The sequence below is a fragment of the Hemicordylus capensis genome, chromosome 4 (genome assembly GCF_027244095.1).
Source record: "Hemicordylus capensis ecotype Gifberg chromosome 4, rHemCap1.1.pri, whole genome shotgun sequence".
Classification (NCBI taxonomy): domain Eukaryota; kingdom Metazoa; phylum Chordata; class Lepidosauria; order Squamata; family Cordylidae; genus Hemicordylus; species Hemicordylus capensis.
The window spans coordinates 12,220,552-12,292,640 of NC_069660.1; the positions used below are offsets into that span (position 1 = coordinate 12,220,552).

Below are 72,089 nucleotides of genomic sequence, written 5' to 3' on the forward strand. Positions count from 1 at the left end.
AGGAACCAATTAACTAAGTATTATTCCAGGGACATTCCCATCTTGATCCCAGCACCCAATAACTTCAGATCTCTGGAGATGGGCTGCAGTTGCTCAGAGGTGGGAGATCTGAACTCTGCATGTGCTCAGAGACACGATCTTCTTTGGCAATCCTCCCTGTGCTCCATCACAGTGCCTTGGCATTGAAAAATGAGCAGTTGGCAGTGAACCATGGACTATTATTGTTGATCCTCTTATCCTTCCCTAATTACTTTAGCAATTTAAGAGTAATTGTTTTAAAATGAGAAGCCACTTCAAAAACCCTTCAAAATGGCCAACATTGGTTTCTAAATTAACCGCTTGCATCAGTCATTGTGTTACTGATGGATCTAGAGAGGAGGACCAGCCTTTGTTGCAAGTCTGGTTGAATCTAATTTCAGAGAGAAAAGCTTTGTCATACTCATCTCCCTGTGACTTATGTGTTCAGAGTTGACTTTATTTCCCCCCAATCTTATTAAGAACCTATTACACAATGAACAGGGCTTTGGACTATGTTAAGGTTAGGGGAGAACCAAGCTTTATTGCTGACAGAGGGGATATACAGTCACAAAGAACAGAGAGAGAGAGAGAGAGAGAGAGAGAGCGCCACCAAATGGGCATAAATCACCCAGAATGTCAGCAAGAAGCATCCCAAACCCTCGTGAGAGTTATTTATTTGGCTGTCTCCTTTCAACATACACCCCAAACAAAACTGATGAAATCATGGAATCCCAGAGCTTTAAAGGGACCAATAGATCACATTGTCCAAATCCTGTCCTGAACTGTGCATGTGCAAGAGTTAACAGGGACGAGGGTGCTTTCCAGGCTAGCTGCTCAACAGCAGCAAAATGCCTCCATTCAGGCAAGTCGCATTCAAAACGTAAACAGCAGGGGGAGCAGCCTCGCGGAAACTAACAACCAAAAAAACCAGGAACTTTTTTACGCGGGATATACAACTTCCTAGCCCTATATCGCAGCGATTAAATTTGAAACAAGGTATTGGAAATATGAACGGCACCCTGCTGTCCACATAGGGACTGCGGTATCACAATGCAGGAAGTGTGGAAGCACAGTTCTGAGATACGACGTGACCCAGTTGCAGGGTCTAATCTGGAAAGCACCCACTATAATGCTAGATTACTACAGCAGGCTACAGAACACATCATTCAGTATGACTGCAATGAAAGCATACTTGTGCAAGAGCATCCAAGTTCCATGGTACATTAAAGGACCTTGGCTCTTCCATCCATCTCCTCCTTCTGTTGTCATGTCACACATGGCAGTGCAACATGAACCATGTGACACATGTTGTCATGTAACCCATCATGTGTACAGACCAGGAGGAAGCTGCCTTTTACTGAGTCAGATCATTGGTCTATCTAGCTCAGTATTGTCTACACAGACTGGCAGCGGCTTCTCCAAGGTTACAGGCAGGAGTCTCTCTAAGCCCTATCTTGGAGATGACAGGGAACTTGGAATCTTCTGCATCCCATCTGCAGCCCCATCAGCTGAAGCGCTCACATGTAGAGGCGATTCTCATGACCCGCCGAAATTGGGCGAAGGGAGCCCAGCCCGGTTTTGGTGGGCCATGTGCTGCAACGGGTCCTGGCAGCAAGCCCACTTAATCGAACCCTCCGCAAACCCTATTAGCGCACGCTCCGCGAACCCTGTTTGTTGCTGCAGCTCTGTGCCTTGGCAACTTATGAGTAGACCCCTGGAGGGGTGGCTACAACAGGCCTCCCGGCATTGGGGGGGCTCCCCAGAATGCTCCGTGCACTTGTGCAGATCATTCTGGTACTTCCAGGGTTCGGGAGGCCCCCAATCCCCACTGCCCCAACCGGCTCCGTGACAGAGCCGGTAATCATGTGAGCAGCCGATCCAGCCACCCAGGGCGAGCTGCCTGCTTGTGTGCGAGGAGAGCAGGTCAGCCCGCTCCCCCCACAAACCCCCTCCAGGCTCTCCACACCCCTCTCCAGGCTTGTGTGGAGAGCCTTGTCGTCTCCCATTCAAACCAGGGCAGACCCTGCTTAGCGAAGGAGACCAGTCATGCTTGCTACCACAAGACTAGCTCTCCAAGAGCCCTTCCAACTCTAACATTCTGTGGTTCTATGGCATCTTCTTTCTTTCTCCCTGTTGTCTCTCTCTCTCTCTCCTGTGATCTCTTCCCACTATTGAAATTTAGACTGTAAGCTCCTCAGGACAAAAACTTAGCTGTTACCCTAGATACAGCAATGGCACTGTAAAAATACCTACATTTGCCATGTATATCCCCATTTGATTATATAGAAATGCCACCTGCTACATGTTAAACATACCTTGGTTTCATGTTCTTTTCTTTCATGGCTTATAGAGGGAAAGAGGGGTTTGGGGGTGGGGTTAAAGGGGGGACACACTTCCACACATTTTTAAAACTCTTGCATGACAATGGCTTTTTTCAGATGATTTTTTTTAAAACCCAAAAGAAAACCCTTGTAGCCAATATGATGCTAATGCTTCTGTCAAAAGTGAAAAGAGTGCCTTCCTGTCAATTACAAGAGGGACAGCTGGAGTCTCTCCTCTCACTGTCAGAATGTGGACATATTGCATGTCGGGGGAAGGTAACAAATGCGGCAGGACCACATCGCCATCTGTCACCAACAGAGACACTGCAGGAACAAAGGGCCAGGCTTTCCTTAGGAGGAGATGCCTGATCCAGTGAGACTCTGACTACTTGTACATGACTTTTCAAAACAGGATGCATATTGTTTTATATAGCAACTTCCACTATATCTGTTCAGGACTGGTTCCAGAGGGTAGGCATGGCCAGGTATTTCCCCAGTCCCAGCAAAGGGGCCGCCACGCCTGCTTTGTGTGAAGAACCCTAGAAGGTCAGAAACAACATGAGTAAATGCTCCGTTTGCATGCTCTGTCCCTTGCAGTTCAAATTGGAAGGGGGATGGCTTGCCTGAAGGGACCCACAATCCTGGAACCAGCTAGTGATATCACCAAAATGCATATTGCCTGGCTCAGAAATACGAGTTTTGGTGGCTCATAATGCTCGCCTCCAATTCAAGGTGAGCACTTTGCCTCTGAATCTTCTTCTCCCATTAGGATTTAAAGAACTTAAGTCCTACTACTCGCACACCCACATCTAAACCCTCTGTCCCTTCCTTCCCATTGCACCCACCACTCTCCTTCTTGCTGCTCTAGCAATGACGAAGGACATTCACACATGCAGCCTAACCCAGGTTAGGACAGCCCAGCCTGGGTTAGGCTGTGCATGTGAAATACTGAGATCTGTGAGGATTCTGGTACTGCCCGCCCACCTGACCCAGATTTTTTACCCTGGGCTTTTACCAAGGTTAAAGACGCAAGCATGCCCTCAAACCCAGCACCATGGTTGTGTGTGTGATCAGGCTGCTTGCAGCCTAGAGCCCATCATGCAGTACATTGCAGGATACATGGAGGCTGGGATGTATCATCCTGGCCTCCGGAGATCCGTGCTGCATGCAACAGCACAGATTGTGTGGGACCATGGTCCACACTTCCCACCAACTTTGAAGGGTTGTCTGGGAGGTCCTAAACTAAATTTAAGTTTAGTGCAGCCTTCCCCCCACCTGCCTATCCTCCCTGCCTCCCGGTTGTGTGAATACCCTTACTGAATCAAGGAAGGGAAGATGGTCTATTGCTCTGCTCTCTACCACCTGACCCTCTGCTACAGATACAACATCAGTGGAGGCACAGCATGCTCCAAACTAAATTTGGAATAAGCTGAGGAATTTTCCAAGTTGTGGGGAAATGGTTTGGTTTTTATGAACTCCATTCTAAGTTTGACTGAAAAGTTCTTCATGTCATACACCCAGCACTATGTAGAATTCCGTTGAATTTCTTTACCTATCTGTGTCATTGGTTCTGTTTCTGTCCCACCCCTTTCCAAGGACTCAGGGCCGGCAATCACAATGGGGTGGGTGGGAATTAAACAAAAGCCCCAGTGCCCAAACAGTGTGTGAGTTGGTTGCACCATAAAGCAGACATCTAATTGATACAATCAAAAGCCAAGAGTAAAACAAAAAAGGCACTGCCCGTCTCATCTCATGCCCAGAGATTTGAGCACATGCAAGGGTGTCCCACAGGGAGACTATTGCGAAACTTCCTCCCTCTGTACTGGTCCTCAGCTGGATGTACATTATGTTGGGAACCTTGCAGCATGCCCAGTCACAATGGTGGATGTTACCTTCCACACTTCTCACAGAGGTACGCAATGGCCTGAAATGGCCCACACCACTTAGATATTTATTATGTCTCAAACATCATATCATGATGGCCTTCTCCTAATGGCCATTAGGACAGTGGCTGTCATTCTGTCTAGAAGAAGAAGAAGAAAGCTGGAATCCAAGGGAATCCAGGTAGGCTAAGCAATCTGGGTAACTTGCTTAAAATCTGGGTACTACCTGGAATATCGGGGGAGATGGCAAGCGTATTCTGGAGCACAGGCAGAGTGGAGACATGTTGGCTTTGGGCATGCAGTGGGGACTGGGGAAGTTGTGTGTGACTTCAAAATAGCTGTATTTTATTTTATGTATTTTATTTATTTTGCATATTTCTATACTGCCCAATATATACATCTTTGGGTGTTTTACAATCAACAGAAATAAAACATTAGAATGGGCCAGTTCAGATGATACTTTTTAAGCAGACATTTAGTAGTTTTTTATTACAGCCATTGGCCAGCCAAGAGATAAAAATCAGAATAACAAATATAACTGATATACACAAATAGTGGCTAATAATTATGCACAATAAAACCGTATAGAAGCATCCAGAATAGATTACGTAAAAACAGTAAAACTCCTCCTAAAATTGAGACCTTAATCTCATAGCAACATAAAAAAATGTGGCCACCACTTTTGTGATCTCACAGCTTGTATCCGCAAGGCAATATTGTGTATAAAAAACCTTCCAGGAAATCTAACTAACAGGGGGGAGATAAGTTCTTCTCTAACACCTTGATACAAAGAGCAATATAACAAAACATGGGTAACAGTTTCCAGGAGGCCAGAGCCACAAGGGCAGAAAACCATAGCTGAAGAATCCTTAGCGAACCTCCTTTCGAAAAGAGAGGAGGGCAGCACAGTTAAGCGAGCCCGAGCAAACACAACCAGCATCTATCTCCCATGGGGGGGGATCCCAAAATGTAGGGGAGAGCAGGTCCTGTTAACCAAAGACATAAGTTCCTGACATTCAATGTCATGCAACCGTAGAAATAGTGTTCCCTTCACCTTAATATTCTCCAGAGTGAGTAGTTCAGAAGGAGAGAATCCCAGTTGCATCATCATCATCATCATCATCATTATTATTATTATTAATTTTTTTTACATTTATATCCCGCTCTTCCTCCAAGGAGCCCAGAGCGGTGTACTACATACTTGAGTTTTTCTTTCCCAACAACCCTGTGAAGTAAGTTAGGCTGAGAGAGAAGTGACTGGCCCAGAGTCACCCAGCTAGTTTTATGGCTGAATGGGGATTTGAACTCAGGTCTCCTCGGTCCTAGTCCAGCACTCTAACCACTACACCACGCTGGCTCACAGCATTTAGATAAGATAGCCAGGGGTTTGGATAAGAGTCCAGCCATAAGTAACGGGAAAAAGAAAATTCCTGAATCTCTAAACAGAGTTTAATTCATCTACCAAAAGTAGTTTCCCAAGCTTTACAGACTATAGAAAAAGAACCAGATTCCAGGCAGAGAACAGAATATGGCACACACCTAGGCACTGCAAAGATTGCTCTTAGGAATAGAGACTGTACTCTCTCCAATTCAGTTGTTACCCCCTGTATCCATAATGAGGCTCCAAAAAGTAATTGAGCCACAATCTTAGCCCAAAATACCTGGAGTGCCATAGGTATATACTGGCCTCCTTTAGAATAGTAGAAGCACAAAAAAGCACGAGACATTTAGTATATCTATAGTTTATTGTAAGTAAAGTGTGCCGTCCAGTCGATTTCAACTCCTGGTGCCCACAGAGCCCTGTGGTTTTCTTTGGTAGAATCCAGGAGAGGCTTACCATTGCCTACTCCCACGCAGTATGAGATTATGCCTTTCATCATCTTCCTGTATCGCTGCTGCCCAATACAGTACCAGCTGGGATCTGAACTGGCAACCTTCTGCTTGTTAGTCAAGCATTTCCCCGCTGCACCACCTAAGAGGACATAGTTTTTTGTACCCACTTGGAAAACAGATTCAGATGTGCCGACCAGTGTGAGTAGAGTGTATTCTTCCCATCACATGTTTAGAACCTTCCTTTCACAGATGCAGGCCTATCACTCCCGGGAAACTCTCTATGTTTCCCAGGCTTCCTTTGTTGTATTTCTTGCTTCAAACATAGCACCTTCCCATAGAAAGAAGTACATAAAATTATAAGAGTCATGCACGGTGATCAGCTGTTGAGATGCAATTCTTTTCCAAGGCAGAACTGAAAATGTTAGCAACTTTGTCTTCTATGGAGACATGCATACCTGCCTGCTAGCTTGAAGACCACAAATTAAATGGGCGTGTTGGTGATCTCAGGGTGCACTCCAGGTATATATATTAGAAAAAGAGATAGATAGATAGATAGATAGATAGATAGATAGATAGATAGATAGATAGATAGATGAGGAAAATAGTGAACTGCTTCCCCACCCCACCTCAGGCTCCCTCGTCTTGCGACTTCTCTGTGTGAATCCTCACACAATGACTGAAATGACTGAAGAAGCTGTAAGTGGAGCTCTGGAAGGTGAAGGAGTGAAGACAAGGAACAGAGGTGACCCTTAAGGCTTGGTGAGTAAAATAGACCCTTTTTTTCCTTGTCACAGCAAAAAATAATAATGATTCATGTTTGAAACTCAAGCACACAGGCACACACACACTTTTTCCACATTTATTTTATACCAGAAAGTGGGTGAAACTTGTAAACATCGCACTTGTCTTGTAAGCAGCACTTATTCCATCTATGTCAGTTAATGTGGCAGAGATTAAAAGGACTTCCTCACAATTCTCCACCTCAGGCTGGAAGAAAACAATGGTGCTACAAGTAAGTCCCGCCTGCATAACTGGATGATCTAGCACTGGGTCTGTCCTCTTTACAATTCAAACTCTATGGTTATGTGGGGGGAAACACCACATTGCAATCCAGACAATGAGGTGGGTTTCACGATCCATGAGTCCCGCTTTCTGCCAAACTGCAGGGGATACTCACGTGAGACCCGCTTTCTCGCGTGATACTCGCGAGATACTGGCTAAGCCCGCTCTCCCCGCAGACGACCGAGCAGGGAGCCCTGGGTGGCCGGATCAGCTGCCCACACGGTTGCCGGCTCCATGACGGAGCTGGCGGGGGCTGGGGGGAGTGGGGGCTGCGTGACCCCCAGAAGCCCCAGTATGACCTGCGTCAGCACGCAGGGCATACTGGGGAGACCCCAGAGCTGGGAGGCGGCTTTTCGCCTCCTGGTTGGGGGTCTACTCGCAAGTAGCCACGGTGCGGAGCCACGCTGCAGCTACTCACGAGCAGATAGCCCGGGTTTGCGGAGTGAGCACTCCACAAACACGGGCTAAGGGGTGGGCTACTTGAGCGGGTGGTTCTTATGATTACAAAAATCGGGCTAGGCTCTCCTAGCCCAATTTTTGTTAATCGTGAGAATAGCCCCAATCATTTAATCACATGATAGTGACTACCCCACATTCTAAATTCTACGTTATATCTTGTGTTTAAATCCAGGGTAGAGAATGTGTCTTTTTCCATTTGGATGACCGGATGATACTTTCAATTCATGAATTTAATCACGCATTGAAAGTATCATCTGAACAATTTAAAATCTCAATATAAACTGTAAAACTTGTTAACAAAAAGGCCTGACGTAAAAGGTACATCTTCAGCAGTTTGTTTGTTTGTTTAAGCAAGCAGAGATGGGGAGACTGATTCTATTTGGGAGAGCATTCCAGGGCCGTGGGCAGCCCTACAGAAGGCCCAATTCTGAGTCGCCACCAAATGCGGCTTGTGGCAGCCACAAAGGGACCACCCTCAATGATCTTAATAGGCAGCAACGTTCATGAAGGAGCTCTTTCAAATACCCTGGACCCAGGCGCAGCCCGTGAACGCGCCTCGGGGGGGGGGGGCAGCGGCATCATCTTTAAGTGTAAACAGAGCTGGTGCTCCGTGCCGCCCAGCAGCCCCCATGGTGGGGAATCACCTCTGCCACTCACCTGGCTCCCACAGAGGCGAGCCCCCACCAGTGGCCAGGTGAGTGGTGGAGGCGATTCCCTGCCGTGGAGGCTGCTGGGCGGCATGGAGCACCGGCTCCGTTTACACTTAAAGATGCTGCCCGCCACCCCACCCCCTGAAGGAGCGTCCACAGGCCGCCCTTGCCAGGACCCAAGCCATTTTGGGATTTGTAGGTAAAAATCAGCACTTTTTATTTGGCCCAGATAGTTACTGGCAGCCAATGTAATTAATTTCAGGTGGGAGTAATGGGGTCTCCTTTGGGTTCCAGACTATGTACAAAGGCAGCCCAACATAAAGCACATTGCAGTAGTCAAGACTGGATGTTACCAGCACATGCACCACTGTTTTGAAGTAGTTTATCTCCAGAAATGGATGTCGCTGACGTATCAGTCAAAGTTGATAATAAGCCCTCCTAGCCACTGCCTCAGCCTGAGATACCATAGAGAGGTTTGGGTCCAGAAGTACTCCCAGTATCACCAGTACTTACTTGCTTCTTCTGGGCGAGGAACACAGACTGAGAAATAAGCGATTAGCACAACACTAGCAATGGCAGATTTTTAAAAGTTACTATTTTATTTGCTACTAGCTGGGCTGGGCTCAGAGCATCTGCGCCTCCTGCCCCCCCCCCCATTGCGCTACTTTTTTCTCTCCCCACCCCCCGCTGGCCCGCCTGGCTTTCTGGTCAGCCAGCTGGCCCACTTCTCAGTCCCCCCGCCTACTTCTCCACCCTCATGCTTTCTTGCTGATGGGCCAGCTGGCCCCCTTCTTCTTTCCCCCCACCCAGCTTTCCAACCGGCCAGCCCACTTCTTCTCCCCCCCTTCTCTCCCCCCCCCCCCACTTTCTGGCTGAGGAAATCCAGGCCGCCACCTCCTCCCACCCGCCCACCAACTCCCCACAGTGGTCTCCTCCTCCCTGTGGCTGGGCCAGCCCACCGTCATTGTCTTCTCCCTGCAGCCGGCCCGGCCCGCCACCTCCTACTTGCAGCTAGCCCGGCCCAGCTCATCACCACCTCCTGCTCTCAGAGGCTGGGCTGGCCCGCCGCCGCCGCCGCCTCCAGCCAGCATCGCTATTTTCTCCCTGCCCCCAGCGTTATCCTATCTGGCAGCTATCCTATCTGGCAACCACCCATGGGATTAGCCACGGGTACGTCTTAGAGAATCAAATGTAAAGATTCTTAGAGGCTCATACAAGCAGCCCTACCCAGTCTTGGGAACCCCTACCTGAGTAGGGCTGCTTGTGTGAAGTGCCGGGATTGGGACCGATCCTGGCATTGTCTCTCCCGGTAGGCCAAGTTTTTTACCCGAGCTTTTACCTAGGTTAGAAGGCATGAGCATGCCCTTTACCCTAGGTCTGGGGTCATGTGTGTGCTCGGGCTGCAAGCAGCCTGAGCAGACAAAGAGCTGGACACCTAGAATGCCCCATTTGGGGGGAATCCCTCAATGTACCCTGCTTCTCATGCAGTGCATTTTGGGATTCCTGGAGGCCAGGACTCATTTTCCTGGCCTTCAGAGATCTGCGTTGCTCAGAGCAGTGCAAAGAGTGTGGGTGCAAGAGCCATCTCTGGGGAAGGTAAGATCAATCTTGCCTTCCCCCTGCAGCCTCACCACTGGGCTGGAATGATCATGTGAATGACCTTTTAAACTATTGGGAGTCAAAAATATTTGCTAATCTACAGCAAATCAGACATCTACCAAAATACTTTCTCCCCAACCCTGCCTTATGTTATGTGATCATTTTTGGACTGGAGCCATTTTTTAGTAAATGGCAATCCAATTTCTCAATTCAGAATAGATTCTGGGGTGGGGGGCACTGCCAAATCAAGAGGAAAGAAATTTTTTAGTATCAGAACAAAACCAAACAACCAAAAGGAAGGGGGGGGGGAGACAAAGGCAGAAAACCAATTTTTTGTGATGATGATGATGATGATAATAGAAATAATAAAATAATAAAAATAATAAAAATTCTGCGATAATATCTATAATAACAGCAACAACATAGATAATAAAATTCAGCCATCCCAGGTCCTTGGGAAGGACTCGATGTCTGGATAAAACAAACCAGTCAATAACACCTGTCTGACTGTGTAAACAACAATAATAATAAATAATATAAATAATATAAATAATATAAATAAAGCAATAAATAAAGCAATTCTTTAATGTGGGCGATTTTTAAACTCACTAATTAGTATTTACTCCAGGTTGAATATAGAGAGAGTGGTATTGTGTTGATAGAACAAAAAATATCAGGAAAGATGGGGGAGGCATCATAAGCCAATGCTTGAATGCATGAATCGCATTAACTTTATGAACTGCCTCTCTCTCCCTTCCTCACATCTTGCTGGTTTCCCCCAACTGCTTCATCCCTCCTGTTGCCTTTCCTGTGCCTTTTATCAAGAGTGTCTTTTTCATCCCCAAGAAGACCATCAAGCTCCTCAGTCAGTGAACCAACTCCCTTCATACATATATACATACACCACACACATACCCAGAAACAACTGAGCATTAAACAGAAACATTGCTTAACGGTTAAGTTTAAAAGAGCCAATGCCACATAGTAGGCCTGTTCACACAATCATCAAAATCAGGGTAGGTTGCTCAAAGGGTAACCCAGCTTTAGTATCTTGCTCTTAACCAAGGTAGGAAAAGCAGAGATCACCAATCTTGCTTTTCTGGTCATATGGATGCACTTATTTCTTCTATCCAGCCACTGGGACCCAGGAGGCCTTCAAATGATAGAGATCTGTGGAGATAGGGGTCCATGGATGTGTCACTCTGCAAAGCACACTCTATGATCCTCTATCTTGAGCTGCTTTAGCAGGCCTGGGTCTGCCTCCTACTCCTTTGTTGCCAATCAGAGGACAGCTGCTGATGCCATAAGGCTTTCCAGTCTACTGGCAGTGCAAAGCATGCTTGGAAGGCATGGAGGTCTTGAAGGACCATCAGCTCCCAATCTCATCAACCAATAGGGAGGAGCTCAGTCAGAGGTTCCAACTGTCAAGGCTTACTTCTGTCAGTGCAAAAATCTCTCCAATAATGCCTGCCTATGGGCAGTAATGGGCTGGATGAGGGATAACAAAATGAAGCTGAATCCCAAGCAAGATGGAAGTGCCCATTGTTGGGGATCGGAGGGATAAGTTAGATCTTCCTGTGCTGGATGGGGTTACACTCCCCCAGAAGGAACAGGTACATAGCTTGGGGGTGCTCTTGGATCCAGGCCTCACCCTGGTATCTCAGGTGGAGGCTATGGCCAGGAGTGCTTTCTATCAACTTCAGCTGATTCGACAGTTGTGTCCATTCCTTGAAAAGAACGATCTCAAAACAGTGGTGCATCAGCTGGTAACCTCCAGGCTTGACTATTGCAATGCACTCTATGTGGGGCTGCGAAAGAAGATGGGGTGAGGTGGCGGCAGCACCCACTGGAAGCTCTGGCACAGCAGGGGAATAACCCATTGCGCTCACACTGTCTCTTCCCTCCCTCGCAAGGACCTGACAAGGAGGCAGGGAGGAAACTGCCACAATGGGTATTCTCTCCCTGCTCCTTCCCTTCCACTCCCCTTTCCAGCCTTGCCTGGAAAGGAAACCCAAGGAAACTCTATTTCTCCTTGTCCTCCTTCACCTCCTCCAACACCACCAACACCTTATGTTCCCTGCTGCTGTTCAATCCTCCCTGTCTCCAGGTAGTGGTGATGGAAGAGGAGCCCGGGATGTTCTCTGGGGGCCAAAGGCGGCTGAGGGAATTTGGAGGGTGATTTTCATATTTATGCCTTTGTGTTGCTCAGGCCTCCTGCTCTTCCATCCTCCACCATCGAGGTGGGGGGAGCTTAACCAGGCATAACATTTAGAGGCAGGAGCAACCAGGTGGCCCCTTGAGTCAATTCCATGGTGGGGAAACCTTTAATTTGGTGCATTAGAATAGAGGACTCCTAATTTCCAGTCTCTGGCAACTCCCCACAGCAAAAGCCCTAGTTTGTTATTTGGGGAAACTTCCGAATTCTGGACATTTTGCAATCTTAGCATCTGCTTTTGGGGTGACTTGAAGGAGGGTTCCAGAAGGGAGTAGAATGTTCTGCAAGGCTTATAATGTGATTTTAATGGTTTAAAAAACTTGATTATGCTGTTGCACAATTGTGTATTATTGGTAAAAGAGAGGTGAGCTTTAGATTCCCCCCACCACCCATCTTTAAACCCCAAATGATGCTTTATCTTGTCAAGACTGCACTTTACGTAACACTGAATGAGCATGTTTTCAGCCTCATCACCAGGCGCGTAACAATAATAGGGCAAGGGGAGACAGTTGTCTGGGGGCCCCACTGCCTGGAGGGGCACCCCAGAGGCACCTCATGTGACTCCCCATTGCCCCCTGCCCTGCCCCATGGCTCCTCAGCCACTTGCCCTCTTCGCCGTCTCTCCTGCTTGTTCTGCTGGCCCGCAATCGAAGCAGCAGCCCAGCTGCCAAGAGCTCCTTTTCTCCCGCCTCTCAGCTGATCGGCGGGTGGGCGGGGCTTCCACGGAGGCCTCCGTGTAGGCCGCAGTGATGCCTGAACTCGAGTAGGGCCCAAGCCAGCCAGGAAGGAGGAGGCAGCCAGAGTGTTCTCTGCAGCAGAAGACCCCTTGCTGCCCTGCTTAACCCAGACCAGCATTTGCCAGGTAGAGTGTGAACTCCTTTTTGTGGTTATCTTTCCCGCCCCCCCCCCCCATATATAGGGATCTGCTTGCCATAGGGCTTGGATATGGGGGGGGGGGGACCGAGAAGTCTCTGAATATTTATTTTGAAACAGCTTGGAAAATTTGCTGACTTTAAAAAAACTATCTAAAAAGTCCTATAAGTGGCTTGTTTCATGGCAGAAAATTGCAAAAACTTCTGGAACAGTATTTTATTAATTTTATTTATTCATTCATTCATTTATAAATGCACTTATGATCAAGTTGTTTTGCAACCCAGAAGGTCTGAGTGAGAACTGTGAAGCATGTGTGGTGCTTTTATTTTATTTTTCTTGTGTGTTCACTGCTCCCCAATAACTTGCAGGGACTTCAGGGTAAATCTGGCCAACATGTGACTGCAGCACCTCCATTCCAGAGGAGATGTGTCTTAAAGGGCTTTAAAAGCCTCCTGTGAAAAACCTCCTGCAATCAAACTTGACTGAATTTGTTCAGAATTCTGGGAAAACAAACATAGGTTCACCCTGCATGGTTGAAAGTCTCCTTTGCTAATCTGCAGCGAGGGGCCCATTTTAATAATTCATCTTTCTAGTGTGTTCTAGGCATTAAAAGTAATACAAATGTATAGTACTCAATGTATATCACTATATATTGTGACGTGTGTGTGTGTATTCAGTGAAATGTATTTGCAGGCAGCATACTTATTTTGGAATATCAGACTTAAATCCTTGGGGGCCTGGGGTGTGCGGAGGCCCTGGACTTGGGGGGGCATTTTAAAATCTTGTATCTGGGCCCACTCCAACCTTGCTACGCCCCTGCTCATCACTAACACAAGAAGAGCCCTGCTGGATCAGTCCCAAGGAGGCCCATCTAGTCCAGCATTCTGTTTCACACAGTGACCCACCAGATGCCTCCGAGAAGCACACAGGCAGGGCATGAGGGCTTGCCCCATCTCCAGCCAATGCTGCACTGCAACTGGTATTTAGAGGCATCTTGCCTCTGAGGCTGGAGATGGCCTGTATCCACCAGACTAGTAGCCATTGATGGAACCGTCCTCCATGACTTTGTCTAAGCCCCTTTTATAGACATCCAAGCTAGTGGCCATCACCACATCCTGTGACAGTGAATTCCATAAGTTAATTATGCACTGTGTGAACAAGTACTTTCGTTTGGTGGTCCTAAATTTCCCAACCTTCAGTTTCATGGCATGACCCCGGGTTCTTGTGTTGTGAGAGAGGGAGAAAAATTTCACTTTTTCCACTCTCTCTGTTCCATGCATAATTTTAAACACTTTGATCATGTGTCCCCGTAGTTGCCACTTTTCCAGTGAGCCCCAGATACTGTAGCCTTGCCTCATAATGAAGGTGCTCCAGGCCCCTGGTCATCTTGGTTGCCTCTTCTGCACCTTTTCCAGTTCTACAATGTCTTTCTTTAGATGTGGTGAACAGAATTGTACATAGTACTCCAAGTGTGGCCACACCATAGTTTTGTATAAGGGCATTATAATATTAGCAACTTTATTTTCATTCCCCTTACTAATGTTCCCTAGCATGGAATTGGTCTTTTTCACCACTGCCGCACACTGAGTCAAAACTTTCAATAAGCTGTCCACCACAACCCCAAGATCTTTCTCTGGGTCAGTCACCAACAACTCAGATCACATCAGCGTATATGTGAAGTTGGCAGGGCCGGATTAAGCCAGTGCGGGGCCTGTAGCATAAGTTATAAAGGGGCCCTAAATTTTTTTTTTTTAATGCACATAAATATTAAAACGTAAATTATTTACTTGCATAGTAAAGTAATTCTTTTTTCATTTGCTGTATTTTGGAGTATGGGCGAGCTAGCCACAAACTCACACTTACTACAACAGTGAACATTTATATACCATTTTTCAATCAAAATTATCAAAGTGGTTTACATAGAAAAATAAAGAGTGGATAGATGCTTCTCTGTCTCCAAAGGGCTCACACTCTAAAAAGAAAATGTGGTAGGCACCAGAAACAGCCACTGGACAGATGCTGTGCTGGGCCTTCTCTTAAAAGGCACATTTAGCAGAAAAGGGATATTTTGTCTAACATGGACCAAATAAAGCAGGTAAAGTTTTAACTTTAATTCCCAGTTGGAAGCTGGGCATGCGGGGCCCTCAAAAACGCGGGGCCCGTAGCAAATGCTACATTTGCTACTATGTTAATCCGCCTCTGGAAGTTGGGGTATTTTGCCCCAATATATATCACTTTACACTTGCTTACATTGAACCGCATTGGCCACTTTGTTGCCAACTCCCCCAATTTGAAGATATCTTTTTGGAGCACCTCACAATCTGTTTTGGATTTCACTATCCTGAATAGTTTAGTGTCATCGGCAAATATGGTCACTTCGCTGCTTACCCCAACTTCTAGATCATTTATGAATGAGTTAAAGAGCACTGGTCCCTGTACAGATTCTTGGGGGAACCCACTTCTTACTTTCCTCCATTGTGAAAAATGTCAATTTATTCCTACCCTCCATTCCTTGTCCTTCAGCCAGTTACCAACCCACACATGAGCCTGTCCCCTTATCCCATGACTGCTGAGTTTACCGAAGAGCCTTTGGTGGGGAACTTTGTCAACAGATTTTTGGAAGTCGAAGTATACTATGTCAACCAGATCACCTTTATCCACATGCCTGTTGACACTCTCAAAGAACTCCAAAAGGTTAGTGAGGCAAGATGTGCATTAGCCATGCTTGGTTCTCCTTCAGTGAGGCCTGTTCTTCTATAAGTATGCTCTCCATCAATTTACCCAGCACAGAAGTTCAGCTAACCAGCCTGTAGTTTCCTGGATACCCCCGAATCCCTTTTTCAAAATCTGAGGTACATTAGCTACTTTCCAGTCCTTTGGTACAGAGCCTGATTGTAGGGTCCAGTTTTCCCTCTAAATTTTTTTGTCTGTGTGCAGAATGATTTTTGTGGGCAGCAGTATCAAGGCAGTGTGTGTGCATGTGCATTCAGAGTGGGATCTTCCTGATTCAACTTGAGCGGGATCTAATATTAACTGAGCTGACATTTTAAAAAAAGTGTGCCTACACACATGTGCATGCCTTAGAGAGAACACTGGTAGCAGGGACAAGTTGCATATATTTGCTAGGAGATCAGCAATTTCACATTTGAGTTCCTTCAGAACTCTTGGGTGGATGCCATCTGGTTCTAGCAATTTGTTAATTTCTCATATTTCAAGACAATTTAGATCAAAAGCTTTTTGGAAGTCCAAGCATACTATGTCAAATGGATCACCTTTATCCACATGTCTGTTGACCCTCTAAAATAACTCCAAAACGTTAATAAGGCAAGACTTGCCCTTGAAGAAGCAATTCTGGTTCTCCTTTAGAAAGACTCATTCTTCTGTGTGTTTAACAGCTTTGTCCTCAAGTATGCTTTCCATTAATTTGCCGGGAGTTACATTAGCTATTTTCCAGTCCTCTGGTACAGAGCCTGACTGTAGGGACAAGTTACATATTTTTGCTAGGAGATCAGCAATTTCACATTTGAATTCCTTCAGAACTCTTGGGTGGATTCCATCTGGCCCTGGTGATTTGTTAATTTTTAGTTTTTCAAGACAGTTTAGAACATCTTCCCTTGTCACCTCAAATTGGCCCAGTTCTTCAGCCTCTAAGCCTGAGAAGAGGCTCTAGGGAGCGTATATGGTCAGTATTCTCTGCCATGAAGACAGATGCAAAGAATTCATTCAGCTTCTCTGCAGACTCTTTATCCTCCTTAATAATCCCTTTCACACCCTCATCATCTAAGGGTCCAACCACCTCCCTGGCAGGTTTTCTGCTTCTGATATATTTAAAGAAGTTTTTGTTATTCCCCTTGACACTTCTAGCTACATGCTCTCTCTCTGCATCCCTTATTGTGTCCTTGCATTTCTTTTGCCAGTGTTTATGTTCCTTCCTGTTCTCTTCATTTGGGCAGGACTTCCATTTTCTGAAGGAAATCTTCTTCCCTTTTACAGCATCCCTGACTCTACTTGTTAGCCTCTTGAACTTGGTGGTACCTTTCCTCCGTTTTGGTATATGTACCAATTGAGCTTCTATTAGTGTGATTTTAAATAAGTTCCATGATTTCTGGAGGAGCCTCATTGACTTCAATAGGATTCTCTTCCAAGCTGGCATGTTTATGACTGTAGCAGTGTGTGTGTGTGTGTGTGTGTGTGTGTGTGTGTGTGTGTGTGTGTGTGAGAGAGAGAGAGAGGGGGGGTGTAATAAATGCAAAATGAATAAGGTGCATTTCATTTAATGAATTATTGGATGTTATATTTGGGTGTGATGTTTCTTGTGCCAGAGGTTAATTTCAGGCTTAATTGTTGATGCTCCAGGAGAACAAAATAGTCTCAACTCAGCCAATCAGTTGGCATTTTCATTTTGCAGGATTTGAGTCCTGTTGCTCTTATTGCCTGCAGCAACTTCATAGCTGTCTAGAAGCTGTCAGAATTATGTAGATAGTGCAGTGGCCTAGAACATGTAGAATCATAAAGGCCCCACTCTGAATGCACGTGGGCACACATTGCCTTGATGCTGCCACCCAGAACAAATTCCACAAAGAGATGAAAAAAAATAGAGGGAACACTGGTTTGGACTAGCTCTGTAATTAAGCTCTTTCCCCAGCTGGGGGCAGCAATAATAGAAAGCCAATGTGGTGTCGTGATCAGAATGTTGGACTAAGACTGGGGAGATTGATTGATTGATTGATTGATTGATTGATTGATTGATTGAGTGCCGTCAAGTCAGTGTCGACTCTTAGCAACCACATAGATAGTTTCTCTCCAGGATGATCTGTCTTCAGCTTGGCCTTTACGGTCTCTCAGTGGTGCATTCATTGCTGTCATAATCGAGTCCATCCACCTTGCTGCCGGTCATCCTCTTCTTCTCTTTCCTTCAACTTTCCCCAGCATTATGGACTTCTCAAAGGAGCTGGGTCTTCGCATAATGTGTTTGAAGTAGGATAGTTTGAGCCTAGTCATTTGTGCCTCGAGTGAAAATTCTGGATTGTTTGGTTCTATGATCCATTTGTTTGTTTTCCTGGCTGTCCATGGTATCCTCAAAAGTCTTCTCCAGCACCAAAGTTCAAAAGCGTCAATGCTTTTTCTATCTTGCTTCTTCAAAGTCCAGCTTTTACATGCATAGAGTGTGCCGGGGAAAACCATTGTCCAAACGATTCTAATCTTTGAAGGTGTAGACACGTCACAGCACCTAAATATCCTTTCCAAGGCCTTCATTGCAACTCTACTAAGTGCTAGTCTATGGTGTATTTCTTGACTGCTGGATCCTTTACTGTTGATGGTCCTAAAAGGCAGAAGCTATCCACCACTTCAGTGTCTTCATTGTCAATTCTGAGGCTGGTTGCTGTACCCGTTGTCATTAGTTTAGTCTTCTTGACATTTAGTTGTAGTCCCATTTTTTCACTGTGCTCCTTGACTTTCATTACTAGACTGTGCAGATCATCCGTACTCTCAGCTATCAGAGTGTCATCAGCGTAGCGTAGGTCATTGATGTTTCTTCCTCCAGCTTTAAAGCCACGCTCATCTTCTGCCAATCCAGCTTCTCTCAGTATATGTTCAGCATATACACTGAATAAGGAAGGAGAGAGTATACAGCCTTGTCTTATTCCTTTGCCAATCTGGAACCAGTCTGTTTCACCATGCTCTGTCTGGACTGTGGCTCCCTGCCCTGTGTATAGGTTTCTCATGAGAACAATGAGATGTTCTGGGACATCCTGAGACTGAGGAGACCTGAGTTCAAATCCTGCTCGACCATGCAACGCAGTGGGATAATTTGGGCCAGTCACTCTTTCTCAGCCCAACTTACCTCACAGGATTGTTGTGAGAATAAAATGCAGGGACAATGAACCATTATGCCACCCTGAGCTTTTTGGAGGAAGAATGGGGCAAAAATATAACAAATAAATCAAAGCAAAGGAGTGAGGTGAGTCAAGATTTATGGGTTTAAACCAGCATTTAGTTCCCATGCTTGTCGAACAGATAGGCAAGAGGGGACTCAGTGAAGCTGTTCTCATGTGCAGCCTAACCCAGGGTAGGGTAGGCTGCGCATGAGAACCACCAGGATTAGGCCTGATCCCAGAGGGGCAGTACCACCTAGTCCAGCTTTTTAGCCTGGGTTGATGGCTCCAGTGCTCAGTCTACGTTCAGCCTCAGGAGACACAGAGACGGCATCCAGAGTGCCCATCTTGGAAATCCCCCACGGCGCTGCACTTGGTATACCTAGAGGCCGGGGTGTGTTTTCCTGGCTTTTGGAGATCAGTTTGCGTCAGAGCATGGTCAGTGCTCCCAGCAGGGATTGTTTGCTCATCTGGGGGGAAGGTAAGGATTGCACAGCCGTCCCCCAACTCACTCGCCCACCTGCCCCAGCCGTGTGAATAGCTCCAGTAACTCTCACAGGCTATTTTAACCCCAATAGCTAATTATGCAGCATTTCCTGTACACCCTGTATCTATGCTACAGACCAATGGCAGGGGTGAGCATTGTGTATCCACTCACTCTTTCGTCATTCCCAATGCGAATTTACTAACTAAATGAACATATTTTTAAGACGATTTGTAATGGTTACTTTTTCTCCCTGCTTAAGTTTTCAATTACATCAGCTATCTCATACTCATTAGGAAGCCACAGTCCCATATTCATTAAACGCGTAAACTAACTTTCCAGCAAGGAGGACTGGGTGAAGAGGGTAATTATTCAATTTTCTTCATTTCAAAGAATTACATCTCTTGTCCTGGGGCAAGACGCCTGTAAATGCAGACAAAGTACTGTTTCAAACTCCATTTACATCACTAATTTGGCTGAAGCACAAGGCCTGGGTAAAATGTGGTAGGCCTCTGCATGCTGCCATTTTGTTGCTGCCTGTTCTGCTTCTCCCCAAAGACACTGTGCCCATTCTTGTTATTTGTTTGTTTTTAATACATTGTGTACCAGAATTCACTGAAGCTCTTCTCATGATCATGATCAAGACCATGAGCTGGTCTTGTGGTAGCAAGCATGACTTGTCCCCATAGCTAAGCAGGGTCTGCCCTGGTTGCATTTGGATGGGAGACTTGATGTGTGAGCACTGCAAGATATTCCCCTCAGGGGATGAAGCCGCTCTGGGAATTGCAGAAGGTTCCAAGTTCCCTCCCTGGCTTCTCCAAGATAGGGCTGAGAGAGATTCCTGCCTGCAACCTTGGAGAAGCTGCTGCCAGTCTGTGAAGACAATACTGAGCTAGATAGAGCAATGGTCTGACTCAGTATATGGCAGTTTCCTAAGTTCCTATGTTCCTAATGAGAAGAGCTTTGGGGCTAACTGCAGGGAGAATGGGCTTAGCCCGCTTTTCCCGCAGACAAAATGCCGCTTGTAGCTGGGCGTCCAGATCAGCCACCCACATGACTGCCAGCTCCTTCACAGAGCCGGCAGGGACAGTGGGGATCGGGGGCCACATGGCCCCCGAAAGTTTCAGGATGCCCCACGCAAGCACGCAGGGCATTCTAGAGAGACCCCCAAGCCCAGGAGGCTGCTTGCAGTCTACACGAGGGGTCTACCCGTGTGTCGCTGCACGCTGCGGCAACAAATGAGCAAAAAGATGAGGTTAATGGAGCACTCGCTCCATTAACTTAGTCTTAGGGGAGGGGTAATTAGGCAGGCTAGCTGCCTTGGGAGCACTGGGCTCACTTGCAAACCCGGTGGTTCCCATGATCCCTGGAAAGCGGGCTAAGCTCCCTTAGCCCGCTTTCCAGTGATCGTGAGAAGAGCTTCATTGTTTGCAAGTTAAAAACCAAACAAAAGCCAATTTAAAAAAAAAAGAATGCATATAACAACAAAAATAGCAGCCGATAAAAGCGACACTAAAATCATTGCCACAATTCTGAGACGAAAAGGCCTCGGAAAATTAAAAGGTCTTTGCCTGATGTCTCAGTAACAGAGTAGGCACCAGGCAAACTTTGCTGGCAAGAGCACTCTGCAGACAAGTTGCCACCACCAGGAAGACCCTTCTCCCCATTGCTGCCAACCTCACCACAGAAAGTGGAATTACCTGGAGGAGGTTCAGAATTCAGAAAGTCTTTCCCATTGAATGTAACGCTTTTCTGCAACGGTGCTGCCAAATTCCCATTTCTGATGATCCTCTCCCCTCTATACAGGCTTCCAAATGTCATGGAGTGTGACTCCAGGCAACGAGGTGTGTGTGCACAGGCAAGGAAAATGCACAGGTGTGTATTGTATTGATGCATGCTGTGTGCATGAATTACACTGGAATGCCATTTTGTAATTCTGATTTTTTTCCCCTTTTAAAATGAATATAGTGGTACTTTATTGGATGTTATGTTTTGGAAGTTTATGTTTATTGGATGTTATGATTGTTGTCCTGGGAGATTATCTTCATACATGGGAAGGCTCATATTAGAAAAGGCCATCCTTCAGGTACTCCGATCCCAAGCTTGAAAGATAAGCTTTCGTTTGTTTTAAAGGTAGCCTAGAAGATAAACATGAGCACTCTAACTGTTCCCAGACACAGGACTGGGTCTCACGATCCATGAGACCCGGTTCGGGGCTGTGAGCGGGAAGGGAGCCCTGGGCGGCCAGATCGGCCACCCACACGATTGCCGGCTCCGAGACAGAGCCGGCGGGGGCTGGGGAGCTCGGGGGCCACGTGGCCCCCGGAAGCCCCAGTATGCCCTGCACGAGCACGCAGGGCATACTGGGGAGACCCCCGAGCCGGGAGGTGGCTTTTTGCCTCCCGGTCAGGGGTCTACTCATGAGTAGCCATGGTGCGTAGTCGTGCTGCGGCTACTCATGAGCAGATAGCCCGGGTTTGTGGAGTGCTCACTCCGCAAACCCGGGCTAAGGGGTAGACTATAGGAGCGGGTTCGCCGCTGCAGAACCACCGGGCTTGGCTGCTCGGCTGCTCGGCGGAGGCTGGCTTGATTTTTGCTGATCGTCAGAATAGCCCCACAGAGTAGAAGCCACTGCAGTTGTTTAAGTACCAGTGGGATGTGATCCCAAAACCTGGTCCCAATTAGCAGACTAGCAAGTGTATTTTGGGCAAACCACAGTTCCCAAACAATCTTCAAGGGTAGTCCCTTGTAGAATGTAGTGCAATAGTCTAACCTGGGAGTTACTAGAGCAAGGATAACAGTGACCAGGCTATCTCCATCCAGAAGGCTCCACAGCTGGCAAACCAGCCTCAGCTGCTAAAACATGCTTCATTCCATAGCAACCATATGGAATGCAGAGCTAGTGTGGTGTAGTGATTAGAGTGCTGGACTAGGACCAAAGAGACCCGGGTTCAAATCCCCATTCAGCCATGATACTTGCTGGGTGACTCTGGACCAGTCACTTCTCTCTTCACAGGGTTGTTGTGAAGAGAAACTTAACTATGTAGTACACCACTCTGGGCTCCTTGGAGGAAGAGTGGAATATAAATTATAATTATAAATTAATAAATATAAATGTAAAATGTAAAAATAAATAAAATAAAATAAAATAAAATAAAGTGACAAAACTGGATCTAGGAGCATCCCATCCTCAAATGTGAATCTGTTCCTTCAGAGGGAGCCCTATACTATCATGGCACTCACCACGATACTACTTTGGGCCAGTCACTCTCTCCCAACCTAACCTGCCTCAAAGGGTTATTGTGAAATGAATAAAATGCAGGGGCAGTGAACTGTGATGCCACCATGAGCTCCTATGAAAAAGAAACCCATCCAGAACAGGAGGAACACTTCCTCCCTGCCAAGACAATGACCCACCAACAGGGATTCCCATCTTGTTTGGGCGGAGCTTCAGTGCATTAGTCAACATCCAGTCCATTACTGACCCCAAACCTCTGTTTAAGCACTTCTACTAGAAGAACCCTGCCGGATCAGACATAAAGAGGTTGTGCACATGACCTCATGCTCCTGCACACGAGGGTCTGCGGCCTCACACAGAGGTTGCCACACACCGAGGTCACCACACACAGACGTTGACACATGGAGGTCCACACACAGAGGTCTCTTCCCCCGACCCAGCTCACTGCCGGATGGCGGCAGGTCAAAGGGAAGCCTTTTAACCTGGTGGCGATTGTGCTCATGATCGTCTGGCGAGGTTAAACGAAATGCAGGTTTGTGCAACCTCAACTAAAAGCCGGGTTTAGAAGTCGGGCTAGTGGGGAGCAGCAGTAAACAGGATGGAGAGCGATCCTGACACTCCATATGAGCAGCTCAACCCAGGCTGGGCTGCCCTACTTTGGGTTAGGCTCCTCTTGTGAATAGCCTCAACAACTCCTATGGGTTTTCACACTCCATGGGCGCTCCTTTTGCTGGTGACAATATAACTATTTTTTTTTTACAGACAGGTTGTTTGCATCCATGGCAGTACATTGGCAGCATAAGCAGCTTCCACAAAGTGGGGAGGCTCTGGGAAGCACATAGGTTGCTCCCAAACCATGGGCAATGCAATCATCTTCTGTGTCTGAGCATCTCCTTGGGTGTGTAGATCCATGTGAACGAAGATGGCAGCACCCATAGCAGAAGCCTCAAGGGATCAATTGGTTCTGTCCAAAGATAAATCTAGTGGCTGACATTACACACCATGTTACATGTGCATTGTTCAGGGAGTAGTACAAGAGCGCTCTTGCCTGTGCACAAAAATTGTGCAAGCATAGTTGTGTGATGGTACAACCATTATTTCCAGTGGCTACACTGCTGTGCAATGGGGTTTGCACACGTTTTTGCATTTGCACAAGAGCATCCGTACACCACTGCAGAAATATTATGTTGCAACACCTCACATAACATTGTGCAGTATATCAGACTATTGCACAAGTGACCTTTTTTGTGTTTGGTTAGTTTTTAGTGCTCAGATGTCCCCATCTGACCCCTTTATTATCTCATTTTCCTTCCTTCTTTGATAGTTCTGCTTCCATCGGACTTCTCTCTGATGTGGGTTGCACTGTGATTGCCCTAATATTACAAGGCCAAAAGTAGAGAGGCCCTTCATGCTTGAAGTCTAAGTTTTGAATCAATTAAATCTCAATACTATGAGAGTAGCAGGTGGGCAGAAAAATTTACCCTTCGGTGTGCTATAACAGTGATTAATGAGCATTTAAAGTAACAGTTTCTTTTCATTTTCTTTCTTTTTTCTCTCTGTTAATTTAGTCCTCTCCTTTTTTTAATGGTTTAGGTATAGCCTGGGAAAATTATCGACGGCAGGCTTCAGCATTGGCATAGACGTTAGCATCTTATTAAATTGCTAATAGCATTTCAAGAGGCTTGTTCCGTAACTTTTCATCAGTGTGGAATAGAAGGAGTGCAGCAGCAGGGTGGGCTAACGTAAGTGTTGATCTCTTTTTTTAATTGCATATTTTGCTATTTTCATTTATTTTATAATCCCAAAGCTTGAGCTTGATCATACTTAATGACTTCAAAGGTCAGTCTTTTAATGATAGGCTATAGTGGAAAACAGACACAGAGCCGGGTCTCGCGATCAGTGAGACCCGGTTTTGGAGTGTGCGCGGGTTTTGGACATGAGCGGGGAAGGAGCCCTGGGTGGCCAGATTGGCCACCCACACGATTGCCGGCTCTGTGATGGAGCTGACGGGGGCTGGGGAGCTCGGGGGCTGCGCAGCCCCTAGAAGCTCCAGTATGCCCTGCACGAGCCCGCAGGGCATACTGAGGAGACGCCTGGAGCCAGGAGGTGGCTTTTGCCTCCCCTCCGGGGGTCTACTCACGAGGAGCCATGCCGTGGCTACTCACGATCGGAAAGCCTGGGTTTGCAGAGCGCTCGCTCCGCAAAACTGGGCTTTGGGGAGGGCTAAAAAAAGCAGGCTAGCCGATCGTAAGCCACCAGGCTCGCCTGCAAGCCCAGTGGTTTACACGATCAGCCAAAATTGGGCTAGGCTCTCCTATGTCCGATTTTGGCTGATCGTGAGAATAGCCCCACAGGATTCTTCTTCTTCTTCTTCTTCTTCTTCTTCTTCTTCTTCTTCTTCTTCTTCTTCTTCTTCTTCTTCTTCGGGATTATTCATGTGTTTGAGGCATTATCTGAGGCCCAGCTCAGGGTTCCTTTGCCATCAGAAACATGGTAGGCATCCACCATTAGGAGCAGGGTCTTTTTGGTGGAGGTGCTGACTCTGTGGAACACCCTTCTGCTGGAGGACCACATGACCTCCACTCTGTATACCTTCATATAGCAAGTTAAAATGTAGCTTTATTGTTATGCCTTTGGAAGGGGTTGATGCAGTGATAGTCTGGATTGAGATGTTGCTGCTGGTCTGAGGATACATACATACATATCTTTATTTCTGTCATAGAGCAGCAGTAACAATGCCAATACAATGCAAATACAGTACAAATACAGTAAAGACAACAGATCAAACATGACAACATGTGTTGTACCAAATGCAGCAAAAATCGGGTCTGAGGATGTGAATTGTCTCGTTCTATTCAGAAGAGCCAATGTTCAGCCTAGGTAGCCAGCTTCATTTTAGTACATGGAAAGGGAACATTGTACTGCTAGGCTGCACTGACTGTATAGCCTTAGGGCATTGCCACATACCACAACTACTGTATGCCCACAGCTGTGAGTTCTGGCCATGACAGCACCCATCAAAGCTGGGTTGCTTTAGAAATGTATAATTGGTATGTTTCAGAATGGTCAATTCTTAAAATTAAGACAATAAAAACCTCTCGTACCTGGCCATGGTCTGGAGATGGAGTCAAAGGCGGAGTCTAGAGCAAGTCAAGAAGCAAAGCTCAGTCTTATTTGATGAATCTGGGAAGGAGCTCAACACAATGAGGCAATCAAATGAATGCAATGAAGCATCACACAATGAACACAATCAAATACTGAGATGGGGTTAAGCAGGGAGAGCGGGCATAGCCTGCTCTCCCTGAAGACGAGTCCCCGCAGAGCCCAGGGCAGCCGGATCGGCCACCCACACAACTGCTGACTCTGTCACGGAGCCGGCGGGGGCTGTGGGGATCGGGAGCCGCGCGGCCCCCGGAAGTTCCAGCATGCCCTGCACAAGCACGCAGGGCATGCTGGAGAGACTCTGGAGCCAGAAGGCTGCTTTTTATCCTCCAGGTCGGGGTCTACTCGTGAGTTGCCACAGAGCCACGCCGCAACAACACACGATCTGATAGCCCGGGTTAGTGGAGCACTCGCTCTGTTAACCTGGGCTTAGGGGAGGGTAACTTTAGCGGGTGGTTCTCACACGCACACGAAATCGAGCGAGGCTCCCTTAGATTGTGAGAATCACCTTGATGTGTTCTACCTGGGTATGGGAGTTGTGTGTGCTCCCAATTTTCAGTTGTGTGGAAGCAAGGTAAGAGGAAAACCTGGAGCGAAGTGATTATGTGGAAACAAAGTAGGAGGAAAAGCTACCCAGGTTTTCCTCTTACCTTGCTTCCACACAACTGAAAACTGGGAGTACACACAGCTCCCAAACCTGGATAGAACACAGTTTTTGACAGTGTCAGTGACCTCAATGAGCTCATTCACATGACTGGGCAGGTGGAGTGGTGGGCAGGTGTGGGGGAAGGCTGATTGCACTCACCTCCCCCCGCCCACCAGATAAGTGCTAACATGTTGCTGGGTGCACGGAGCTCCGGAGGCCGGGATGTGTCGTGGATATCCCACTATGCATCGTGCGACATGTGCACTGCATTTGAGGATTCCCCCAGGAGACAGGCACTTTATGTGCCCACCTGTGTGTCTGCTGGGGCTGAACATAGCCCCAGTGAACACTTTATCCTGGAGCCCGCTCACTTAAGCCATTAACCCCGGCTAAGAGCCGGGTTTCAAAGGGGGGCTAGATGGCGCTGCCCCGCCGGGATCGGGCCCAATCCTCGTGGTTCTTCCCTAGCCTCGGTTAGGCTGTGTGTGAGAACAGCCTCTATATCTATTCACCTACACTTACAAAATGAAACCGTGGAAGTCGGCCTTGCTCTCTGTACTGTTCCATCAATTGGCCTGAAAGCAAAAAGGTTTGGCCCTGTTCATTCATTATGTTCAACACAAATACAATCTATGTAGACTGTATGCACATACAGATCTGCATGCATGTATAGTTTCAGAAACTAAGGCTGTTCACACGTGCTAGCCCAGGCTAGGGCAGCCCAGCCTGGGGCAGGCTGTGTGTGTGAAGCGCTGGGATCAAGCCCGAACCCACCGCTGCCCCTGCACTGAGCCCATGAGGCGCTTCACATGACACGTGTGACGCGACTGCCGGGCTTCTGTGGGGAGAGCGTAGCCCGCTCTCCCCGCAGATGAGCAGCCGCTCATAGCTGGACAGCCAAATTGGCCACCCACATAGCTGTCGGCTCCATCACGGAGTCAGTGGGGTCATCATGTGGCCCCCAGAAGTTCCAGGATGCCCCACGCAAGTGAATGGGACATCCTGAAGAGACCCCCAAGCCTGGGAGACCCCCAAGCCTGCTTGCAGCCTCTCAGTCAGGGGTCTTCTCGTGTGTCGCCATGCGCCGCTGCGACACATGAGCAACCAAATGAGGTTAACGGCGCACTCGCTCCATTAACCCCATTTCAGGGAGGGGGGAATTAGGCGGGCTAGCCGCCTTGGGAGCACCAGGCTCGCCTGCAAGCCCGGAGGTTCCCACGATCCCTGGAAAGCGGGCTAAGCTGCCTTAGCCCGCTTTCCAGTGATCGTGGGAATAGCCTCCATGTTTTCAACCAACATTTCAACAATTGAAATTTACAATGTTAAAATGATTAAAACACAATTAAATCAATGAGGCTATTCCCACGGTCATACAAATTCGGGCTAAGGGAGCCTAACCCGATTTTGTATGCCCGTGAGAACCACTGGGCTCGCGGCCGAGCCCAGTCTCACGAAAGCGGGTCACCCACGAAAACAACCCTCCCCTAAGCCCAGGTTAGCAGATCAAGCACTCCACTAACCCAGGCTTTTAAATAGTGATTTGCTGCGGCACGGTTCCGCTCTGCAGCACCTCACGAATAGGCCCCGGCCGGAAGGCTGAAAAGCAGCCTCCCGGCTCGGGGATCTCTCCAGCATGCCCTGCGCTCTTGTGCAGGGCATGCTGGAGCTTATGGGGGTCACGCAGCCCCGATCATCCCAGCCCCCGCCGGCTCTGTAACAGAGCCGGCAGTCGTGTGGGTGGCCAGTTCGGCTGCCTGGAGCAGACTGACTGTTTGTCTGCAGGGAGAGCAGGCTAAACCTGCTCTCCCCGCAAACCCCATTCAGGCTCTCCTCACAGATCGTGAGAAGAGCCTCACTATCTAATTAAAAGCCTGGGTGAACAAATGCATCTTGACTGCCTTTTAAATAGTTGTCAGAGTTGAGGAGGCTCTTATTTCAGCAGGAAGTGTGTTCCAAAGCCTCAGAACAGCAATGGAGAAGGCCCATCCCCGAGTAGCCACCAGACGAGCTGGCAGACGAACCTCGCCAGATGATCTCAATGGGCAGTGTGGTTCATAGGAAAGGAGGAGAGGAGAGGAGAGCTGGTCTTGTGGTAGCAAGCATGACTTGTCCCCATAGCTAAGCAGGGTCAGCCCTGGTCGCATATGAATGGGAGACTTGATGTGTGAGCACTGCAAGATATTCCCCTCAGTGGATGAAGCCGCTCTAGGAAGAGCAGAAGGTTTCAAGTTCCCTCCCTGGCTTCTCCAAGATAGGGCTGAGAGAGATTCCTGCCTGCAACCTTGGAGAAACTGCTGCCAGTCTGTGAAGACAATACTGAGCTAGATAGACCAATGGTCTGACTCAGTATATGGCAGCTTCCTATGTTCCTATGTAAGGCATCCTCTTAAATACCCAGGGCCCAAGCTTTTTAGGGCTTTATAGCTTATAACAAAAACCTTGTACTGTTTAATCTATGGTTTATTTAATCTCAGCTGGCGATCGTCTGGGTGATCACTGCTGGGTGATCACTTCCCTCCAGCATGCCACCATTTCCAGTAGCGAACCGGAGGGAGGAGTAGCCACATTCGTAGCATGGGACACCCTGGGATGTGGGAGGAGGGATGTTCTCCCACTCCCAATTCCTGCCATCGCCACACTGCTGCCCATATGGGCATGGGGCGGGGCTGAGTGGACGGCAGCCACTGCTCATCTGTCGGAGAAGGTAGGAGGGCTCCAACTTTCCCCGCAGCCCTTCACAGCAGCTGCTGGAGGTAGTGTGAAAGAACTCATAATGTTGGATGCATGTACAACAATACACTTCCCATCTGTTCCCTGCATTTGAGGAGGTCTGTAGCCAGGTTCACTTTTTAAATGAATGCATGTACGGTCATTCACACCAAACCATGCACATGTATACAGACACCTGAATGCACATACAGCACAATGAAGCTGCGCGCACCATCAGCCATACCCCAATTAGGGAAGCCTTACCTGGGTAGGGCTGCTCGTGTGCATTCCCAGGATCGAGACCAATCCAGGCACTGCCCTTGTGGGTAGCCCAACATTTTAACCCTGGCACTGGGGTCGTGTGCATGCTCTGGCTGCAGGCAGCTTGAGCATACACCGAGTTGGGCGCCTAGAGCACCCAACTCCCAGGGGAATCCCCCAAAGCACCATATCCATTGTGTGGTGCATTGTGAGATTCCTAGAGGCCGGGAAAATGCGTTCTGGCCTCCAGAGATTGGCCCTGCGTGGAGCAGCGCAGATTGTGTGGGTGCCCAGCGGCGTGTCAAAGAGGACTTTGGCGATCGCCTGGTGGGAAGGTAGGTCTATCCCTACCTTCCTCCCCACCCACCCTGTTGTGTGAATAGCTTTAATGTCCAGTTACCTTTCTAGCTAAATCAGGATTTTGATTGTGGTTTTTTAATAGTTTGCTTGCTTGCTTGCTTGCTTGCTTGCTTGCTTGCTTGCTTGCTTGCTTGCTTGCTTGCTTGCTTGGATTTGTTAGCAACTGTCCTTTGACTGTGTTTATATGCACTCTTCCCTTGTTTTCCTTTGAAATTATTTTATGTTACACTTAGCAAAGAATTAAAATGCAAAAAAATTGAACGCTGCAGTTTTCATTTCCGTGAAGGGATGCATCGGATTCTAAATCAGTTGCTACAGTCCACAGTGCCATCTTTTTTTATGCAGCAGACCAGCTCTGGGTGTATATATATAGGCATGTGAAATGCAACCTTTCTGTGAATCCTGACGGTTTTCATACTGCAAGATACTGAGAGAAATGTAGTGGTGGGCATTCCACCCTTTCCAGAAGACCTTCAGCTCCTCACAGGATAGGACCCTTGAACTTCTCATGTGCTAAATTGGCTGGTGAGTGCCCTAGCAATTAAAATGTCATTCCTTGTCTATTATGCATAAAGACCCCCCCGCCTTTCCCCACAAGAATTTCTTCGGAAAGGCACAAAGGACTTCTCTCCTGTGTATTTTTTTTCCTCTCCCCTTCCAGATTTCCTGCCTTCTTTTATTTAGTGCCGGGGGGTGGGGGGGTGGGGGGGGGATCTGTTCCTTTTATTGTCCTTCATTAACACTTTCCAATTTGGGAGGGGAGTAAAGGGGGGATTATAACTGTTTCAATGCAATGACATCATAATAAGTTCCTGTCCCAGGAAACAAAAGTCTTTGGGAGACAGCTCAGAGACAAGTCCTATTTATGATGTCACCAAGAAGACAGTAGTAGAAATAAAGAAAGGAAGGGGGAGGGAGATAAGAATAAACATCTGTATTCCGAGGATAACAATAACAGTTTCTCTGCCTTTTGTATTTCTCCAAGAGCCAGTAAATTGTGTCCCTTGTGTATGGGAGAAAGCATATTTTTGTGTGTACAGGTGTGGTGGTGGTGATGATGATGATGATGATGATGCACTGAAATATAGTGCAAAGCTTATGATTCCCTCCCCTCTTTTTACAAGTTAGTGTCCACTACAGAGACTATAAGCCATGTGTTTACCAGGCTAGAACGAGATATGATCTATGAGATGCTTTCCTCCACCCTTTCTCTAAGGAGCTCAGGTTGCATACGTGCTTTTATCCTCTTATTTAATCCTCACAACAACCCTGCAAGGTGGGTTAGGCTGAGAGGAAATGGCGGGCCCAAGTTCACCCAGTGAGCTCCATGGCTCAGTGGGATTTCGAATGTGGGCCCCCTAGTCCTCATCTAACACAGTAACCACTGCACCGCTCCGGATTTTGATAGTGGCTGCCAACAAAAATGGCAGATATGCTAGAGGTAGGCAGTATACAACGTGGCAACAACAGAAAATGAGGCTGTTCACATGAGCAGCCTTACCCGTGCTTGCCCAGCCCGACCCGGGTAAGGTTGCTGATGTGGAACACCGAGATCCTGGTGCGTGCCCGATCCTGGTGCGTGCCCGATCCTGGTGCATGCCCGATCCTGCCCGATCCTGCCCGATCCTGGAGCGTGCCTGATCCTGGTGCGTGCCCGATCCTGGTGCGTGCCTGATCCTGGTGCATGCCCGATCCTGGTGCATGCCCGATCCTGCCCGATCCTGGAGCTTGCCCGATCCTGGTGCTGCCCCACCAGGTAGCTCGAGTTTTGTACTCGGGCTAAGGGTATGAATGCACCCGTCTACCCTGGTACCTGGTCCTGTGGCTGCTCAGGCTGCAGGCAGCTAGCCAAGAAGCGAGAGCACCTGGCAGCAGGGAAACCCCCATTGTGGGATTTCTGGAGGCTGGACTGCTTTCCCTGGCCTCCAGATCTCTGTTCCGCTCCCAGCAGCACCACTCGTGTGGGCGCACAAGTGCCAAGAAGACAACGGGGATCATCGGGGGGGGGGGTGGAGGTAAGTATGATCCTGCCTTCTCCCCTGCCCTCCCCTGTGAACGTCCTTGAGGGTCTCCTCACGAATAGTGAGAACAGCCTCTAGGGGAGTGGTGGGGAGAGTGGGCTTAGCCTGCTCTCCTCGCAGACGAGCAGACAGTCTGCTCTGGGCAGCCGCAGCGGCCACCCACTCAATTGCACGACCCCCCGGAAGCTCCAGCATGCCCTGCACTCTCTCCGCTAACCTAGCTATCTAAGTGGGCTAGCTGCTTGTAAGCCACCAGGCTCGCCTGCAAGCCCGGTGGTTTACATGAGTGGCAAAAATCAAGCTAGGCTCTCATAGCCCAATTTTTGCTGCTCGTGGGAATAGCCTCCTTGTGTGGGAGGATCAGGATTCTGTACACCGGCCCCATCTCGAACAGCACACATTCAACAAAATTTATGGACAAAATGCACCTGCATGCATAGAGTCACTTCATAAGACCTATAAAAAACATACATAGGTCTGGGGGGCAGAATGCCAACCCCCATGGACACATAAACACACATTCCTTGCACATGCCATACTGTGTGAACAGGGATTTAGTTCTCACTCCTTTTCTGTGATGGGAGGACATGAGTAAATTGTAGATGGCATTACAGAGGGGGAACCAGACACACGGCTGCCATTTTTGGCAGCAGAGATATGTATATCATATTTCTGGTCAGGCCTACTGGACAAGAGAGCCACCTCACAGTACAGCTCTGACAGAACATTTAAGCTTTTTAAAGCGACCCTCAGCACTGAATTTCCAAATGTGAGTTTTGAAACTGCCCAACATTCAGAAAGTCAAATGCAAATTGCCAGGTTTCACATTGTTCATTCTAACGTGATGTTTTCACATTTGTCCAGAGCAACGTGTGAGGTGCAGAGAGATCATTTCTAGAAAGATCTGGCCGAATGGCTAGTCGCTGCAACCCTCTCATCTTCCGCATTTCCCCAGGTGTCATTGTATTCTTAGCCCATGAGCCCTTTCTCACAATCAGTGAGGAGAAAGGGCTCGAGGGAGAGAAGGGAGGAAGGCTGCTGGAACTTACCTCCCCACAGACGACCCCTCACTCTTTGCTGGGTGGGTGGATTGCCCACCCAGATGATTGCCAGCTGCACCCGGCAAGGCAGATTGCTGGCTGCATGCAAGCAGCCAGGGCTGGAAGACAAGCAGAGAGCCAGGGCTCACTTGCTCTCTTGACCTCATTTTAGAGGCAGGTTCTGGAGTTTGCCAGGTTTGCCACAGCACCACCACTGGGACCCGAGTGGCTCCCAGCAGTCTCACATGCAGGCAAAACCAGGCTGGGCTTCCTTAGGAGTTTCCCTTCCTTTGAGGAGTTTCCCCCTCATTTTATTGAATGCCACACATAGCCCCGACTGACTTAAAAACTCACATCTTCAATCCAAAAACCTTATTTTTACCCACCCACCCCAAAGTATATTTCTTCTCCATCCAACCCCACCCTAAAAAATATTAAGTGAGGCGTTGCTCCTCAAGCTTTCCCTCTGTCAGTACCCCTGTCCACTGGGCCAGCCTTAGATTTACATGCACTGAATTTGCATTTTAAAAGATGGCTGATAGCAAGCCTAGTTAAGACAAATGGGGAAGCACAGACCATGCGGTACTTCTCTTTGATGGATTTGTCCAGATTTCTCAGACCTCCTCTGTTGGCAGCATTTGGTCCTGGCAGCAATCGCTCCACTGTGCCATCCTCTGAAGACAGCCGTGTCCACATATCCACATATGTCTGAAGTCTGGGATTCTCCCATTTCAGCTGCAGAAGATTTCAAAAGAAGGCTCTGGGCCACCGTGGCGATGGTATGATGAATGGTGGGCACTCTGGTATTTTCACCCAAGATGATGAGACAGATAAACCTACCCTCATTTCTGATTTCTGATGTGTCTGATAATAGTATCCTGTGGTTGCCAGGATGGTCCAAAGGGGAAGGAGAAAAAATTGATATGATGCACTGGGAGGAGTTAAGCCTATGCATGGACACAGACAAGGCAGAAGGCACAAACATAACCCTATGGTCAGGATATCAATGCAATGATAAAAGCTTTTGTCTACAAAGTTTCCTTAGACTGAGTAAAATCATTGGTCCATTTAGCTCAGCATTAGTACATAAGAACATAAGAACAGCCCTGCTGGATCAGGCCCAAGGCCATCTATTCCAGCATCCTGCTTCACACAGTAGCCCATCAGATGCCTCTGGGAAGCCCACAGGCAAGAGGTATGTACATGCCCTCTCTCCTTCTGTGGCTCCCCCTCCCTCCCCTATTGAGAGGCAACTTGCCACTGAGGCTGGAGGTGCCCTATAAGTCTAGTAGCCATTGATAGACCTGAAAAGCATTGCTTACTCTGCACTGACTGGCCGAAGCTCTCTAAAGTTTCAGGCAGGAGTCTTTCCCAGCCCCAACCTGGAGTTGCCAGGGACTGAACCTGGAACCTTCTGCATGCAAACGTGTGCTCTCTCCCACTGGGCTACAGCCACATTACAGCTACCACTTCACCCAAAGCCTCAGGGCTTCTGCTGTAAGTGCTGTTATCAGTAGTGGCAGGGATGTTTGAGATTGCCTTGAGAAATTTCACCACACTAGTTTTAACACTTTTTCAACTAATCTTGAAATTGGTCAAATATTCTGACTGAGGTGGAACTCTACATTCATTCTGAAAACTATGTTGTACACAACTCCCCAGTGAATTTTTGCTAGTCTTCCCAAAATGTTCAAAGTTCCTCAGAGGTTTTGCTTGAGCAGAAACTACCACTTTGAATTTTGCTGTAGGTTAAATTTTGGTGTCAACTCTGCCATCAGTATTTTTGCGAGGTCTTAACACTGAGAGACATTTTACACAGGAACATAGGAACATAGGAAGCTGCCATCTACTGAGTCAGACCATAGGTCCATCTAACTCAGTATTGTCTACACAGACTGGCAGTGGCTCCTCCAAGGTTGCAGGCAGGAGATGCTGCCAGGGAGGGAACTTGGAGCCTTCTGCTCTTCCCAGAGTGGCTCTATCCCCTAAGGGGAATACCTTACAGTGCTCATGCATCAAGTCTCCCATTCATATGCAACCAGGGTGGACCCTGCTTAGCTAAGGGAACAAGTCATGCTTGCTACCACAAGACCAGCTCTCCACCCATTTTGCCATGCTAGTGTAGATTTCCAATGCATTCCTTTCCCCTCCCTGTGAATTTTCTGAGGGCAAATGACTGAATAGTACCTATCCGATGGGCCAGTGCCTCTGTGCCACTTTATGCTATGGAACCTATACATCCCTGCAGCAGCCTGAAGAGGCATGGAGCTATTTAAATTTCAGATCATTTCGCAGCTGCAAACTGTAATAGCAGGGATAATAAATTAGAAGCTGTGCCATCCATTAAAAAGAACCCCAGACACTGCTAATGCCTGTTTGCTTTTCCTTCTGTTCCAGGCATTAGGCAACAGCTGAGGATGTTGAGACATGTTCCAATAAGGCACCTTGGATTGCAGCAATACACATGGTGCTGTGTTGTCATCTAAGGGCCCTCTTATATATTCACAGAATTTAGAAATAAAGCCTTTCCTGGAATGTAACAGAAGAACAGCCCTGCTGGATCAGGCCCAAGGCCCATCTAGTCCAGCATCCTGTTTCACACAGTGGCCCACCAGATGCTGCTGGAAGCCACAGGCAGGAGTTGAGGGCATGCCTTCTCTCCTGCTGTTACTCCCCTGCAACTGTACAATTCCAGTTGTACAATTCCAGACTGCAGGGGGGAAGATGCATGTTTGAATACTCTGACGCGGAAACAAGAAGTGGAAACCTAGTATGTTAAAGAGAAGCATTCAACCTTGCCTCCTCCCTGACATGCTATTGAAAATTGAGTATCCAAAAATGGAAAACAAATCCACACTGGTCCAGTCACTACTGTCTAGGGAAAGTGCTACTAATTCCACTGGATACATATACTGGCCCTGAAATCCCGGCTTAGGACAAGGAAAGACGGAGGACAGAACTAGATTGTGAAGCTATTCACGCAAACACAGGCAAAACCAGGCTACAGAAACCCAGCCCAGCCCAGTACACATTGCCTTTGTGTGTGTGTATCGGTGGCAAACTCGCCACTGTAGCCACCCTCCTAAATGAGGTTATGAGAGCCAGCATTCTCTTCCTTCCCCGATTTTCCTGATCATCTTCCAGCCCCGGAGCAAGCATCCGGGACTAGCAGACTGTGGGGCTCCCAGTCAGCTTCAGGGAGGGTGGATCACGTGGTGCATTATGGGAGTTTTGGGGTGGGGCAATGTGTCCCGGCACGCCAACCCTCCATGCTGCTGGGTGGGCAATTCGCCCACACAAGAAGGAGCCCTCAGTAATCTGTGGGGAGGTCAGCTTTTTAAGGCTTCCTCCCCGCTAACCTCTCCTCTTTAGGAGAGGAGAGCTGGTTTTGTGGGAGCAAGCATGACTTGTCCTCTTAGCTCAGCAGGGTCTGCCCTGGTTGCATATGAATGGGAGACTAGAAGTGTAAGCACTGTAAGATATTCCCCTCAGGGGATGGAGCCGCTCTGGGGATAGCAGAAGGTTTCAAGTTCCCTCCCTGGCAGCATCTCCAAGATAGGGCTGAGAGAGATTCCTGCCTGCAACCTTGGAGAAGCCGCTGCCAGTCTGTGAAGACAATACTGAGCTAGATGGACCAATGGTCTGACTCAGTATATGGCAGCTTCCTATGTTTCCATGTTCCTAACCTTCTTGCCCTTTATCTGTAAGGGATCTGAGTAAGGAGTAAGGGCTCTTTATAGAGGCAAACTCTTGCTTCCCCCGGCAAAAAAAAATCCACATTTGATGAGAATTTTTGTTATTCTTTTTTGCTGAGGGTTCTTTTACAAAGTAAAGTAGTGGGGTGGCTTCAGACAGAATAAAGGACTAGTGAGGAAAGGGGCTCCTCCTTTTCCAGCTGTTTATCTGCTTAGAATCACCTCAAGATGCTTTTCTCTTCAAGGGAGAAATATGTGGGGACCAGTATGTTTTATCTGTCTGGGAGAAAAGCAGCAGGTGAGGAGCAACTGTGGGGCAATTATGAGGGAACAAACAGCTGGGAAGGAAAGGGTTAAGCAGCTTTCCCCCCAACTCCAACTCAGTTCTCACTTTGCACCAGTCCACCACTCAATCTGAAGCTTCAGCTGAGAGGAGAAAGTGGTTAGGGAAATGAATGATAGAATGTGTGTCATGTAACACTTCCTTGACATCCTAAATTGTCCAGGGTCTCTTATTGTGGCCCTGACCTCGAGAGCCACCCAGGAGATAGAACCTGAGGGGGAAGAGCCAGGCAAACCTCCGTCACCACCCTCAGTTGCTGATGCAAAGGACCCAAGTCTTGACGGAAAGAATGAACCAAGCAATGAGGAGCGTCTTTAGCTCCTTTAGGAAGAAGGACCAGGGGTTCTGAAGAGTTCCAGAGTGATATAGCACTGATGCATTGCTCATATGAGTGGATTTCACTGATCTCCCCTTCCCGTGGAAACACCCTGTGCAACCCAAACATAGGTCCAAGTCTTCTTTTTTGCACATGCAAGGCTGGCTCTTGATTTCAAGGGTCTCTTAGCAAACTGCCTCCCCACATGGGTCACTTTTCCTTGAGTGGAACCCAAGGATTCTTCCCTCAGATAAGCCAAATTATCACAATATTGGCAATGCTGATTAAAAAAAAAAAAATCAGAAAAAATCTCTACTTCTCAGTGGACATGAGCACTTGACTCTAGCTGGGCTTAACTTTGGTGAGGAAGAGAAACTCTGGTAAATATGTTGTTGCTGATTTTAAAATATATTTGCTAGTAATTTCGGCTGGAGCAGTCATTATCTTGCCAAGGCAGCTGTTGGAATATTAACTAGGCACAGCAGTAACAAGTGGAATATAATTAGCCCTCCTTGTTCCAGTGAATTTTTCAGTTTTAACTGGGAACAATTTGCAATGAATCTCCACACGGTTGTAATTAACTTAACGAATGTGCTGCACATACAGTACAATGCTGCCAAGTGCTAAAGGAGATCACAAAGGTTTTCTGCTGAGTGGGCAAAGCTATTTCTTAATTTTGACCCGATGTTACACACCAGGGATATGGTATCTTTCCCTTGTTTTAGCAAAGGCCAGCTCTGCTGAGAGACTTGATGGGAAACACTATATCATTTCCTGACTGGAGAGGTGGCTTTGTGATTGTGTATTGACATCCAGACAATACATTATTACAGCAAAAGGAATGCTCTTGTTCTCCTCTTGTGGTGGGTGATATCCTTTCCTTCTTTCCTTCCTTCCTCATTTATTGGAACGTCGTTTATTGGAATCGCGAAAGAAGTGTACCATTAAACCTCATCACAACGTCCCCTCCCATAATCCTTGAATGCATGGAGGGGGAGTGAAGCACACTGCTTAGCCCCTGAACAAATATGCCCACTGGCCAATCCCCCTCCCAGAGACACTCTGTTATTTGGAACTTTGGCTGGCCAATGTGATCGATGCTAATTTGGATGGCCGATGGGAGCTTTTTTCCTTCTTGAAAGCCAACAGGAGTAAAAGGGGGAGCCAAATCCCATTTGGATCAGGACCATGGTGATGGGTGGGGTTGAAGCCCTCCCCCAATTGAAGTCCCAGTTCGCAGGGGCCTAATCCAACTGTTATTTAATATTTCAAAACAAGCATACATTTGCAAAGCATGTGCTGGAAGTAACATGTCCTTTGACCCGAAATCGGTGGCTGACATAAGCAGTAGTCTAAGTAGGGCTGGGAGTCACGGGCACTGCTGCAGCTGTGGACACGGAAGCAGGGGTGCCACTGTTTTTGATGGGCAGTTGCATAAGCAGCCTCTGCTCTGTTTCCCCCATTGCAGTGAATGGGGGGAATTGTGGGGGTGCTGCTGGCGCAAATGCTCATCAGAAACAGCAATCCCACCACCACCGCATCCACAGGAGTGGGGGCACCAAGATCTTCTTCCCCGCCTTAGACCTGCACATTATGTCAGCCATCGAGGCTGTTCACACACACACAGCCCAGCCTGGGCGAGGCTGTGTGTGAGAGGTGGCAGGATCGAGCCCAATCCCAGCACTGCCCCCACGCCTAGCCCTGTATTTTAATCCAGTGTTTAGCTGAGGTACCTCAGCAGGCCATTATTTGGGTGATTGTTGCTGGGTTAAGAGGCTTTCCCCAGGCCTGCCACCATTTCCGGCAATGAGCCGGCGGGAAGGGGCACCCTGGGATGCGGGAGGAGGGGAAGTCCTCCAGCTCTCGACTCCTGCCAACGCCATGCCTCCACTCGTGTGGATGTGCAGCACAGCAGGGTAGATGGCATCCGATGCTCATCAGCTGGTGAAGGCAGGCAAGTTCCTGCCTTTCCCGCAGCAGGCAAGCAGTCACAGGGATGGAGCCACCATTGGACAAACAAGTTCAAGAAACCAGCCCACGCCAAATCAAGGGCCATGAGTGCGGCCTCAGACAAGCCCGCCCCCGTGTGTCTGACGTCAGATGCAGGGGTGTTATTTCGTTCCCAAACGGAGCTGCGCAGTACTGTTTGGGGCCAAAATCGGTCCGCACTGTGTTGGCAGCGTGGCCAGAGTGACTCTCCCTGCCTTAAAGTGACTCACCCTGCCTTCTTATGCCAGATGCTCTCCACTCTTTAGCCCTTTTCAGACATTATGATTGTTTGTTTGTTTGTTTGTTTGTTTAACCTATTTCTATACCGCCCAAACTCACATTTCTGGGCGGTTTACAACAGAAAGTTTAAAACATTAGTTAAAATGAAATAAATAACAGAAAGGTTAAACCATTAATTAAAACAAAGTAAATGATAACAGAAAAGATTGACACATTACAACAATTTGAAATTTTAAAATATTTTTAAACAATGTTAAAACTATTAAAACACTATTTAATTAAAAGCCTGGGTGAACAGTTGCATCTTTAACGACTTTTAAAAAGTTGTCAGAAATGGGGAGGCTCTTATTTCAGCAGGGAGCGCGTTCTAAAGCTCTGGGGCAGCAGCGGAGAAGGCCTGACCCCAAGTGGCCACCAGACAAGCTGGTGGCAACTGCAGACGGACCTCTCCTGATGATCTCAATGGGTGGTTAGATTGCCCAATTAAACTGTATACCCAAAAGGAGGAAAGGTACCACTAAGTCCAGGAAGATGCCAGCATGGCTCACGGGTACAGTCAAGGAAGCCATAAAAGGGAAGAAGACTTCCTTCTGAAATTGGAAGGCCTGTCCAAACAAAGAGAAAAGAAAGGAACACAAACTCTGGCAAAAGAAATTCAAGGTGACCATAAGGGAGGCAAAAAGAGAGTTTGAGGAACATTTAGCCAAAAGTATCAAGGGGAATAACAAAAACTTCTTTAAGCACATCAGAAGCAGGAAACCTACCAGGGAGGCAGTTGGACCATTAGACAATGAGGAAGTGAAACAATGAGGGAACATTTAGCTAAAAGCATGAGGGGAATAACAAAAACTTCTTTAAGCACATCGGAAGCAGGAAACCTGCCAGGGAGGTGGTTGGACCATTAGACAATGAGGGAGTGAAAGGGATTACTAAAGAGGATATGGAGGTTGCAGAGAAGCTGAATGAGTTCTTTGTGTCTGTCTTCACGGCAGAGGATACTGAGCATATACCTGTTCCTGAACCAAGCTTTTTAGGGATGGAGGCTAGAGAGCTGAGTCAGGTAGAAGTGACAAGGGATGATGTTCTAAACTGTCTGGAAAAACTGAAAGCTAACAAATCACCAGGGCCGGATGGCATCCATCCAAGAGTCCTCAAAGAACTCAAATGTGAAATTGCCGACCTCTTTGCTAAAATATTTAACTTATCCCTGAAATCGGGCTCTGTACCAGAGGACTGGAGAGTAGCAAATGTAACACCGATTTTCAAAAAGGGATCTAGGGGTGATCCGGGAAATTAGAGGCCAGTTAGCCTAACGTCCGTTCCAGGCAAATTGATGGAAAGCATCCTCAAGGATAAAATTGTAAAGCACCTAGAAGAACAGGCCCTGCTGGGAGTGAGCCAGCATGGCTTCCGCAAAGGTAAATCTTGCCTCACCAACCTTTTGGATTTCTTTGAGAGTGTCAACGAGTGTGTGGATCAAGGTGATCCAGTTGATATAGTATACTTGGACTTCCAAAAAGCTTTTGCCAAAGTTCCTCATCAAAGACTCCTGAGGAAACTTAGCAGTCATGGGATAAGGGGACAAGCACATGTGTGGATTGCTAACTGGTTGAAAGACAGGAAACAGAGGGTAGGTATAAATGGAGAGTTTTCACAATGGAGGGAAGTAAGAAGTGGGGTCCCCCAGGGATCTGTACTGGGACCGGTGCTTTTTAATTTATTCATAAATGATCTAGAAGCAGGGGTAAGCAGCGATGTGGCCAAATTTGCAGATGATACCAAACTCTTCCGGGTAGTGAAATCCAAAACAGATTGTGAGCAGCTCCAAAAGGATCTCTCCAAACTGGGGGAGTGGGTGACAAAATGGCAAATGCAGTTCAATGTTAGCAAGTGTAAAGTGATGCACATTGGGACGAAAAACCCCAACTTCAAGTATATGCTGATGGGATCCGAGCTGTCGGTGACGGACCAGGAGAGGGATCTTGGGGTCGTGGTGGACAGCTTGTTGAAAGTGTCGACTCAATGTGCGGCAGCTGTGAAAAAGGCAAATTCCATGCTAGCGATCATTAGGAAAGGGACTGAAAATAAAACGGCTAATATTATAATGCCCTTATACAAAACTATGGTGCAACTACACTTGGAGTACTGCGTACAATTCTGGCTACCACGTCTAAAAAAGGACATTGTAGAACTGAAAAAGGTGCAGAAGAGGGCAACCAAGATTATCAGGGGCCTAGAGCACCTTTCTTATGAGGCAAGACTACAACACCTGGGGCTTTTTAGTTTAGAAAAAAGATGACTGCAGGAAGACATGATAGAGGTCTATAAAATCATGCATGGTGTGGAGAAAGTAGATAGAGAGAAATTCTTTTCCCTCTCACACAACACTAGAACCAGGGATCACTCCATGAAATTGATTGCCAGGAGGTCTAGGACCAACAAACGGAAGTACTTTTTCACACAACGCATAATCCACTTGTGGAATTCTCTGCCACAGGACGTGGTGACAGCCAACAACCTGGATGGCTTTAAGAGGAGTTTGGATAACTTCATGGAGGAGAGGTCTCCATCAATGGCTACTAGTCGGAGGGCTGTGGGCCACCTCCAGTCTCAAAGACAGGATGGCTCTGAGAACCAGTTGCAGGGGAGTAATGGCAGGAGAGAGGGCACGCACTCAACTCCTGCCTGTGGCTTCCAGCAGCATCTGGTGGGCCACTGTGCAAAACAGGATGCTGGACTAGATGGGCCTTGGGCCTGATCCAACAGGGCTGTTCTTATGTTCTTATGTGGTGGGGTTCATGACAAAGAAGACATTGGGGCTATTCTCACGATCAGCCTAAAATGGGCTAGGAGAGCCTAGCCCAATTTTGGCTGATCGTGCAAACTACTGGGCTCGCAGGTGAGCCCGGTGGGCTTACAAGCGGCTAGCCCACTTTTTTTAGCCCTCCCCTTAGCCCGGGTTTGCAGAGCGAGTGCTCTGCAAACCCGGGCTTTCCGATCGTGAGTAGCTGCGGCATGGCTGCGCACCACAGCTGTGCACGAGGAGACCCCCCAGAGGGGAGGCGAAAAGCCACCTCCCGGCTCCGGGGGTCTCCACAGTATGCCCTGCATGCTCGCGCAGGGCATGCTGGAGCTTCCAGGGAACGCGCGGCCCCCCGAGCTCCCCAGCCCCCACTGGCTCCGTCACGGAGCCGGCAATCATGTGGGCAGCCGATCTGGCCACCCAGGGCTCCCACCGGGATCGTGTGTAAGGAGAGCGGGCTTAGCCTGCTCTCCCCGCAAAGGCTGCAAAGGCAAGTCTCACTGATTGTGAGACCCGCTTCGTTCTCTTAAGTACCCAGGGCCCAAGCCGTTTAGGGCTTTATAGGGGTTATAACCAACACCTTGTATTTTGCCTGGAAACTCATCGGCAGCCAGTGTAGCTCTTTCAGTACAGGAGTAACATGAACTCTCTGAGATGACCCAGAGAACAACTTGGCTGCCGCATTCTGGACCAACTGTAATTGCCGGACTACATACAAGGGCAGCCCCATGTAGAACACATTGCAGAAATCCAGTCTGGAGGTTACCAGCAGATGTACCACTGTCCTGGGGTGGTTTATCTCAAGAAATGGACACAGCTGGTGTATCAGCCAAATCTGATAGAAGGCACTTCTGGCCACTGCCTCAACCTGAACCACCAGGGAGAGGCTTGGATCCAGAAGCACCCCCAGACTGAGTAACTGTTCCTTCCAGGGAAGTGTGACCTTTTCCAGAACAGGCAGATCAAGCTCATCTCCTGAGTTCTGACCCCACACAATGAGTCTTATCTGGATTCAGTCTCAGTTTGTTATCCCTCATCCATTCCAACACCGCCTCCAGACAGACATTTAGGGAGGTTATGCCCTCTCCCGATGTTGTTGACATGGAGAAATAGATTTGGGTGTCATCTGCATACTGATAACACCCTGCACCAAATCTCCTGATGATCTCTCCCAGCGGTTTCATGTAGATGTTAAACAACATCGGAGACAATACAGAGCCCTGAGGGACACCATACAAAAGTTCAGATTTTGTAGAACAACAGTCTCCAAGGGCCACCATATGGAACCTACCCGAGAGGTAGGAGCGGAACCACCGCAAAGCAGTGCCTCCCACTCCCAACCCCCTCAGACACTCCAGAAGGATACTATGGTTGATAGTATCAAAAGTTGCTAAGAGGGCCAAAAGGACCAACAGAGTCACACTCCCTCAGCCAATTCCCAATTGGAGATCATCCATTAAGCCAACCAAGACAGACCAAGACAGTCTTAAATGGGTCTAGATAATCAGTTTCCTCTAAGACTGTCCGGAGCTGGCAGGCCACCACTCTCTCAATTATCTTGCCCAGCCATGGAAAGTTGGAGACAGGCCTGTAGTTGCTCAACTCTTAGGGATCCAAGGCAGGCTTTTTCAGAAGTGGTCTAATAATTGCCTCCTTAAGACAAGGAGGCATCCTGCCTTCCGTCAGAGAAGCATTTATTATCTCTACCAAGCTTTCTACAACAACCCCCGCCCCCACCAGACAGTATAAGCCATGTTGGGCAAGGGTCAAGAGAACAGGTGGTAGGCCACACTGCTCCAAGCAGCTCATCCACATCCTCAGGGTCACAAACTGGAACTGATCCAGCCGAACCACACAAGAGGAGTCACCGGACACCTCCACATCAGACAGTGAGGCTATTCCAATGATCAGGCGAAATCGTGCTAGGAGAGCCTAGCCCAATATCGCCTGACCATGTGAACCACTGGGCTTGCAGGCAAGCCTGGTGGCCTCCAGGCGGCTAACTCGCCAAAGTAACCCCCCCCAAAACCAGGTTTGCGGAATGAGCGTTCTGCAAACCTGTGTTTTTTTGCTCGTGAGTTGCCGCGGCATGGCTACTCATGAGTCGACCCCCGACCAGGAGGCTGAAAAGCAGCCTCCCGGCTCGGGGGTCTCTCCAGCATGCCCTGCATGCTAGCGCAGGGCATGCTGGAGCTTCCGGGAGCCACGTGGCCCCCCAACTCCCCAGCCCTGGCTGGCTCCATGACAGAGCCGGCAGTCATGCAGGCAACCACAGCGGCCGCCCAGAGCAAACTGCTGCTCGTCTGCAGGGAGAGCGGGCTAAGCCCGCTCTCCCCGCAAACCCCCTAGAGGCTCTTCTCAATGATCACAAGAAGAGGCTCACTGAAATAATTGTAGAGTCTAAGTCAGCCCGAATACAATACATTTTTTCCACAAAGAAATTATTAAACATGTCACAGTGGGTAATTGATGGTTCCAGATTCTGATTCAAGGGAGAAGGGGCACATACTAGCCCTCTCAGAACCCAGAACAACTCCACCGGACGTGAACTTGTTGATGCAATACAGGCAGAAAAGAATTGCTTCTTTGCCACATGTATTGCCAGAGGATAGATTTTCAAATGCGCTCTGTGTTGCAATCTCTCGGATTCAAGTTGAGTCTTTCTCCAGTTGCACTTGAGTCATCTACCTCACCACTTCAGCCCCTGTAATTCTTCCATATACCAAGGGGCCAGTTTTGAAGCAGGTCGGAGAGGACACTTAGGAGCAATCATGTCTATCGTCCCAGTGAGTTTGCTGTTCCAGTTCTCCACCAGGGCATCAACAGGATCACTGGCAGAGCCATCATTAAATCCCTCCAAGTCTTCTTGAAATCCTATTGGATCCAATAACTTACTTGGGTGGACCATCCTAATAGGTCCCTCACCCCTGCTAAGGTGGGAAGTGGTTGTAAGCCTAACCTTAACCAGATGGTGGTCCGTCCATGAAAATGGGGAAATCACAGGATTCCCCACCCACAGAACACCACCCTGATCAGAGTGAAAGACCATATCAAGCATGTGACCAGCAATGTGCGTCGGTCCTGAGACCACTTGGGATAGGCCCATAGTTGTTATGACCACTATGAACTCCTAAGCCACCCCAGACAGATTGGTCCTGAAATGAACATTGAAGTCCCCCACCACCAGAAGCCTGGTGGACTCCAACACCAAGTCCGAGACCAAGTCCATCAGCTCAGGGACTCTGTTGAGAAGCGGGGCGATCAGTACACCAACAGAAGTCCTAATCTATCCCTGGTCCCCAAACTTAAGTACACACATTCGATATGGTCTAACACTTCCACAGGGATCCTGGTAAGAGAGATGTTATTCTTATAGACCACAGCCACTCCACATCCCCGCCCACGGTCCCTCTCCTGCTCCTCAACAGAATACCCTGGAGGGAGAAGCTGGGACCAGACCGGGTCACCAGCCTCCCCCAACCAGGTCTCCGTAATACATACTAGGTTGATGCCTTCATCCAGAATCAAATTGTGGATGGTTTCTGATTTGTTCTGGACCAACCTGGAACAAGGTGAGGTTCCAAGGGTAGTTGACACTGCTCCCCAAGGTTGAAGAGCTGGCAGGACAGCCGGAAGGGCTGTTAGCTATTAGATTTCCAATTCCCCTTCCCCTGTAATGACCCGCTGACCTGCCAATGTTACTTCTTCTGTTCACCACCACCACTGGAATTGCCTCCCCATAATCAGTACAATGTTGTACATGTGTTCAGATGTCTGTACACATATACATGTTTTGTGTGAATGACTGTATCTTTATTCATTTTCAAAGTGAACCTGGCCTCCTGAAATGCAGAGTACAGATAGGAGATGTACTGTTATATGTGCATTCAACATAAAAGCTGCATAACTGTACCTTTGTGCAGATCTGTACCTATGTACATTGCATGCAGAGTGTGTACACTGTATACACATTGAACATAATGTGTGAATAGGAACATAGGAAGCTGCCTTATACTGAATCAGACCATTGGTTTGTCCAACTCAGTATTGTCTATCCAGGCCTGCTCAACTTAGGCCGCCACAACTGTTTTTGGACTACAGCTCCCATAATCCCTAGCCATAGTGGCCAATAGCCAGCGATTCTGGGAGTTGTAGGCCAACATCTGCAGGAGGACCAAAGTTGAGCGGCACTGGTCTACACAGACTGGCAGTGGCCTCTCCAAGGTTGCAGGAAGGAGTTTCTCCCAGTCCTACCTAGAGATGACAAAGAGTGAGCCTGTGATCTTCTGCATGCAAACAGATGCTCTACCAATAAGCAATGGCCCCATCCCCTAAAGGGAATATCTTATAGCAGACAGTGCTCACATGTCGACAACCATCCAAATGCAAACCATTTAAACCCTGCTTAGAAAAGGGGACCATTCATGCTTGCTACTGCAAGGCATGCTCTCCACCTGAAGGGCTTTTGTCTTGTACAGCAGATCACAGCACGGAGCCCAGGGAGTAACAACATTAAAAAGGAGGGGCAATGAGGAGGGGATGATACACTCAACCTCTTGGCAGGACAAAGTAGGTCAAAGCCTTCCCTCAAGTGGTCTAGTACTGAGCAATATGACCCTTCCAGGTTAGATTATGAGTGGATCTGGACTGAAGGAAGCTGCCCCTTCAGAATCATCTCCCTTTGAATTTTAGTTGTTGCCTTAGCTTTCTTTAAATGCCAGTTAAAACAAGAGGCACATGAAGCATGTATATAGAAGTACCCCATTATCTGTGGGGCTTCCATGGGGGGGGCACAGATAGAGAAACTATGGCTAATGGGACATTAGGGCTATGGGAATTGAGGGGTTAGGTTCCCTAGCCACGAAAATCAAGCCAAAAAACCCGAGCCGGGAGGGGGGACATGAGCAAAAAATGGACAAAAAGTGGGGGGAAGTGGGGTGTGCCTTACCATGTTCTATGTGTCTCCAGCTGCCCAACAATGCCCCCAAACTGCTGGATTCCCCCCCCCAAAAAAAATCACGTTTAAATGTTTAAACAAGCCACCAAATGGCTTCCTTAATTAAAATTAAAATCCTTTGAAGCTCATTTCCGCCCCCCCTGACCCACGGATATGTGAGCCTTAACCCTTTCAGTGCCTGATTTTTTCATGTATAACAAGGTCGGGGAGCAATTGCCCAACCACGGATACATGAAACCCACACTATTAATGGGGTTCTCCTGTAAATGCAAGGCTCCATACATCTCTCCCAAGACCTCATGTAAAGGGCCTTTCATCTGCACACTAGACTGGACGCACACACGTTTACATTCCAGTAGCTTTAGCATGGAAGGAAATCATGCTGGCATGCAAAATCAGCAAGCAGAGGGGAGGGCGTACTGCTTAAGCCCCCTTTCAATGAGATGCCAGGCCACTTGGAACTCCACACAGGTAAACACTTCTCCAACATCACTTTCAACTCAGGCCTTCAGTCAGGGATGAGTTCGACACAACAATGCCATCCACCAGGGCAAAAGAAAAGAAAAATCAATTGGGCTGGCATCCTCCTGGAGCTACAGATAAAATGATGTCAACCGAAAACACCGCTGAAGCAGAAGATGCCATCCTGGGGGAGGGCCAAGGAAATGTATGAAGCCGTGCTTCCAAAAGTCCCCATTCTTGACATGTAATCCCTTGAATATAAGGAGGAGGAGGAGAGAGGGCAATGGGTTGCTTTTTCTTTTCCGATTCCTTCATGTTTTATCATCTTTTCCCATTAAGAACCCTCGCACGAGGACACTTCCCCCGCTCCCCACACCTCGGCATGCAGCAGACAGTTTGCTGTAGCGAGAGATGAAAAAAACATTTTTCTTCTCTCTCTCCTTCTCTCTCCCACTTTGGAGGATGCTTAAACATTCAAAGCAGGCATGTGACTGGCTGCTGAGTTACCGGGTTAATCGTTTTGCTCTGCTTGCATGTCTCACATTGTAGTCTGTTATTTGTTTATACATATTTATTTTCATTTTAATTTTTGACCCAGCCCGTGCCTATTTGGCACAAACTGAGAAGCATGGGGCTGGCTAGGGATGTGCAAACCGGCTCAATGTCAAGCCGGTTCGATCTCGAGCTGGTTCAAGGTCGAACCCCTCAGGGCCAGTTTGGGGGTGTCAGATACCATTAAATTTTGTCCCCCCAAAAGGGGATTTCATTCATTCATTCATTCACCACTGCTGAGGGCTTCGGCAGCCTCTGGGGGTGCTGCTGCAGCCGTAGGGAGGGTCTCCAGTGACTTCCTTCCCCCACCGGCCTCCCCCTATGTCTCCAGTGGCCGGCCTGGCCTGTTTCAAGGCTGTTTCGGCCTTGTTTGCACATGCGGTAGCTATTTTTGGTCCGCTGCACATGCGCACAGGCCATTTACATGACCTGAGTCATGACTTGGTCACACAAATGTCCTGTGTGCATGTGCAGCAGCCCCCAAACAGCCACCATGCATGCAAACAGGGCCAAACCAGCCACTGGAGGCTCAAGGGGAGGCCAGCAGTGGGAGAGGGAACTGCTGGAGATTGCAGGAGGGAGCATCCCTCCAAAGCTGCCACAGCACCTCCACAAAGCTGCCACAGCACACACACACCCCAAGCTGCTGAAGCCCTCTGTGGCAGTGTCAACCTTTATTTTTTTACTAATTTTATTTTTGACAAAACAGGGCCTGAACTGGTTTGAATTTGAACCAAACTGGGGCCCCATTTGTGGGGTGGAAACTGAACATGCCCAGTCTCGTTCAAATCCCGTTCCGATTCGAAACGAACCAAGCAAACCAGTTCGTCCCTGGCGCTTGCAAGCTGGTTCCAAAGCATAGGTTCCTGGTTCCTGAGCCATTTTTGGAAGGGCGGTATATAAATTGAAGGAAGGAAGGAAGGAAGGAAGGAAGGAAGGAAGGAAGGAAGGGCCCCCTCCAAAACACCTTGTTCAGCAGTGGCCACCACCTGGCGTAGAGCCCACAAGGTCTGGCAGCAGTGGCAAGGCAAGGTTCAGTGGAGTAGCTATATTGAACAGGATAGGGGAAATGTCCCTGGGTTCCTGAGGTGGGGGGCTGCCAGCTGGGTGACCAATCGCTCTTTGCTTTCCCCCTCTGGCCTCCCCAACTCAGTGGGGAGGACTCAAGTGAGTCGAGTCCTCTCTAGGAGGGGAGGGGGAGGGCTGTCAGGCAGCATCCCTCCCCCTTCCTCTCCTCTCAACTGGCTGGCTAGTGCTAGTGTTGTTCTTGTATGACTATATCAGGGGGCTGCAGTAGATAGAGATGTTTTTAAAGCATTTCCGAGCCAGTATATGGGCAGACATGCATGTAAAAGTGTCTTTGTGCATGGGGAGTGTGTGATTTTATTTGCACAGGAGCTAAAGAAAATATGTACCCGTAATGTTTTGGGCCATGTCTTTAGGGTTCTTCTGCAGGGAAGAGATGGGATCAGGGGAGGAGCAGGCGGCAGGGGCCCCAGAGAGCAGGGGCCCATCTTCACCTCTTGTCTGAGGGCCCACTCCAACTTGCTACACCTCTAGCAGGACTGGTCGAAGTTGATGGGACAAGTTGGTCCAACAAGAGCCCAAACCAGACTGGGCTTTTAAATTCCACTGTGCTCAGTCAACCCCTGCTGCACTCCACCTCAGGCAGATGGAATATTGTGCAGTATGTCAGCCACTGTTTGGGGCAGGCAGTTGTGGGTATAATTTTTCTTTCTTTCTTTCTTTCTTTTCTTTTTTTACAGTTTATGCTGTGGCTCTGCAGGTGATGGCAGCCCCAATAGCCATGGCATTGTGTAATTATGAGGGAGGTCCTGAGGGGGAAATGGTTGCTGCCGGAGAGATGGGACATGTATAGTTGTATGGTTGTATGGTTTTTCAGGCTTGTTTGAAAAACTGGTGCATTTGTCTCCCTAGGTTCACCACCTGATAATCTGGTCGAGAAAACAGAGAGGGCATTTTGGATTGGCTCGATAATATTCACATGAGAATTGTGAGACAGAGACTCCTTAGATTGGTAGTCTTCAGACTTCCTGCCTTCAGGAAACCCTTCCCACGTTGATTCGCCTGCCACAACAGCCCTGTGTGCTGCAGACAATTCTGGGGCATGTTCTAGAACAGATCAAGTCCATGCACAGGCCAGACTTGTTGAGCCTCACTGTTGTGCTGTGTGAACTGAGAGTGTGTTGGCACTCCCCTCCTTGATAAACTCCTGTTAAGCTTCCAAAGAACTGCAGGATGCTCCAGAACACAGTTTGAAAACCACAACCATAGATAAACTCCTATGAGCTGGGTGTCCGGCCTCAGCAAGGGTCAGACTCCAGGAAGCCAAACTCCAAGACCTGAGGGAGGGGAGTGTAGAACTGGCTGTCAGCTGCACTGAGCCAGAAGCAGATGTGTGGTCCAAAGGAAGCAAGAGCTGAGCACCTGGAAACAACAGAGGATGAGGACCAGGAGAAGAAACACATTTAAAACCAGGCAGGGGGTGAATTCTGAGACAGTAACAGAGGATCAAAAGCAGGCATAGAGTCAAAACCAGGCAAGGGACAAGATCCAAAACATGATCCAAAAAAATAATAATCCCAAACAGCATGAAGCAGGAGTTGAGGCAGAGTCCTCACACATGAGACATGTTTTTCAGACTGAGAAGCAAGCACCAAGGCTAGGGCTTTATAGGGCTTGGTGGACAGGGATTGGTCTTTGAGGTCAGCTGACTGGCTGCTCAGGCAGGTTGGTACTGCAGCCTAGAGGGCGCCCTTTAACCACAAAGCTCAGCTCTTCCGAGCTTACAGGGGAATCAGAGGACTGGTGGCATTAGAGGTAAGGTGCCAGCACCCAACTTTTGGGAGCCACCATTCAAGACAGCCCCTCCAGCTCTTCACACTTGAAATCCCTGCTTATGCTCCTTGATCAGCCGTACTGAATGAGCTACCTCCCATACCTTTTACTGTTCCCTCACTTCTTCAAGGCTAGGCATTTTCAGACCTTTCCCTAAAAATCGGATAACTGCACAGAATCAAACTCCTGAATATAGAAATTGTTAGAAGATGAAGTTAATAGGACTTAAGTCATCACTCAGCCTGATTAGAAAACCTGTTGTGTTTCACCTGATATGGGAGTCAGCAAAACCATGGCACAGCCTGACCTTCTAACAAATGAAACCTAAAAAGCAATTAATGGAGGAGTTATCAGGAAAACAAGGAGAGCAGATATGATTGGTTGGGTAGAACAGAATGTTAAAAGGGCAGGGATTAATTTTCTTAAAATATACCTCCTCTTTTCTGTTCTCATTATTCAGAGAACTCAGGATGTGCCAGGCTTAGCCAAGCAATCATAATGGGTCAACAAACATGGTGCTCCATTATTTCTATTGTAATGACTGGGTATTTAGGTCCTCCAACCAGTGGTGGCACTATACCATTTCCCAACTGCTTAGTTAGTGTTCTAGATATTACTGTGAACTGTTGTTCAGTTCTAAGAATGTTCTAGAAATTCACCCATGTTCTAATAGGAGTGCTTCTGGGTTGATTCACATAAACTGAATAGTCCCATTCTAGTTATATTACTTCCTGTCCTTTTTCAGATACTAGGCTTGTTCACACATTCATCAAAATCATGGTAGAAGCTGGGCTATCCACATTTCTATGATCATAAGAATCCACCCAAATCCCTCCAGCCTGAGTTGCTCAAAGCAGGGTAACTCAGCTTTCTTATCCTGCTTTTAACTGAGGATGGAGGAGAGGAGAGGTCTCCTACCTTGATGCACTGGTCATGTGAACCCACTCGCCTCTTCTACCCAGTCACCAGGATACAGTACATCCTCCCTCACATGGAAACTGTAGAGGGCTGTGGCTGCAGCAGCTGCCACCCGTGGATGCACCACTCTGCAAAGCATACTCTATGATCCTGAAGCTGGAGCAATTTTGGCAGGGCTGCAACTGCCTCCTGCTCCTTCATGGCCAATGGGAGGACAGCTGCTGATGCCATGGGAGTAGTGCAAAGCATGCTGGGAAAGCATGCAAGGTCTTGGGAGGCTTTCCATGGGGTGTCAGGGCTTGCAACTCCTAATTTCAACAATGGATGCTGTACCTGGTCTTGTGGTAGCAAGCATGACTTGTCCCCTTGGCTAAGCAGCCTCTGCCCTAGTTGCATATGAATGGGAGACTAGAAGTGTGAGATATTCCCTGAGGGCACTGAGGGCAAGATATTCCCCTCAGGGGATGGAGCCACTCTGGGAAGAGCAGAGGGTTCCAAGTTCCCTCCCTGGCAGCATCTCCAAGATAGGGCTGAGAGAGATTCCTGCCTGCAACCTTGGAGAGGCCACTGCCAGTCTGTGAAGACAATACTGAGCTAGATAGACCAATGATCTGACTCAGTATATGGCAGCTTCCTATGTTGATGTATTTCCTGGGTTTACTGAATTAAATGGAGGTTGTGGTTGCATGTTGCTAAAGGAGTAGGAGTTCTCCAACGCTTCATAACTAGAATTTATCCCACAGCAGTCGCATAGGGAGAGCATAGGCACGGGGCGGCCCTTCTTTCCTTGCCATGCATGGGAGGAGCAGTAGTGGCGGATGAGCAGCAGGTTTCTCTCTCAGAGAGGCTGCCACTGCCACATGCACAGTGGGAAGAAAAGGGGTATTGGGGTGGCTGCCTCCAGATGCCCACTATGGCAAGCGCAGCAGCCCCGACAGCAGCTGCATCACGCAATTTCAGCTCCGCCCTGTCCCACAGGGTTGTTCTCCCAGGGACGTCTCCCCAGGAAAGGAAATGACAAACAGGCTTGCAAACAGAATGGTATCTTTGCTTGCTTGATCTTTGGATTGGGGCACCCTAGGCGTGATGCTATTCTTTAAAGAGCATTGCACTTAGCATGGAAAGGGCCGCGTCTGCACTTTTCATCAAAGGCAACAGAATGATTTCAGGGGCAAAAATATTTCTTCTTCTCGGGCCTTTTTCTGCTTGGGAGGAAAGGTCAGCAGCGAAAAAAAGATTCCGCTCCGATACGGCAGAGCATTCCGGGATCCTCCATTAATTATATGTAGGGAACAAAGCCATGCATTTTTGTAAGCTTGTAAACTTTCAGTATGTAATAAAACTATGATTTTAGCTCGTAAACTTTCAATATGTAATAAATACAAGCAATGCTAGTATTTCATTTCATGGACTCTTTCTTGGAGCATATATCCAGTACAATTTTTACAAGGGTATTCAAGTAATAGGATATAGCAAGTTAAAAAGAAACAAAAACCTGACCTGAGTCATCTGCCTTTGAACATCTCCTAAAAACATTCCTTTTCAGAGAGACCTCTGGTAGGTTGTCATGGGATATTTCATATCACATTTCTATTGCCCGGGAGCTTTGCTGCTATCCCAGACTTTACTTTTGGGGATCCTCCCACCCCATTACAATATATAAGACCAGCGTACTAAATGGAACTTCAATGTGTAAGGCAGTATACCTCTGAATACCAGATGGAAGGGGCAAACAATGAGGAAAAGCCATCATGGCCTAACTGTGAGCGTCCAGAGCATTCAGGACACTCACAGTCTTTTTGGAAACAGGATGAGGATATTCTCATGGTCACACCAAATCGGCCTAGCCCAATTTGGTATGTGCATGAGAACCATCGGACTCGCAGCCAAGCCCAGTTGTTCTCAAGCGGGTCACCCACTTGAATACCCCTCCCCTTAGCTGAGGTTAGCCGAGCGAGCGCTCCGCTAACCCAGCTTTTTAGATCATGAGTTGCCACGGCGCGGCTCCATGCCACAGCAACTCACAAGGAGACCCCCAGCTGGGAAGCTAAATGCAGCCTCCTGGCTCAGAGGGGTCTCTCCAGCATGCCCTGTGCACTCACGCAGGGCATGCTGGAATGTCCGGGGGGCCGTGTGGCCCCTGAACTCCCCAGCCCCTGTTGGCTCCATAACGGAGCTGGCAGTCATGTGGGCAGCCAGTTCGGCCGCCCGCAGCCAACTGACGGGTCGTCTGCAAGGAGAGCAGGCTAAGCCCACTCTCCTCGCAAACCCCATCTTGGCAGTTCCCACTGATCGTGGGAACCGCCTCAGTGTTGGACTAGCTATACCTTGGGTCTGATCCTGCTAGGCATTAACGCAGGGGATCCCAATCTGTGGTACTCCAGATGTCTGAACTCCAACTCCCATCATTCCCAGCCACTGGGGATCATGGGAGTTGTAGTTCAGTGACATCCGTTGGCCACAGGTTGGGAACCCCTGCATTAACAAACAAAGTTGCCTTCTACAGAGTCAGACCACTGGTCCACCTAGTTCAGTATTGTCTACACAAGCTGGCAATGGCTTTCCAGTGTTTCAGACAGACAGAGCATCTCTCCCAGGCTTACCTAGAGAAGCCAAATATTGAGCTTAGTACCTTCTGGGTGCAAAATAGGCACCGCTATACCACTGAGTTATGGCCAGCCCACCCAGCCGCAGCACATTCTCGTGTTCACCATCGGTTTGGCAGGTGTGCAGATAGTCTACTATTCAGCAGCATGCAAAAATAAGCATATCTGTATTAATAGATATAAATTATTATTTCTCCAGAACAGTGCTACCCCCTTCTCATCAGCTCTTTCATCCCCACCTCTTGCCCGGCAACAATACCTTCCTGGCTGCTCTAGGCATTGATCCAAGGGACCTCAGCTACGCTTCCTGCAAGTTATGGCTGTTTCTGCTCAGAGTTGCAGAGAGAGAAGGGGGATGGGAAGAGAAGACCCTCAGACACTGCTTGTCTTGCAACCACAACAGATGACACCCCCCTCCCAGTTCCAGCACTGACAATGCCCCTGAAGAAGACTCCTGAGCCAACCTAGGCAGTAACCTATCCAGGAAGCGAAAAAAGCATCCGATGCTCATAACTAGGTCACTGCATGAGAGAACAGATGCAGCCGGCGGCTGATTTTCAGATGAAAAGAGAATGTCTAGACTACTTCTCCCACTCGAACTGCAGAGATGAGCCCAACACAACCTCCAAAATGTACTTTCTGAATCAGTTATGTGTGAGGCCTTGCAATCAATAGGAGTGGCAAATCTCTACCCATATCCTTGGGTCGGCAATACCAGTGACATGCCCATCAAAATTAATCTGCTCTCCCAGATGAATCTTTAAACTTTTTTTAACTCCAAGCAAGTCATAATCCAAGACAGATATTCCTTCGATCCCAGCACAATCTGCAGACATGTTGTGGATCTTATGAGGAGAGGCAGAAGAAAGAGTGTACAGCCTAGAGAAAAGTAGATTAAGAAAGTATATGATGGCATTTTTCAAACACTAAAAAGGATTTCTGAAAGAAGAGGGGGAAGAGGCAGTCATACACATCAATTCGGCAAACCACTGAAACATGAGCATGGCAGTAACCTTGCAAGATGTGTCACGCGATTCCGCATGTGTTTGCTTGGGTTGAGTCCATCTGAATTCAGTGGTTGACATACTGCACAAAGTCTAATGTGTGTTGTAATGTCACATGCATGCAATTAGGCAAGTGTGCTCTTGTGCAAACACAAAAATTGCACAAACGCAGTTACGCAGTAGCACAGCTTATTTTTCCAGTAGCCTTACTGTCACGCAAGTCCATTTGCACAATTTTTGCAAGTGAACAGGAGTGGAACATAGGAAGTTGCCATATACTGAATCAGACCATTGGTCCCTCTAGCTCAGTATTGTCTACCCAGACTGGCAGAGCTTCTCCAAGGTTGCAGGCGGGAATCTCTCTCAGCCCTATCTTGGAGATGCTGCCAGGGAGGGAACTTGGAACCTAGATGCTCGTCCCAGAGCGGCTCCATCCCCTGAGGGGAATCTCTTCCAGTGCTCACATGTGGTCTCCCATTCATATGCAACCAGGGTGGACCCTGCTTAGCTAAGTGGACAAGTCATGCTTGCTACCACAAGAACAGCTCTCCTCAGTTTGCACAATTATGTACACATTGCATTGCAACATGCACGGAACTTTGCACAATATGTCAGCCAGTGGGACTTACCTCCAAGCAAATGTGCAGCCAAAATTTTTCAGACTCAAGCAGCGGTTCTGAAACCTGGATTCCCAGATGTTGCTGGATCACAACTTTCCTCATCCCCAGCCACAATCCTCTGGCCATTTTGACTGGATGGTTGGTTGGCTGAAATTTTTATGCCACTAACTGAGATGGTACTAGGTGGTTCACAGAAATAAAAAGAGATTCGAAACAAAACAAAACAAAAATAATCCATTAAAACAATTACAAATTAAAACCATTTAAAAAGCACTAAAATGTGTGTTTGTAAGGCTCTTTTAAAGGCTGATAAAGTTCTTAAGCTTCAAATGATGAAACAGTCCAGCAATATCTGGGAATCTAGGTTTCAGAATCCTTGTGCTAAAGGAATGTATGGACAATGGAGAAATTGATTGCGGGGGGAGTGCAAAAATGGCCCAGAGCAAGGATCAGAGCAAAAGTCTATTTCCCACAGTGGCCAACCAGATGCCTCTGGGGAGCCCACAAGCAGCACATGAAGGCAATAGCCCCCTCCTGGTATTGCACCCCAACATCCTGCCTCTGGATTCTGAAGGTGGGAATGACTTGCCATGTGTCCTTTGAAGGAAATGGGACCAATCTGCTCCAAGAAGCTGCTGGAGCAATGCTCTGGTAATGTAACCCAGTTCTGCTGATCCTGATCCTTGAGGTCCCAGGTTGGTTGAGCTCCTAGGTCCGAATCTCAGCGGAGACTTGGAGCATGCACCCCAGTACAGCAGTGCCCTGTGGGCAACGCATGCACAAAATTGTCCATTCACAAGCTTCCCTCCCCCCATTTCCTTAAACGGGCCATTCCCACCTTCATAATGTACAGGCAGCTGTTTGTGTTGGAGTTCCACTGGAGCAAATACAACAAATATTTATGACAACTATTTATATAGTGCTTTTCAACAAAAGTTCCCAAAGCAGTTTACGTAGATAGGAATAAATAAATAAAATGGCTCCCTGTCCCCAAAGGGCTCACAATCTTAAAAAGAAACGCAAGATAGACACCAGCAACAGCCACTGGAGGGATGCTGTGCTGGGGATGGATTGGGCCAGTTGCTCTCCCCCTGCTAAATAAAGAGAATCACCACTTCTAAAAGGTGCCTCCCTGCTCATTTAGCAGGGAATGGCTAACTGGAGCACGTGTCTGAATCTGGACTACATGCATTGCCTGTCATTCTATCCTGTATTGCCTTCATGTGTGCATTTAAAAGGATGAGAACAGGCAGAAGATTTTTTAAAAGAGAGAGGTGCTGGGGAAAATAGGTGTGGCTGATGCATTTGAGCAGGGGCGTATCTAGGGTGGAGCAGGCAGGGCACATGCCCTGGGCGCCACTTGAAGGGGGGCGCAATTTTCTAAAAGAAAAAAAGAAAGAAAAATGGCAGCCGAAAACAAAATGGCCACTGCATATGCTCAAATGGCCTCTGTGAGGCCCTAGGCCAGGCCAGGCCTCTCAGAGGCCATTTGAGCATGTGCGGTGGCCATTTTGTTTTTAGCAGCCATTTTTATATATATAGCCACGACACATGCTCAAATGGTCCCTGTGAGGCCCTAGAGGCCAGTGCGAGGAGGGGGGACCTTTGCTGACCTCCCCCAGCCTTTAGGAAGCCCCCCAAAGGGGCTACAGGTTAAAAAAATAATATAATATAAGTCACTGTACACATATTTAGTTTGGAACTATGTACAGAGAATCAGGGCTTGTGAATACTGAGCTGACGCTTATGAGCTAGGATTGTATTCATTTGCTCTTACTTTGTTTCTTGTGATGAGTGAGTTAAATGTGATGTCTTAATAATATGGCTATTAATAGTGAGTTTGTCTTTGAATCAGTGTGAAATCCTTAGAATTAAGGCCCACTGGGAGTTTCTTGCTCTCTTTCTCTCATTTTAACTGTCTTTCTGAAAGACTAGAATATATTCCAAGCAGTGACACAGTTTACTCTGCATATCCTTTAATTATTTTCCAGAGTATCTGGGAAAAGCCAAATTCTCAATTTATTTTTAAAACTGATGTAATAGTGATGCTACAATGCATAGTAGAGAATTAGACAGGCACTTCTGTTTAGTTTTCCAAGTACACCTCCACATAGTATTTGGGTATTTCATGAGCCCCAGCATCCTGAAATTTGTAGTTTCCCAGCATTTTTTGGTCTGGCTACGTCCACTGCTAAATTGTTTTTGAAATATTAAAAGATTAACGAGCTTGACTTGTATTTTTCAGCTGATATTATGGTAACATTATCTGAAAGATGGGTGTCAGATGCTTGGTCTTGGGGCCCAATTTCAGTGCTTGCCCTAGGTGCTATTTTCCCTAAATACGCCTCTGCATTTGAGAGGAGGAAAACTCCTCTCAACTCAGCAACTTAGCTGTCCATGGACTGGGCTTTAGTTAAGTCTTGCTTTGGGGTGGACCTATAATTGAGAGGATGGGTTCAAAGAACTTGGGGCCTCAGCTCCTGAGAGCGCCCCCAGCTCCACCCTGCCGGGGAGAGGGGTGAACACAGGCCCCCACTAACCTAGCTACATCCCTGCTTGCTTTATAGCTGTTCACTGGAGAGAAGTTTAATATGGTGGTACAGCTGTCCAGATGTTTAAAGTTCCTATGGCTAAAAAGGAGGATACACTGACACAGGTGATCGGGAAAACTCAGGACCTTTAGCCAGCTGCTTTTGCATCTTGATGGCCTCTAGCAATATTGCAAGATTCTCTCAAGCATCTTCTTCCCCTCCAGGCATGAAGTCAAAGGAAACACAAACCCAAGTCCAAAAACATTTCAGAGAGGTCCTTTCAGTAAAACTGGGACGGAGCCCAACCCTAAAACCTCTTACTTTGTTTATTTAGTTATTTAAAATATTTATACCCCACCCCTCCAGTGCACTACTGCTCAGGGCAGCTCACAACAATAAGATAGAGACAGATACAATCAAAGTAATACAATGAACTGAGGAAAAATTTTGAAGTCAGATTAAAAACCACAATTATTAGGTTCAAATTAAAACTGAACATTATAAAAAGCTAAAGAACCTACCAGATATAACAAAATATAATAGAGCATTTAAAAATCCTCCTTTAAAAGGAGCATTTTAAGATGTTTTTTAAAAACACTGAGGGAGGGAGCATGACGAAGCTCTTCAGGGAGGGCGTTCTAAAGTTGCCTTGAACCTGAACCTGAATCAGAATCAAACCCCTAAACACAAAAAGTGTTCCAAACCAGGGGTTCTGTCATCAGGCTGCTTACAAGGGTATGAGTAATGTTTTATTTTCCTGTTTTTAATCTGGTTATATGCATTTTGATTTTTAAAACATTTAAAAAAATCATTGTCGAGTTAAATAATTATAATTTTTGTAGCTGCATTGCAAGCAAGAGAGATTGTTCTTATTCTAAATGTATCTAGACTGGATTAAAACCAATGTCTAAACCCATTACTGGACCAATTTTTTAAACTTAGTGACTAAATTGGACCTGAACCCACAGAATTTAAAAATACTGACGAACCAGAACTGGAGCTGAATCTGAATTTGTAATGGTTCTGTTTCTGGGCATTATCTTATACTTGGAGGAAGGGCTGAGTATAAATGTTATAAATAAGTCTAATATCTAATTCTGGAAGAGTTGAAAATGTTATGATGCTTAAGGGCGCATAACCAGAGCACCTGCAGGCAAGAGGGAGATGCTGGCAGAATTGGGGTAACCTGCAGATATGTCAGTTTCACGGAAATCTAGGGGGGGACCCCTAGAGGACAAAAAACAAACCCCAAAATGCTCCAATGTAACTCAATGGACCAGAATGTTCACAGACCCAGAGAGCACTTAACAGACAGCTGGGAGGGTGGAGCTAAGTATCTTTGGATAGTGGGTAATAAGAAACTGAGCTACAAACCCAGAAATCCTTGGTTTGAATCTTGCCTCTGCCATAAACTTGCTAGGTGGCCTTAGACACTCTCACACAGTCTCAGCTCACAACACAATCATATATTTGTTCAGTTCTTTGCACACTAATATTCAGAACTGCCAAGTGTGATTGCTATGAGAAAATATTGGTAGTCCAGAGCTGTGCAATCGACGTGCCTCTCGGATGAGAAAATATCCAAGATTCATTGGAAGACATACTTAGTAATGAGCATTAGACAGATTTCTTTTCTATTACTTTTACTTTTTCCTCTTTTTTTGGCCTTAAAGTTTCTGCTGGCAGGTTGTTGCATTACATCATAAGTGCAGTGCAGAGGACAAGCACATTATCTAGCTCTTTCTGTCGTCAAAAGCAGAGTGCATGTCTCAGAGTAATTACTCTGTAATTACCAGCTGATCTGCAGGCACAAACAGAGCAGTAGTGGGAAAGCTTTGCGATGTGGCACCATTAGTGCCCTATTAGAATGGCACAGCATCATTAGCACTTAGCACTTTCGCATCTTTGATGCAAGGCAATTTTTGTGTTTGCCTTTTCTCCAGGGAAACTCTGACCGCTGGAAATCCTGCTGAGCATGTCTCCAGCTTCTGAGGTTTCACCTGGCATTGCCCACCTGCCTTCAAACCTCCCTATGCAACCATAAGGGCTAGAAACATGGATTTAAAAACAGCTGAGATGCTCAGGAAAGTAGTCTCTCTCCACCCAGCGCCACACTCCACTATTATAATTTTTTTGCATAGAATTGTAAAATAGCCTTGTGCATACCCTAAAAGTCCCAACTGTGCAGAAAGAGGTACAGTTCTGTGTGTACATGGAGAGGTGTCACATCAGATTTGACACCTGTTTCACCTCTGCAGTGTATCAGAACAGAGACTGTGCATTACAAACCAAGCCTCAACCACAGGGAGGAGAAGCTAGATTTATAATAGGTCAGATTTCATCAGAATAATTTATCCAGTGAGATTTCCAACCCCATTTTCCCCCCACAGGAACCCTGCTGCTCACTTCACAGTTACGATCAGAGCACTTAATCAATCATCCTCCAAGGACTGATATACATAACCCCAATTAGAATAAACTGGGGCGTATTTTACGTGAGAGCAGCCTGGGTTTTAAAAGAACAGGCACGGGCAGGGAAATTGCAAGAGGAAAAACCAGCCCTATTCTAATTGGGAGGGGGGAAATAACCCTCCAATTTTGGGGTAACTATGATCGTCACAGAACACATCCAGTGACCTCATGGCCTGGCATCATTTCATTCATTCATTCATTCATTCAATTTCTATACCACCCTTCCAAAAATGGCTCAGGGAAGTTTACACAGAGAAATAATAAATAAATAAGATGGATCCCTGTTCCCAAAGGGCTCACAATCTAAAAGAAACATCAGACAGACATCAGCAGCAGTCACTGGAGGTACTGTGCTGGGGGTGGATAGGGCCAGTTACTCTCCCCCTGCTAAATAAAGAGAATCACCACGTTAAAAGGTGCATCTTTGCCAAGTTAACAATTTCATGTTTCACTAGTGGCTGGTGACTCTTATTACCCCAGCTAACTGGGCAAAGAGGCACCTTTTTAACATGGTGATTCTCTTTATGTAGGAGGGGGAAACCAACTGACCCTATCTACCCCCAACACACTATCCCTCCAGTGGCTGTTGCTGGGGTCTAATGTTTCTTTTTAGATTGTGAGCCCTTCAAGGACAGGGATCCATCTTATTTATTTATTTCATTATTTCTTGGTGTAAACTGCTTTGGGAGCTTTTGTGGAAAAGTGGTATATAAATATTTGTTGTTGTTATTGTTGTTGTGTGATATATGTGTTATATTGAGTGGCTGACATATTCTGCAGTGTCACGGGTGGATCAGAACCTCCTGTGTTGCTGCGGGTGTCTAAAATACTGCCCGCACTGTTGTGGAACAACCCACTACTACTAAAAATGGTACAATTGCAATTGCACAACACCACATCCATGGAAATAATGGACGTAGCATCACACAACTGTGATTGTGCAATTTTAATTTGTAGCAGAACAAGGCTGACCCACAACAGTGCGGGTGATTCTGAACTGCCCAGATTGTGCTGCACTCCGTCAGGCAGTGTGTTTTTTAAACATCACAATTTAGTACTGGGGAGCCTGGACTGAATTCTGCAACCTGTACACAAATCTACCAATTAAGCACCTATATGTATTTGCTTACTTTGCATAATTTATTCGGGTATACAGCATTGCACCCTTGACTTAAATACAGGAAGGGTGATAGCAAGGACTGTGCAGTAGAAGGCGAGCTGGTCTTGTGGTAGCAAGTCCCCTTTGCTAAGCAGGGTCCTCTCTGGTTTGCATTTGAATGGGAGACAACATGTGTGCGTAGGATGTGTGGGATGGGGCCATAACTCAGTGGAAGAGCATCTTCATGCTTGCATGCAGAAGGTTCCAAGTTCCCTCCCTGGAATCTCCAGATAAGGCCGAGAGAGACTCCTGCCTGCAACCCTGGAGATGTCACTGCTTGTCTTATGCACTGGAACATAGGAAGCTTCCTTCTACCGAGTCAGATCATTGGTCTATCTAGCTCAGTATTGTCTACACAGACAAACTGTTCACTGGATGCACTGGGTCTCTTCCCAGTGGCTGGCTCTATCTGGCTACCATTTTGTTTTTCCCTGAATGCTTCGGGAATGGTTCTGGTGTCATTCTGAAGGAGCTTGTGATAGGGGGGATGGCAGCCCCCCCGCATGGGGGTCCTGGCATCCTCAGCCACGTCTGGGAAAGACTCCTGCCTGGGACCCTTCAGAGCCACTGCCAGGCTGTGCAGACAATACCGAATTAGACCAACCAAGGGTCTGACTCAGTATAAGGCACCATAAGAATGTGGATTATGGACTGCAAGAAAACCCAGGCCTATAAATTCATACCTGGAAGAGTGAGAATATCATGTACTGTGTTCAACCTGAAGACCTGAGTGGTTGAAATACAATCAGTGAGTCAGTTTTCTTGCATGTTTATAAAATGCTTCGTGAATCTTCTTCTTCTTCTTTTTTAAGAAAAACAATGCATTGAAACCTATTTTAGCCTGAAATGTTTCAGGACAACTTGTCATGTTTGTTTGTTTAGTTTTGTCACTTCCCATGCCATTCATTTATTATTGTATCCACTTAGTCTCAAGGCAGCAAATTATACAATTTGCATAAATATTTGTATATATTTTCCACACACATTTTTAGATGATTTATCTCATGCTAGTTTCTATACTTTTTTTCTATACTTTTGTCCAGTAGACACAGAGCCCAGAGCAGATGAGCCACCCCCTTTCCTCCACCCATCTCCCATCATGCTCCAGCACTGCTGGCGCCAAACAGTTAATTTGCACATCCCATACATTCTCTCACCCCAGCAGTGGCCAATCTCTTTTTCTGTGTCATGAAACAGCCATCTTTTGAAGATGTGCCTTCAGAGATCCAGTCACACCCTTTCATCCTGGCCAAACAGTAATAGAATCTGAAAACCCCAGTGTGCTTTGTTTACAGACTAGCCATATCCACTATCCTCCAGTGATAAGGGAAGCGTGGATCTGCCCATGGTGCTGGAATAAGATGGACTAATTGGACTGGTGTGAGACGGCTTCCATGCCACTGGTCAACAGCATCCTGCAACAAGAAACCTGTCGCTGGACAATAACCTTTCTTTTCTAAGTGACACACAGTTGTCACCACTCACAGATTTTACCTCATGCTTTTAAACTTCAAATGAAATGACCACTCCTTCAAGGGAGTCGTCGTCATGACTGGCAGCCAGGCAGGCTGAAAGTTTAACAGGCAGCCTGTAGCAACTCAACCGGCAATGTATGCAGCACTGAGTAATCTGTGGTTCAGACTGGTGAGCCAGACCAGAACTGGCAGTTCTGTAAGACCAGGGTGGACCTTATTGGTGCCTCAGGTCACCTGATCCTGCTGGACTAAAATGATGCAGTACCCTCTCCAGCCATCTGCAAGGTGGCGCTGCAGAGCAGCAGAGATCATGTTGGCAGCTCCCTCTGCAAGTTGCCGCAATGGCACAGGGAGTAGGGGGCCTGGATCCTGCTGACAGAGTCTCAAATTTTGGACCCTCAGCACTTTACAAGTGATGTCCCCAACGAAACTAAGCAGGGCTTTTTCAGACAAATAAGGACAGCTCTAGAAAAAGTTGTGGACTTGCATATGTAACGATAGCTGGGCTTCATTGTAAGCATTGCTTCCTCCTCCTGTCAACCCTCCCTTCTTCCTTCCCCATCTCTGTTCTCTTCCTCAGGAGCTGTCGGCCATACTGTTCCAGTTCAGGGACTCTTGCAACAGAAAAGATCAGCTGTTGGAGAGATGCAAGAAAGGCCTTTGGGGAGTGTCATGGCCGCAAGGTAATCAGCAGGCGAAGTTATTATCATTATGCTGCTAATTAATTCCCAGCTCATTACATTTCCTGTGGCTAATTTGTACTCGCCACTGATTTGATTAAACTCATCTCTATGGTAATAAATGTGTTTTTTCCATTTGTTTCAGCGACTGTAGGAAGGAGAGCTCTGTATTTACATACTTTGACGTTTATCAAATAAAACACGGCGTCTGAATAAATCCTACTCTGATTTACAATTCTGGTTAATCAACAACAACAGCAAAAGCAGCCAAGATGTTAAGGGTCGTTGCTCATTCATAGTAAGCATGCCTTTGTGTGAGCTTTTGAGCAGGGCATGCCTGCACATTTTTATTCTCTCTCTCTCTCTCTCTCTCTTTTCCCCCGCCCTCTCCCTCTCCCCTGCAGTTGACCCAAAGGCCAACTGGGCTTCAGCAAGCTATTAATGATCTTCTAAGAAGCTTTGAGGTGGGAAGCCACCTTAGTAGAGTTCCTTGCAAGATGCACATCACAAACCTAGGGCCATTGTGTACAGAGGAGATGGGTTTAAATTATTGCCCATGGCATTTTTCTCCACATGGCAAACCATTCATGAACAATGGCATCACACTCAGTGACAGGTCAACATGAAGATACACACTGCTTGATTACTCTCCACTTCACTGTGAACCAACTGTTTAAAAGTATTTTGTATCAGGTGACAAGGAAAGAGCATCTGAAGGTTCCAACTTCCCTCCCTGGCAGCATCTCCAAGATAGAGCTGAGAGAGTTTCCTGCCTGCAACCTTGGAGAAGCCGCTGCCAGTCTGTGAAGACAATACTGAGCTAGATAGGCCAATGGTCTGACTCAGTATATGGCAGCTTCCTGTGTTCCTATGACAAGAAAGTTCTCTCCTTCCTTCCTCAGTATGATAAACATATGCAAATCATCAGACAAGGCTCAAACTGGCCTGTCCTAATCAGATGGGAAAGGAGCATGTGCAAGAAGAAGAACGTAGGAATGAGATGATGGAGTGTGGAGTTGGGTAAATGGACAGTACCACTTCAAAGCATAAGTAAGGGTATTAGAAGTACCTCCAGTGACTGTTGCTGGTGGCTATTTTATGTTTCTTTTCAGATTGTGAGCCCTTTGGGGACAGGGATCCATCTTATTTATTTGTTATTTCTCTGTGTAAACTGCCCTGAGCCATTTTTGGAAGGGCAGTATAGAATTGAATAAATACATAAAATTGAATAAATCAAATAAATACTTTGAATGTTCTCCTCACATGTAGAAAAAATCCCTGTAAATATTTATCTAGCTCTCCAGCAATTTAAAAAAAAATTCTAGCCCAGGTCTTTGCTGGTTTTGCAAAAGTGAATATTCAAAAATGTGAATGCAGTCTGAAGTGCTCCATCATATAATCTCATCTTTCTATCACCCTACTCTGCTGAATGTGCGGATCCAGTCTGAGATGGCTTCTAAAAGACAATGGCAGTTATCCAGGGTGAGTAAATGGACCCTCTGTGTGTCGAGGCAGTCTCCCTCTGAATACCAAAGGCTGGGAACAAATTGGGAATTACCAGCACCTCTATGCTTTACTTGTGGGCTCCTGGGGGCACCCAAATGGCCACTCTTGAAAACCGAAGATTAGACTAGATGGACCTTTGGTACATTAGCCTGGAAAAGAGAAGAAGGTGGGGGGAATATGATAGTTGTCTTCAAATATCTGAAGGGCTGTAGGGACATAGGAAGCTACCATATACTGAGTCAGAACATTGGTCCATCTAGCTCTGTATTGTCTACACAGACTGGCAACGGCTTCTCCAAGGCTGCAGGCAGGAATCTCTCTCAGCCCTATCTTGGAGATGCTGCCAGAGACAAACTTGAAACCTTCTGCTCTTCCAGAGCGGATCCATCTCCTGAGGGGAATATCTTACAGTGCTCACAATTCTAGTCTCCCATTCATATGCAACCAGGGCAGACCCTGCTTAGCTAGGGGACAAATCATGCTTGCTACCTCAAGACCAGCTCTCCTCCCATCTGTCACACAGAAGGAGGAGCAGATCTGTTCTCTGTTGCTCCTGTAGACAGGACTAGTACCAATGGATTGAAATTACAAGGAAGCGGGTTTAGACTAAACATGAGGAGGTATTTTCTATCTGTAAAAGCTATTCAACAGTGGAATGGTCTGCCTTTTGCAGTGGTGGACTCTGCTCCTCTTGAGGTTTTCAAACCGAGGCTGGACAGCCATCTGTCTGCAATGCTGTTACAAATTCCTGCGAAGAGCAGCAGAGTTAGATTTCCAAGGACCCTTCTAGCTCTAACATTCTATGATGTTAGACAATTGCAAGACAACTCTTATGGTTTTTATACAGACTTTTGGGGTGCATCCTCATTTGGAAATTTCTGGGTGATACAAGTATTTATACATCCATATACAAAATGATATTGTCGGGCCAATTTCTCTCTCCCCCTCCCTGCGGAGGAAAGCAACAGAGACCACCTAGGATACTTTTCTCTGTAATGACAATGCACTGTCTCTTTCCCAATTCCTTACCCCAGGCAAAGTGAAAATAGCTTGATTGCTCAAGTAACAATTAGCACTCCTGTCTCTTGGGGGTCTTGCTGATGTGACAATAACCATCTCCTACAGACCTATACAGGTTTTTCACCTTCTATAGATTAATGGTGACAGTTACGCTGGACCCTGGAGAGTACAGCACGGACTTGTTCACACTAGAACTCATCCTGATTCAAAACATGTTAGGAGGATGTCAATTCATCCAACTTACTTGCCCTTCGTCATGTTAGGGAGAGCATTAATTTATTTTCAGATGAGATCACTGGAGGAAATACATCAACCATGTGACCTCACTTGTTCTGTCAGACCATCTACGCACTTGTCTCCTAAATGTATTTCTGTATTTTTTTAGGTTGTTGAAATTTTTTGTTAGAGTTTCCCAGTCTCTTTGCAACACCACAGTTCCCAAGGTCTATGAGATAGGAATCATATTGAAACTAGTCTATATTTTAGATCTGGGAACAGGCCAGATTATCAGCCCACTCCTGATCCTGGCCATTCCCACATTGTACGAACGATGCAGAGCGTAGTCAGAATTGTGTCAAGCTGATCATCGTTATTGGCATGATGCATCAGAATGTGTTGGGCTGTCTTACCTTAAGTGAAGAGCCGGCTTCTGCAAAGAAAGTAACTGTCTTTAGGCAGCTGAAGTGGCAACATTTCACTCCACCATACCACCCTAGAATGCACCAGGTCAGGAAGCAATGCCATAGTGTTGCATCCTTTTGCATTTATTAGTGTATTACTAGGCAGGAAATGGCCATGTCTCATAGTTACAAAATGCAGCCATTTCCCCCGCAAGAATGCACCAGCAAAAGGACATAACGTCCTGACACAGTTTATAAGGCTATAGAAAGGCACTGGAAGACGTGATCACTGATTTCCTGCCTGTTTATCCATCAGTGCATGTCAATTATCATATGCTAATTTTATAGAAGAAATGTTCTGATCTGAAACTTAAGGCTAAATGAAGATAGAGCAATCCTTTTTCACCAGTTCAAGCAATGGAACCCTACAACTAATTACAAAAATATGCATAATTTGAGTGATCTGGTCATCAACGTGCTTCAACATACATAACTCCTTTTCTTATCACAAAACTGCAAATACATTTCATGGATTCATTATAGTGGCACTGTCGTGCCAGTATAGTTAAAAAGAATATTTTCAACATTCTGCCATTATAAGCCCAGAACATTCTATGCTTATAAAGTCAAATGTATCCACTGCAGCCATCCAAAATCACACGCATATCGACTAGAGGGCACGAGACACAACCCCTTCAAGTTTGGTGCAAATCCATTGCAAAATGACTGGGATATAGCAGTTTACATTTTTAACTCCTAAAAAGAGGTTTCAAAGTTTTGGTGGCCTTTTTTTACCACAGATAATGGGGCTATTCACACACGCAGGCAAAACTGGGCTAGGAAAGCCCAGCCTGGTTTTGCTAGTGCATGTGAACTGCAGGAAGCCATTTCCCAGCTGTGGCAAAACAGCAAACCCTGTTGGGTGCCCCAGCTGTTAGCCAGGTTTTAGGGCATAAGCTACCGCTAAAACATGAAGCTATTTAGGCATGAAGCTATTCTGACAATCACTGCTAGGGGAACCCAGCCCGGTTTTCAGTGATCATCAGAACCATCAGGCTTACAGGCAAGCCTGGTGGTTGCATGGCAGCTAGCCCGCCTGACAACCCTTCCCCCTTCACTTGAATTAGGGTGTCAAAGTCATCAGAGTTTTTTCTGAATTCCCAGTCCAGCCCTTCCTTCCTGGGAGGATGTTTAATGGTCCTCATGACCTTGGAAATAAAGTTGGCAAAACAAAGTTTTTGCCTTACAGTAAACTTTCTAGACACTCCAAGACTCCACAGGTTAGCCCCTTGCTACCAGAAAGGCCAGAGCTAAAATCCACACACGATGAATTTGCTTCTTTTTCCAGATGTCTCACTGAAGTGCAGAAGCAAGCAAGGCCCCTCCTAAACCTCCTGGATTGCCAGGGACCAGAGTCTATAGAAAGTGAAAGTGATGTGGAGGTGCAGTCTTCTCTTCTATCCCCAGCCCCAAACCACCCCACAGAACCTCATTTCTCTCTCCACCCCAGCTCAACATCATTCAATTGCCCAGTCATAGTACTTCTCCTCAACACAGAGACAAACACGTGTCCCCTGTTCAGCCGAAGTGTTGGGGCTAGATGCAGGAGGAAGATTTTAACAATGGCAGCAAAATGAAAGTGACAGTGTCAAGGATGGCAAAGTTGGAGAACCTCCTGCGCCTTCCCTCAAGAGAAGAGTTCTTTCTCCTGATCCCGTCCCAGAGAAGTTAATCCAGGAAGGCTTTGCCATCAGAACAACCCTGGAGAGTAAGGTGCTCGTGCTTCCCCTCATCTTGCAGGAGCCCCTTGTACCTCCTGCATCTCCTGTATGCCAAGCCTGCTGCACTCGAGAAGGATTCCGCAGCACCATTAAACTTCCCACAAGGTGTGGCTATTGCTACTCCAGGGGAAGGCTTGCATGCACCACCTGCACAACCCAGTGAGCCACAACTAACCCTGGCTGCCCTAGAAGTAATACTGCCTTCCCAGCTCCTTTTGTCCCGCTACCACCACCATGAGTCATGTCTCGAAGGAGGACAGGGCCTCCCTCCCAAGGCCCATCACCTCAGAAGCTACAGTCAGTGCACAGGCAAATTAGGTCCTGACACTTGCAGGACATATCATCCTGCAAGTGTCAGGACCTGAGTTGCCATTTGTCAGTGACCAGCATTTCAATGACATCAACACGCCCACCAGACAGTTTGCTTTCTACCACAGGAATTGCCGGCCCATCCCACTGATCAGCAGCAATCTTTGGACCATAGAGAAGAGACCCTATGCACAAAGGGAGACCAGGCAACCCTAGAGGCAGGTGCTCAGGACTTCATCAGTATACCTCCTGCAACCCCCCTCACAGGATCCTGAACCATGAGTCTCTGTCAGCATTGTGGGAGTCTCCAATCCAATCTCCAGTCCACAGCTCATCTCAATGACTCTTCGTAGACCAGCATAAGGTGACTCTTTTATCATGGAATGTGGCTGGGTGTGCAGCATCTGCTGCAGACCCCTCCTTCACTGACTACCTCTCACATGATGACATCGTTTTGATCATTTGATCAAGGAATCATGGACTCTTGGGGAATTATCACTCAATGGATTTCACTCTTATACAGTAGAAGCAGTACCTGGGGCTGGTCACAGTAGATGTAAAGGCGGCATGGGTATTTGTTTCTACCACCCTTCATGCATCTTCAAAGCTCCTCCCCCTGCACAACCAATATGCCATGGCAGTTTTGATCCAATTCAGTCACTGTGTACTGTTGATCATCAATATTTATCTCCCTGCACAACAGTGGAAACTCAAGGTCAGAACTATGTGGGCTGACCTGGAAATCTACATAGCTGACCTCCTCCTTTCTATTCCTAATGCGTATGTGGTAATGGGAGGTGATCTCAACGCAAGGCTGGGTCCCGACAACCACTCTCTATATACTCAACAGCAGTCCTACCCACCCAACTCTGAGGTAGACAGGCTCCCTCTTACCCATCTTTCAAAGGATCAGAGGTCTAACTTTGCAGGTTTCTGCTTGGGTCAAACAACCCCCAGGCTCCGTCTCTTCATCCCCCATCTTGATAAGCAAGCTACTCGCCTCAGAAAACTTTCAGCACATCCAATTATCCCTGATTATGGCTGATCCCTCCAGTGAGCCCTTGGAGTTCTACAACACTTTAGTCCAGGAACTTCAACAACACCCAGCTCATAAGAACTGCACCCTTTCAATGCAGCATCAACACAGCTCCAAGTTGTGATTTGACAAAGACTGTGTCAATATCAAAGAAGTGCTTTCCGCCAAGGGAAAGGGCTACCAAGATTATAAATCCAGCTCTGGTCTGTTAGCCACACAGAACCTCCTTCAACAGAAAAGACAGTGTAACCGTTTCCTGATACATAAGAAAAAGAGAGGCTACAAAAGATAACTGGATGCACTTCATCCAACAGCCATCAGATCTAAGGACTCATCTATGTTCGGGTGGCTCACAATATATTCTACTAGCAATGATCTGAACCATCTGGACTGCCACATTTCCTCCGGGATTTGGGAGAATTACTTTCACGAGATCTAAAAGGACCCCACTGCAGAGTATGGCAGCTCTGCATTTGCCATTGAAGACACGCCTATATGGACACCAGTGTCAACACCTGAGATTAAACGCCTTGTTGCCCAACTGAGACTAGGGAAGGCCCCAGGGGAGGACCTTATTCTGCCAAAGGCAATTAAAAATAATCTGGACTGATGGGCCCCTATTCTGGCTTCACTCTTCACCCATATTTATTTGCACGGCTGAATCCCCAAGGACTGGGAGATAGCAATCATTGTCCCCAGATTCCAAAAGGGCAGAAAGGACAACCTCACCAACTACAGACCCAACTACAGACCCATTGCTCAACACAGTCAGTAAACTGTACACAAGACACTTACATGGGAAACTTAAGGACTGGTTAGAACAAGAAAATCTCCTTGCAGAGAAACAAACTGGTTTCCAGGAAGGCCGCTCTACCATTGACCAGCACTTAGTTCTTCAGCATCTCATTGGGAAATACTCCTCCTGCAATGCAACTACCCTTTATGCTGCCTTTATTGATCTCAAAGCAGCATTTGACTCTATCACTCATTTCAAACTGTGGGAGAAGTTGGAAGCCTCCTCCATTGATCGGTGCCTGCTATATTTAATTTGCACCCTGCATGCAGACTTAAGGTAAGGTACAATCCCCAAGGCCACCTTTCAAGACCCGTCTTAACCCAGAAGTGTATCAACCAAGAATACATACTGGCCCCACTACAATTTCTACATTAAGACAATGGTGGGACAGCTCAACAACCTGGATTTTCACACACACACCCAAACTTACTGGGAGACACATCGCCACTCTGCTATATGCAGATGTTGCAGTAAGCCTTTCAAAGAATATAACTACAGGAAATTAACTACTATAAAACTAAAATCATGGTCTTCACCAAAAAGCCCAAAATTTACTCTTGGTGGCTAGATGGACATATGATCGAGCAGATCCCATGCTTTAAATATTTGGGGGTAGTTTTTCACTCTGGC

General features: G+C 47.2%; 1 long non-coding RNA gene across 2 annotated transcripts; it reads left to right on the forward strand.

The window, feature by feature from the left end:
* Positions 1-12,814: 12,814 nt before the first annotated feature.
* LOC128352898 (uncharacterized) lies at positions 12,815-59,521 on the forward strand. Of its 2 annotated transcripts, none has more exons than XR_008320691.1 (6): positions 12,815-12,902; positions 15,437-15,607; positions 21,080-21,148; positions 24,105-24,253; positions 29,883-30,174; positions 54,650-59,521. It is a non-coding gene; the product is annotated as an uncharacterized LOC128352898 (long non-coding RNA). The 2 variants fall into 2 exon arrangements; XR_008320692.1 differs by having other exon boundaries at positions 29,995-30,174.
* The last annotated feature ends 12,568 nt before the right edge of the window (positions 59,522-72,089 follow it).